This window comes from Mytilus galloprovincialis, chromosome 6, assembly GCF_965363235.1.
Source record: "Mytilus galloprovincialis chromosome 6, xbMytGall1.hap1.1, whole genome shotgun sequence".
In the NCBI taxonomy this organism is placed as follows: domain Eukaryota; kingdom Metazoa; phylum Mollusca; class Bivalvia; order Mytilida; family Mytilidae; genus Mytilus; species Mytilus galloprovincialis.
In genome coordinates this window covers 86,916,889-86,973,372 of record NC_134843.1, presented here as the reverse complement: position 1 = coordinate 86,973,372, position 56,484 = coordinate 86,916,889, and the positions used below count along the sequence as shown (strand labels likewise).

Genomic DNA, 56,484 nt, shown 5'->3' with positions numbered 1-56,484 from the left:
GCAAAGAATCAAACTTCGTAATATACATATATTGATTTGATAAATATTTTTAGCATTCAATTGCGATTTTATGTTCTATATTCAAACGTGAAAAATATGTATTTCAATTTCCATAAAAAAAAAAGAAGATAATTTGTTATGACGTTGGAAAAACCTGGGGGGAAAATCAGAAATGAAAAATGCCTACAAATATTGATGTTTTTCCAAAACTTATATGTGATTGAAGTTTTTAATACCTCGATTTATGATTATCTCGGATTGTCATATTGGTAATTTCTGTAGAAAGGTTAAAGCAGAGAAAGTAACGTAATTCACACCACGTAATAACGTTTTTCAAATAAGTTGTTGAAAAAATATGTAATAAGACTATTCGGTGCTCATAATCGCGAAATAAGAAGTTGCAATATACTACATTAAAAAAACAAATGTTGTAAGTCTGTGAAAGTGTTAGGCTGATTTTCGCCGTTTTGGTCAATGCTATGGTCCAATGTAACTGATTTTGGCTGTACACCAAAATCCTTTTCCGCCAATTACTGTTTTTCAGGGGTATCATTTGCGCTAAATTTTGTTTTCCAAATGTATCAATTGCGCCAATATTCGGAACTCATTTGCGCCAATTTACCTGTACACATATATATAAATTATCATAAACGTAAATGATTAATATATATTTATTCTTATTTTTTACTTAAAATGTATGTATTATATGTTCGGAGATGTTACACCAAGAAGAGAAAATGACTTAAAATGCATTAGACAATCAATGTACAGAGAGAGAATAAAACTTATTGTTTTGCTGAATATTTAATACAAGATATGCCAAAAGAGAAGAAAATAGAAGCATTTGCTGATTATGTTTTAGCCACATATGTTGATGACACAGTGCTTTGTTACAATCATGTGTTCGGGCTGAAACCATCTACCGCAAGAACTATGGGACAGAACACATGCAGCAGCAGTAAGAAGAGGTTTAGCTTCAGAAAAGGAAACATTTGCCGTGTAAACTGCCGGTTCCAAGTCCGAATAAGGTAAGGGGGGGGGGGAGTATTTTTTCTTCAAATTGGCACAATCGTATGTTTTATTTTTGGCGCAAATAATACCATGCAATTTTAAAACATGTGGCGCAAACGTAGCATTTGAGAAAAAAGCTAGGTTGTGGCGCAAAAGGACGCATATTTGGCGCAAACGGATCTCTCTCCCAATGTCCCAGGTTAGGGGTGGGATCCTGCTAGCATGTTTTAACTCGCCACATTCTGTATCACGATATGTGCCTCAGGACCAAGATCAGGACACCTTAATTCAGTGTTTGTCGAAACTAGTTGTTATGTTACGTATTTGTTTCTCGTTTATTTTCAGTTTTTGTTCCGTGAATGCCAGTGACTCTTATTATAAACCCGGGGCATATGTGGTCGAGTGGTCTGAGTGGTCAGGAGAACTAAATAGAGAAAAGAGTAGTTAGGCAAACAACTAGCCAGTCAACACGAAAGTAGTGAATTCGAATCCCGCACGAGGGTTGGTTTTCTCTACTACAATCTTAATTGATTAGTATTGTATTTTTTCCAACCGGGCACTCTGGCTTTCTCCAAAAATAAAAATGTGAACCGTCACGAAATAACGAAATAACACAGTAGTGTTGAAAGTGGCGTTAAAAACCAAACAATGCAATCAGTCAATATTATGAACCCCATAAAACTTAGCCATCTTCTAATGTAAAAATGTAAAAAAGTTAACAACAGTATTTGGTGGGTTAACTTTTGAAGACCCTACTTTGACCTGTAATTGTTAACTTTTTATATATTGTGTCACTTACACTCGGTCATCAGCACACTTCTTCTTATTTCTTCTAACTGTATTGCACAATTTTTATTTCACGTTTTTTTTTTGTTCAAAGTTGTTGTCTGTAAATTCCCTCATATATGTTTTACTTTACGACACTGAGTATTCAGGTTAAACGTACGTATAAAAAAAGAAGATGTGGTATGGTTGCCAATGAGATAACTCTCTACCAGAGACCGAAATGAAATAGAAATTTACAACTATAGGTCACTGTACGGCCTTCAACAATGAGCAAATCCCATCCCGCATAGTCAGCCATCAAAGACCCCAAATAACAATGTAGAACAATTCAAACGAGAAAACTAACGGCATAATTTATGTAAAAAAATGAACATTAAACAAATAGGTAACACATAAACAATTAATTAAATAACTTCCAAGGATTGCAGGCTCCTGACTTGGGACATGCACATACATACAGAATGTGGTGGGGTTAAACATGATAGCAGGATCCCAACCCTCCCCTAACCTGGGACAGTGGTGTAACAGTACAACATAAGAACGAACTATAAAAATCAGTTGAAAAAGGCTTAACTCATCAGATGAATAAAAATACAAATACCATAAATAAGTGGACGTGGCCGGGTACCAGTACATCCCAACAACAAAAAGACACTAAGTACAGATTTGAGAGTACTCGCAGTTACTGACAGCTAGTTAAAAGCCACTTATAACTTATACAAAAAAATCCTGCTTCTAAGACTAAATTTTATAACAAATGCCCATTTAATTACTGCTGTAAGCCTCGAAATGCGCATTAAAATTACACTAATTTCAAGTAACTAACGCTTGACTCAAATATATTTGGAACCGGTGCAGTCGAATCCAATCTTAATTGACTACTGAGGCTTGTCAGTTTTCCTAACGAGTGTCTGTGGTTCTCTCCGGGTAATCCGTGTTCCTCCACTAATAAAAACTTACCGCCAAGAAATAGCACAAAAGCGTTAAAAGCGGCGTTTCGGGGCCTTTTATATATGACTATGTTATTGTTATGTTCATTGTTGAAGGCCGTACGGTGACCTATATATATATGGTTGTAAATTTTTGTGTCATTTTGTCTCTTATGGAGAGTTGTCACATTGGCAAATAGCAATTATACCACATCTTCTTTTTTTTTTTTTATATTAAACACCAATCAATCAATCAACCAATACATTTAAGATTAACCGAAACCTTAAAAAAAAAAACGTTAAAGAACTGATTATTCGACTTCAACAAAAACGTTTTGCCAAACCGTTCATTGGATGGATATCATCTTTTATTTGACATTTTGAAAAAAAGAAGGGCTACAATGGTATACGTATACAGACAATTGGATACCATTGACTTTGCGGGTGTCGACAAGAAAGAAGATATTCACAAAACCAAAAGCTTTACATTTAGCCTGGTAGGTTGAATGGTCTAGGGCACTGTAATAAGGGCAATTTGATATCTCGCCATAGACGGCAAATGAAAGATAAACAAGATAGTGCAAAGATGGACATCAAGTCCTTACTATATATACCTGAATAAGGGCTGCACTTCAATACATCGAAACCAGTTGTTGCCATGATACGGGTTATGTTCTTCTCGTATATATCTTATTATGGTATGGTACTAAAACCCTAAAGAGAGGGATTGTGCTAAATTTTCATATGACGAAGACATAATCTTTCAATCTGTTTAATATAGATCTGCAGCTGGCAAGGCAGTAACTGCTCAGTGGCGGATCCAGAAAATTTCATAAGTGGGGGCCCACTGACTGACCTAAGAGGGGGCCCGCTCCAGTCACGCTTCAGTGATTCCCTATATGAGCAACTAAATTTTTTCCCAAAAAGGGGGGGCGGGCCCCCTGCCCCCCCCCCCTAAATCCGCCTCTGCTGCTAGTAGTCCTTTGTTAATGTATGTAATCATTGTCATCTTGCTTAGTTTCTTTTGTTACCGTTTCTATAACATCGGACTCGGACTTTTAAAATGAGTTTTACTGTGCGTATAACTGTGTGTTCGTTGTTACATTTGCATTGGCTAGAGGTATAGGAGGGTTGAAATCTGATTCTCCCTAAACAAGTTTAACCCCGCCGCATTTTTGCGACTGCCACAAAACGGGAACCTCTGGCTATTGTTAGTCTTGTGTGTTATTTTTGTTTTATTTCGGTTCATATATATGTTTTGGAGTTTTTCTATGAACTTATACACATTTTTGTTTAGGGGCCAGCTGAATCCCGCCTTTCGACGCGGAATTTTTTCGCTATGTTGAAGCCCTTGGTGGCCTTGCGCTGTTTTCTGCTTTTTGGGTCGGGTAATTGTCTTTTTGAAACATTCACTGTTTCAATTTTATGAACACTTTGAGTTAATTTAACATATTTTAAAACATTTTCGCTGACTATCTTTTTACCAATTGGAATATCAAAAAGGACAACATCTCTCTATATGAATAACATAACCCTATAATATCTGGTGGCTGTTATTGAAATCGGAGGCAGAGGAATGTATGGGCTAGTTTAAAAATATCGGTGATGGAAGGAGATGATCGTCACCATATACGGCCCTAAACTATGACCAAAACCCATACCGTATATTTTCTATGAACGAGTGCTGGACAACCACTCTCCTTACCTGGGACAGTGTCTATTCTTTTATTGATTTTTTTTTAATTTTATAGGTTTTTCAGAAACTTTAATGCTTTTTGTCTGATAATTTCGGTCAAAAGAATTTGTATTAAAATGGGGTTCATTCTTTTCAAAATATACATTTCCTGTATCTGTGATTCAGAATATAGAAATGGCATTATGGCTTACCATGTTATTGGGGGAAACATCACATATTGAATTTCGTTTAATGTATATTTTTATTTTGTTTAAACAAGATAATTAACAAGTTAAAGTTATGCTAGAAAAAATATCAAAGATATCATGCAGAGGTTTATAATTTTGTACACTGGGCGCGAGTTTAGTTTTTAAAAAAATCACCAAAGAGACCATGCAGGCTTCAGCCAGTATAATTGTGTACACCAGACGCGTGTTTAGTCTAAAAAAAAACCCCATCAAAGATACCATGCAAAATAATTTTGTAAACTGTTACAACGCGCGCATGCATTTCGTCTAAAAAGACTCACCAGTTACGCACGAATCGGAGTTAGAAGGCCAAATACAGAACGATGTTGGACTCACTGAAAGTCAAACCGATTCCGAAAGGGTTTGCCAAATACAGCTATATGGTATTTGATGCCTTGTGTAGAAAATCCTTAATATTTCATACAATTCAAAGTTTTGCTTATATTCTCATGTACCACTAATAATTGTGACACTGACAGATTATTAATTACAGATCAATAAATCACTGGGGTCTTTTAAAACTAATTGTTGATCATTGTTCACACTTGCATTATACAGATTCTATTTTTCACGAGTCGTCTTTTTCTTATAAAAAACTTTTTTAAAGTACTCCCGATTAATCAATAAAAAAATCATCTTTGAGACTTTTTTAAAGAATAGTTTTGAATTAGTTGGAATATAACTATGTATATGAAAGTATTATCAGGACAATGAAAAATCAAATTACTGAAGATTTCATATAGATATGTGTGGTTCAATTTACCGGTCTATCTACCCTAATTTTAATTCTTAATGAAAATAGTTGCAGCGATAACTTTTAGAGGATGATTTCGTTGGAAGCACTTGATAAATTGCATGCTTAAATTGGTAATTTTGAATCTGTTCAAAGTTTGGATTTTTCTACCCATATATAACACCAAGTCTCCTATTCTTATTTAGAAAAAATCTCACACATTTATTCCCAAACCAGTTGTTGGCATGATACGGGTTTTGTTCTTCTCATATATATAATGACCATATGACACTAAACCCCTAACGCTTGATATGCATTTTTTTATTTGGATTAGACCGTTGGTTTCCCCGTTTGAATGGTTTTACACTTAGTGTAATTTTGGGGCCCTTTATAGCTTGTTGTTCTGTGTGAGCCAAGGCTCCGTGTTGAAGGCCGTACCTTGATCTATAATGGTTTACGTTGATAAATTGTAATTTGGATAGATAGTTGTCTCATTGGCACTCATACCACATCTTCCTATACCTATATGATGACTGAGACGTAATCTTTCAATCAGTTTGAGACCTCAGTGGAACTGCCGTAATATATAGTCTCTTGTAAATTTATAAAATTGCCTGACTTTTTTCAGATGTAACTGAAACCACACAAACTATTTTATTGGGCCTTACCAGAGACATGTGTGTGGTTTCAGTTTCATATGTTTCTGGCCGTACTCACAAAACCATTTTTAGGGTTTTTTCACATTTTTTAGTCGAATTTTTCAAAAATGATTTTTTTTAATATTCTTTAAGTTTTAATGACTATTGAATGATCTTCTCGTCCTCTTTAAATTTTAGAGAACTTGGATTTAAAACTTTGTTCCGACATACTGGAACTAAAAGACCCATGCATTATAGTCCTAGCTGTGGTAATCGGGATAACGTTTCGCCTAAGCCTCGTTGAATATATTTGTGAGGAGAGCATCAATCAATTTTCTATCAGCAATGCGTTTTATGTTAGTACGTTTCATACAGTCTATCGAACAATATTTTTGAAAAGATTGTTTATATTTAGCACACGTGTTTTGGGATTTTGTCCTGACAGAATGGGAAAGAAAAACAAAAAAGACAAGCAAGGAAAAGGAAAAGAAAAGACAGACCTAAAAACAGAGAAGAATGCTGCTAAACGTGCTAAGAAAGACCTTGCATCTAAGGGCGAAGTACGTCTGAATGATTTCCTGCTTACAAACTAGTCTAAAGGTTTACATATAAAAACCAATGCTTTAAGATACCAACACGACTAAAAAGGGAACCAAGTTAACTCGTACCATTGGATACTGGTATCACCAAGGATTTGTATAGTAAGACTATACAAATCCTTGGAATCACAAAAAAAAAATCATTATAACACTGTGAAGTGTCACATGCGTACTTCTACCATCATGACCATTAAAAATCGAAAGATTGATTTTGAAAATGTTTACAAAATTTTAATTGTTTTTGTAGAACTTGTGATTTTTGTCGCAGAAATTTGGATATAGGTATATTGTTCTGGTAGCCGTGGCAGTGACGTCATTAGTTCACTTTTTAAAAGCTTTATATTTGAGAAGGTGGAAGACCAGGATGCTTCATGCTTTGTATATATATATATAGAAGCCTTATCCATTATCACTGAACTAGTATATATATTTATTAAGGGGCCAGCTGAAGGACGCCTCTTGGTTCGAGAGTTTATTGCTGCATTGAAGACCTATTGGTGACCTGCTGTTGTCTGTTCTATGGTGGGGTTGTTGTCTCTTTGTCAGACACATTCCCCATTTCCACTCTCAGTTTTATGCCTTATGTAACCTACTTTCCGTCTGTCATATGTCCATTTTCCTTGACCTTATTTTCATGGTTCAGTGACCACTTGAAAAACAGCTAACTTTTTGGATGATCCAACGGATTAATATTTGAAAAAGTCACAAAAAAGGGAGAGCTCTTTTGGACATATATATGCATGAATAATCCATGGCCTTGTCATTTTCGACCAATTACATAATGAATTAGTTTGAGTGTCGTTCCATTGCAAACTCTGAATCCATTGGATCATCCAAAATGTTAACTTGAGCTAGATTTACTGTGACTCCATTTTAAATACAGGTAAATTTAACTAATCCCAACAAAAACTGTTTTACATGTGTATAAATATAATAGATTTTGGAAAAACGTGAACACACCACATTTAATCTAATTACTCCCTGAAGTTTGATACATGTATTTGCAATATGTGTAAGATATTATCAAATACTCTACTGGCTTGATATCTAAACTCAAAGCTTGAGACTCTGTAGTTTGACTAAAAGTGGCAAAATTATCAGAAATGATAGTCACTAATCAGCAGAAGCAGTTAATTTGCAGAAAATCAAAAAAACATCAAATACACAGTTTATGGGTCAATATCACTTATTGATGGGCCTTAAAATGAGGAACTCGATAGTTGTGTGTAAACAAAAAAATGTCAGTGTAGTAATAATGGATATGTTTTCATTTTTATGCCCCACCTATGATAGTAGAGGGGCATTATGTTTTCTGGTCTGCGTCCGTTCGTCCGTCTGTCCTGCATCAGGTTAAAGTTTTTGGTCAAGGTAGTTTTTTGATAAACTGAAGTCCAATCAACTTGAAACTTAGGACACATGTTGCTTATGATATGATCATTTTAATTTTAAAGCCAAATTAGACTTTTGACCCCAATTTCGCAGTCCAATGAACATAGAAAATGAAAGTAAGAGTGGGGCATCCGTGTACTTTGGACACATTCTTGTTTATCAAATTTCAGTCCATTGAACGTGGAAAATGATAGTGCAAGTGGGGCATTCCTGTACTTTGGACACATTCTTGTTTACCTGTGACTTAGCTTAACATTTTGTGTTGTTTTGGAAAGTAGAGGAACATAGAATAAATGTGTAAAAACTTTGTGTTCAAATTAAAAGTATTAAATTTTTTAAGAACTTATTGTGTTTGAAAAGGGATGTTTTACCATGAGGAGCCACATCACGAAGGGTTTTCAGGTTTTTTTTAAGTTATGGAAAAAGTAATTTCACTTTTTACCTTGAAAATTTAACCACACATGTGAAAATGTCTCAGCTTCGAAACAAGCCATCATACATATTCAAGTTTACAAAATCATGAGGCCATAAAAAAGAATAGGTTTGTTTGCCCAAACCCTACCTACCCAGAAAAAAGCTGCCTACTCAAATTCTTTTATTGTCCTGATTTGAAGAAGTTTTTTTTTATCAGATAGCCATGAAGATTAATAAACATCCGATACTTCAATTTCTTGAAAAAAAAAAAAAAAAAAAAAAAAAAAAGAAAATGCCTACCTACCTACTCACTGTCTCAACCTTAAAAAATCGAAAATGGACTGATCTACAGAAGAAAACATTCCCATTACCGCCTATGAAGAAACAATTGATAATATTGACACAGTTGGCAGGTCTAGCTTGGAAAACTGGATGATAAGTCATCCATACAATTCCTATATATACCCACAGGCCATTTGTTGAACACTTTTTAGTTCACCTGGCCCGAAGGGCCAATTGAACTTTTCTCATCACTTGGCGTCTGACGTCTGTCGTTGTCGTCCGTTGTTAGCTTTTACAAAAATCTTCTCCTCTGAAACTACTGGGCCAAATTAAACCAAACTTGACCACAATCATCATTAGGATATGTAGTTTAAAAAATGTGTGGTGTGACCCGGCCAACCAAACAAGATGGCCGCCATGGCTAAAAATAGAACATAGGCGTAAAATGTAGATTTTGGCTTTAATATAACTCTGAAATCAAAGCATTTAGAGCAAATCTGACATGGGGATAAAATTGTTAATCAGGTAAATATCTATCTGCCCTGAAATTTTCAGACAAATCTGACAACCGGTTGTTGGGTTGCTGCCCCTGAATTGGCAATTTTAAGGAAATAATACCATTTTTTGGCTATTATCTTGAATATTATTATAGATACAGATAAACTGTAAACAGCATAATGTTCAGCAAATTTAGATCTACAAATAAGTTAATATGACAAAAATGGTCAGTTGACCCCTTAAGGAGTTATTACCCTTTATAGTCAATTTTTAATAATTTTGTAAATTTTAACAAGATATTTTCCTCTGTAACTAATGGGCCAAGTTCATTATAAATTGAGATAATTGTAAGAAGCAAGAATGTTCAGTAAAGTAAGATCTACAAACACATCACCATCACCAAAACACAATTTTGTCATGAATCCATCTGTGTCCTAAATGTTAATATGCACATAGACCAAGGTGAGCGACACAGGCTCTTAAGAGCCTCTAGTTTAAAAGAGAATAAAAACCAGACAACATTCCATTAATAGTATTAAAATTGAGAATGGAAATGGGGAATGTGTCAAAGAGAACAACCCGACCAAATAAAAAACAACAGCAGAGGGTCACCAACAGGTCTTCAATGTATCGAGAAATTCCCGCACCCGGAGGCGTCCTTCAGCTGGCCCCTAAACAAATATATACTAGTCCAGTGATAATGAACGCCATACTAATTTCCAAATTGTACACAAGAAACTAAAATTAAAATAATACAAGACTAACAAAGGCCAGAGGCTCCTGACTTGGGACAGGCGCAAAAATGCGGCGGGGTTAAACATGTTTGTGAGATCTCAACCCTCCCCCTATACCTCTAACCAATATAGAAAAGTAAAGGCATAACAATACGCACATTAAAATTCAGTTCAAGAGAAGTCCGAGTCTGATGTCAGAAGATGTAACCAAAGAAAATAAACAAAATGACAATAATACATAAATAACAACAGACTACTAGCAGTTAACTGACATGCCAGCTCCAGACTTCAATTAAACTGACTGAAAGATTATGATTTCATCATATGAACATGAGGCACAATCCTTCCCGTTAGGGGTTTAGTATCATACCATCATAACATATATGAGAAGAACATAACTCGTGTCATGCCAACAACTGTTTTTAGAATAAATGTGTTTAGTTCCGATGCAAAGACCTTATCAGTGACTCAATATTAACGCCAAAATATGCAATCTTTAATGACTTGACAACAGTATCGTAATTATATCCCTTCTTAATAAGTCTATTCAAAGGTTTTGTAAGTTTCTGAGGTGAATACTGACACCTTTGTGCTTTATAAAGAATATTTCCATAAAAAATTATATGGATACAAATTTAATATGCATGATATGAAAGTTCTTGGTTGAAATTTGTATGAGCCGTTTTTCAGACAAACCATCTACCCTTTGTTTGGTGGAAGGAATGACAGAATAATACCCCACCAACTTGTATTTTGTTTATGTTTATAATGTTACGGCCAGAAATCGCCTTTAAATTGTAGCCAACAAAAGACACAAATCAATAATAAAATTTAACAATATTTATTATACAAAAGTTTACAAGAAGTATTACACAAATATTACTGTCAACTTAACTGTCAAAATATGAGTCCAATCTTTTATCTTTGTCTGTATCCGGATATCTTTCGGAATCCAATCTGAATATTACGTTCACTACTACGGTCACAATCCAGTATGATGTTGTTTGTAGAATTAAAGTGTCAATCCAAATGCGGTGAATACTAATGTCTATCAATGTCTAAGTCTAAGTCCAAGAGTGAGAGTTTAAATTTAGTGTCTGTATATATATAGTTGTCATGGAAGATTCTAGAACAGTCTATAATGGAACATCCTAGAAAGTTACAACAGAAGTTTCTAGTAAAATGTAGAAGTTTATATAACGCATCTTTTATTAGGATCATTCTGGAAAGTTCCAATCATTCTGTAATTGTTCCAGTGATTTCTAAAGTGCACGGTTCTAAGATTATTCTGTAAACAACTATCAGGCCACACAACACAAATCAGGCCAACATAAATAAATACAATAATTACAATATCATAACACCTCCCCCCTTAAAAGTAGTTTTAGTGTAACAAAAACTTATCATGAATAATATGAACAAAAATACATAGTATATACAAAGTGTTTTAATAAGCTCTAGATAAAGCATCTGCTATTACATTATCTTTACCCTTAATATGTTTTACAATTACATCATATTCCTGTAACAACAAACTCCACCTAGTCAACCTCTGATTCTTGTTTCTCATTTTATGTATGAAAGTGAGAGGATTATGATCAGTACAAACAAGAATAGGATATACAGTGGGATTCAAATATACATCAAAATGTTGAAGTGCTGACAACATTGGAAAACACTCTTTTTCAATAGTTGAATAATTTTTCTGATGTTTATCTACTTTCTTAGAAAAATATGATATAGGTTTCTCAACATTATCATCTGTCTCTTGATATAAAACAGCTCCAATTCCTACATCGCTTGCATCAATGGCAAGTTTAAATTGTTTTTCAAAGTCTGGAGTAATCAGAACTGGACTATTAATTAAAAGTGATTTGCTATTTTCAAAAGCGTTTTGACAATTTTCACTCCAGATAAATTTAGAATCTTTTTGTAAAAGATGAGTCAATGGTTGAACCACAGTAGCAAAATTTGAACAAAAGTTTCTGTAAAATCCAATCATGCCTAAATATCTCATAAGTTGTTTTCTATTTGTAGGAGGAGGAAATTTGGAAATAGCTTCCACTTTAGCCATAATAGGTTTCACTTGACCTTGGCCAACTGTATGCCCTAAATAATCAACAGTGGCCTGACAAAATTCACTTTTACCAAGATTAACAGTCAAATTTGATTGTGACAATCTATCAAAAGTATCATACAAATGTGTTAAATGCTGTTCCCAGCTATCACTACATACAATTAGATCATCAATATAAGCATAACAACAGTTCAAATCTTTTATTACATTATTGCTCATTCTTTGAAATGTAGCTGGTGCACTTTTCATGCCAAATGGCATTACAGTATATTGAAATAAGCCATCTGGTGTAACAAAAGCTGATATTTCACGAGCTCTCTGTGTCAATGGAACTTGCCAATAACCTTTCAACAAATCAAATTTGCTCACAAATTTTGGTTGACCAATGTTGTCAATACAATCGTCTATCCTTGGAATCGGATAGGAATCAGATTTTGACACTGAATTTACTTTTCTGAAATCAGTCATGAAGCGAAAGGTTTTATCTGGTTTTGGTACAAGGAGACAAGGAGAGCTTCACTGTTACTCGGCTCAATAATATCATTGTCAAGCATATATTTAATTTCTTTTCTCATAGCTTCAAGTTTGAGTGGATTGAACCGGTAAGGATGTTGCCTAATTGGAGAAGCATCTCCTATATCAACATCATGACAAACAGCAGTGGTTTTGTTTGGCACATCTGGAAAAAGATTTTTAAAAGAAAATACCAAAGTTTTTATTTCTTCTCTACGATCAAAAGACAGATGTGCAAGTTTTGAGTCTAAATTTGACAAAATTTCTGAATTTTTCAATCTAACTGTCTCTTCCATAGTTTTAGAACTTAAAGGTGGTTCAATTACATCTGGTTTGTCATGATGGTTCTCAAATTTAACCATGCCTAAAGTGGCAACTGGTTTACTCTCACATTCATTAGTATGCTCAAAATATGGTTTTAACATATTAATATGACACACTCTGTTTTGTTTACGCCGACCTGGAGTTTTTACAATATAATTCAAATCATTGATTTTACTCTCTATTGTATAAGGACCACAATATTTAGCCTGTAAAGGATGTCCAGGGACTGGCAAAAATACAAGTACCCTATCACCAGGCTCAAAAACTCTGTCCTTGGCATCTTTATCATACCATATTTTCATCTTGTTCTGTACATTTTTTAAGATTTTCTGAGCAATTTGACAAGCAGTGTACAATTTTTCTTTAAATCTAGATACATAGTCTAAAAGATTCAAGTCAGTATGTTCAGTAAGCCACTTTTCCTTGATCAATTTTAACGGTCCCCTTACAGTATGGCCAAATACCAACTCAAAGGGACTAAATCCAAGGGATTCTTGAACAGCCTCTCGGACTGCAAAAAGTAGAAAGTGAACTCCATCATCCCAGTCTCTGTCAAATTGAAGACAAAAGGTTCTAATCATGTTCTTAAATGTTTGATGAAAACGTTCTAAGTCACCTTGAGATTCTGGATGGTACGCACTTGATCTATACTGAGCAATCCCTAACTGGTACAAGACTTGCTGAAATAAACCTGACATGAAATTTGATCCCTGGTCGGACTGTATAGACTTAGGAAGTCCTACTAATGTGAAAAATTTGATAAGTGCTTTGACAATAGTAGGTGTCTTGATATTTCTTAGCGGAATAGCCTCAGGAAAGTGAGTGGATGTACACATGATTGTCAATAAATACGCATTTCCAGTTTTGGTCTTTGGTAAAGGTCCAACGCAGTCAATTAGAACTCTGCTTAAAGGTTCGTCAAAGGCTGGAATAGGCAGAAGTGGTGCTGGTGGTATTTTCTGGTTAGGCTTACCAACAACCTGGCATATATGACATGATTTGCAGTATTCTGCAACATCATTTTGAAGTCTTGGCCAGTAGAAATGCTGCAAGATCTTAAGGCAAGTCTTCCTTATACCTAAGTGTCCAGCCAAGGGGGTGTCATGGGCAAGACCAATAATTTCTTGCCTATAAACTTTAGGCACCACCACTTGGTATACCACTCTCCATTCCTCCTCTGGGGTAGCATCAGGAGGCCTCCACTTCCTCATTAAAATGCCGTCCTGATGGAAATAGCATTCAACCACTTTGTCTGCTTCCTCCTGTGGTTGAGCCCTCTTGCGGAGCTGAAGAACCTCAGGGTCTTTATTTTGTTCTTCCAAAAGGTTCTTTCTGTTTAATGAATGACTGTTTACGTCTGGCCATGGCATTAACATTAGGTGGTCTTATTATGGCCTTTTCTGAGCTACCAGGACCTTCAATGTTGGCTAGGAAAGTGTCAGAAAGGTCCATGTAATCAAACTGGTTTTCTTGCAAATCCTCATCTTGTTGTTTTCTAGCCATCGCTGTAGTGACAACACAAGCTGGATAGAATTCAGCATCATCTTCAGGTGATTTAACATCCACCACCGGTTCACTGGTAACAATTGGTTCAGCAACCACTTTGTTCCTAGCTAGATCATTTCCTAGCAATAATGTAACACCCTCAACAGGGAGATTAGGACGAACACCCACAATAACTGGTCCAGTTATCAAATCTGACTTCAGATAAATACGATGGAGAGGAACATCTATACAACCTAACTCTACACTTTGTAACAAAACGGAGGCACCAACAGAAGTCTTCTCGGACAAAGGCAACACACCTTCTAACAATAAAGACTGAGAAGTCCCAGTGTCCCGTAAAATCTTAATAGGCTGAAGAGTGGTATCATCAACAATAGAAATAAACCCATCAGACATAAAGGGTTTATATTCCTCCATGTAATCACAAAAACTGGACTTAAAAGCCTGACTCGCAGGACATTCCAACGTACTGGTAATATAAGGTGTCGTACAAGCACTGGACTTCGGCTTATTATCTCGTTCATTCTTCTTCTGGAGTCTAAAACAATCAGCCATCAGGTGACCATTTTTTTTACAATAAGCACAAATCAGTGACTTCTTCTCAAAAGTATCAAATTTTGGACTAGACATATTATAACTGGACTGACTCTTATTAATTTCCACTTGAAGTATTAACATTTTGACCCTTGAAACTTCTTTTATGTGAAAGGGTATAATTATCTGAAATTAAATTACAGCTGCATCATGTATTGTCCCAACAGTTTTGTCGTCTAAATGTGTTTTTAAGTGTAAATGAACACATTGTTTGAACTCTTCTAATAGCATTAATTGTCTTAGGTTATCAAAATTGTTATCTGTTTTCTTTGACGTAAGCCATTTATCAAATAGATCTTCTTTTTCCCGAGCAAATTCCACTTAGGTTTGTGAATCAAACTTTTTATAAGATCTAAATTTCTGTCTATATGCTTCTGGTACTAGCTCATAAGCTTTCAAAACTTCCTGTTTCACCGTGTCATAATCGGAACTTTTTTCTGATGGAAGTGTAGAGTATATTTCAGCGGCCTTACCCTCAAAAACACTTTGTAGCATTGTAGGCCAATTCAAATTATGAGCAATTTTCTCAAACTGTGGAAAATATTTATCGACTGTTTTTTCACAAAATCTGGGAACCAAACGTATATTTTTTGCTGCATCAAAATATTCTGATTTCGGCTGGACTTTAGTGTTGCTTTCTTCTTTGACCATTTCAATTTTCAGTTTCTCCATCTTTAGTCTTTCCCTCATTTCAAGTTCTTTTAATTTAAATTCATCTTCTTTTTCCTTTTTATCCATTTCCAATCTTTCCTTCATTTCTGGTTCTGCCTGTTTTAATTTAAGTTCATCTTCTTTTTGTCGAGCCTGCAACTTTTGTTGCAGAAAGCTCGACATAGGGATAGTGATCCGGCGGCGGCGGCATCGGCGGTGTTAGCTCACTTCTTAAAAGCTATATATTTTAGAAGGTGGAAGACCTGGATGCTTCATATTTTGTATATAGATGCCTCATGTTACGAAGTTTCCGTCAGTCACATGTCCATTGTCCTTGACCTCATTTTCATGGTTCAGTGACCACTTGAAAAAAAAGTTCAGATTTTTTGTAATGTTAAATTCTCTCTTACTGTAGGTAATAGGATAACTATATTTAGTATGTGCGTACCTTGCAAGGTCCTCACGCCCGTCAGACAGTTTTCACTTGACCTCGACCTTATTTCATGGATCAGTGAACAAGGTTAAGTTTTGGTGGTCAAGTCCATATCTCAGATACTATAAGCAATAGGTCTAGTATATTCAGTGTATGGAAGGACTGTAAGGTGTACATGTCCAACTGGCAGGTGTCATCTGACCTTGACCTCCTTTTCATGGTTCAGTGGTTATAGTTAAGTTTTTGTGTTTTGGTCTGTTATTCTCATACTTTATGCAATAGGTTTACTATATTTGTTGTATGGAATGATTGTAAGGTGTACATGTCTAGCAGGCAGATGTCATCTGACCTTGGCTTGACCTCATTTTCATGGTTCAGTGGTTATAGTTAAGTTTTTGTGTTTTGGTCTGTTTTTCTCATATTTTATGCAATAGGTTTACTATATTTGTTGTATGGAATGATTGTAAGGTGTACATGTCTAGCGGGCAGATGTCATCTGACCTTGACCTCATTTTCATGGTTCAGTGGTTATAGTTAAGTTTTTGTGTTTTGGTCTGTTTTTCTCATACTTTATGCAATAGGTTTACTATATTTGTTGTATGGAATGATTGTAAGGTGTACATGTCTAGCGGGCAGATGTCATCTGACCTTGACCTCATTTTCATGGTTCAGTGGTCAAAGTTAAGTTTTTGAGTTTTGGTCTTTTTATCTAATACTATATGTCATAGATCAACTATATTTGGTGTATGGAAATATTTTATGATCTATATGTCAGTTGTGCAGGTTTTATTTGACCTTGACCTGGTTTTCACGGTTCATTGTTCAGTGTTAAGTTTTTGTGTTTTGGTCTATTTTCTTGAACTATAAACAATAGGTCAACTATATTTGTTGTATGGAAGCATTGTTAGCTGTACATGTCTGCCTGGCATATGGTTCAACTGACCTTGACCTCATTTTCATGGTTCATGTTAAGTTTATGTGACAGTCGTAATAAAGCTTTATATTTAGGAGTATCAACATAATATCAATGATTAGTAAAGAAGGCGAGACATTTCAGTGTGTGCACTCTTGTCTTTTCTCCATCTCCTTCATTTCCAGTTCTTTTAATTTGAGTTCATGTTCTAATTCAAGCTGTTTTAATTTAAAGGCGTCAATATTTTCGACCTTAAGTTCAACAGCCTCTTAACCTAAAACTTTTGCGTCAACTAATTTGTCTATAACCAAATTTTTTATAATTTGTTTTCTCATAGATACTTTAAAATCTAATTTCAGATGTTTTGCAAGCAACACTAATTCCTCTTTCTTTAAATTATCAAACCCCTCCAGGTCTGGCGTTTTCAAAAATTTACCAGCATCAAATGCCATTTTGTAGAATTTTGTTGGCTATTTATAATAAAAATTACTAAACAAATTTTGAATAAGATATTTTCAGATCCCGGACGAGCCCCCAATTTCTGTTACGGCCAGAAATCGTCTTTAAATTGTAGCCAACAAAAGACACAAATCAATAATAAAATTTAACAATATTTATTATACAAAAGTTTACAAGAAGTATTGCACAAATATTACTGTCAACTTAACTGTCAAAATATGAGTCCAATCTTTTATCTTTGTCTGTATCCGAATATCTTTCGGAATCCAATCTGAATATTACGTTCACTACTACGGTCACAATCCAGTATGATGTTGTTTGTAGAATTAATGTGTCAATCCAAATGCGGTGAATACTAATGTCTATCGATGTCTAAGTCTAAGTCCAAGAGTGAGAGTTTAAATTTAGTGTCTGTATATATATAGTTGTCATGGAAGATTCTAGAACAGTCTATAATGGAACATCCTAGAAAGTTACAACAGAAGTTTCTAGTGAAATGTAGAAGTTTATATAACGCATCTTTTATTAGGATCATTCTGGAAAGTTCCAATCATTCTGTAATTGTTCCAGTGATTTCTAAACTGCACAGTTCTAAGATTATTCTGTAAACAACTATCAGGCCACACAACACAAATCAGGCCAACATAAATAAATACAATAATTACAATATCATAACAATAATATATTATCTTTATTATAGGATGACATAGAAAAATTGATCGCAGAATTTCAAGAACAAGATAAGTCAAGGACACAGGTGATAGAAGAAAAATGTGCTCCTCCATCACCAAGGTAACTCAAATATTTATACCTATAATATAATTCTAAAGTAGCTGAGGAGAAATGTAATCTCTAGTCACCAAGTCGATACACAAATTTAATACAAGTACCAATGTCAGGTGTAACATTACCATGATTACTGTTGTTTTGATTATGTTTTGTTTTTTGTTTTTTTCTTCTTTTTTTTTTTGAGGGGGGGAGGATGGGAGGGTCAAATGTAAAGAATAAGAATATGACTGCCTAACCTGAGTCTTAAAAAATATATTCATGTCCTAATGACCTTGAATTTTAGGGAATTGCAATACATACCATTATATGCATTATCTCAAGACTAGAAACTAGTTTAGTTGGAATGATTGAGGTTGAAAATATACAGTATAATTTGGTAGATGTAAAGCACAATATTGGAGATGTGTGAACTTTGATTAACAGCAAATTAATTTAAATATCTATATCTAGTGAGCATCATGAGAATAGACAGAAGATAGCTAGATGTAGTTAAAAATGAATTTCAATTTAAAAAGATCAAGAAAATAAGAAGTTGTGTATATTGTTTCATGTTTAAGAAATAATATAAACATTCTGACAAGTACACAATAATGTGATATTCAAAATTCAAGAATGCAACATTAATCGGTTTATAAATGAGATTAAGATTTCATACTTGGTTTTATTATAGTAGATTTTAGCTGATATTCCTGTCAAAGTTTGTTTTATTTTCATATTCTGTATTTACAGGTCAAACACCACATTAAATGCTCATCCTGATAAGGATGAACTTATCATGTTTGGAGGAGAATTTTTTACTGGTTCAAAGGTAAGTGACATGTTGCAACTTTTCGAACACAAGTTCTCTTTCTTTTTGTATTGTCTCAAATGAAAAAGTGTAAATATGGCGTTTCAAGTTGTTGAAAAGTTGAACCAAGTCAAAATCAACTGAATTATTTAGATTTTATTGGAATTTAAAATAAGGGAACATTTTTTGTAAGAATGAAAGCCAGACTAGTATACTATTTTGACATACATTGCTGTTTTATGTACATAAATACTTGGAATGGACATTGTTCAGTGTAAGGAACTATGCAACCTTCTAAAAAAATTGTCATTTTGCATTAAGATTTATGATTTTGGGTCCAAGAGACGAATTCCTTGAATTTTGTGTATTTCAATGGAGAAAATGTGAAATTTGTTTCTGGGATATTCAATTGTTTGTATCGTAAACAGAAAAGTTTCTACGTGAAATTTCATACCAGTTTTAGAAATAAATGTTCAATTATAATGTTTGTAGAACGCTACATACTGAAATTAAAATCAGTTTATTTTATACATAGATTAACAAATTCCTTGGGATTCTACCATGGAACTTCAGTCTAAGACATTTCATGTAGAATGAAATCAGGCTACCATACAACTGTTAAGTGAAGCGATTAAAAAAACCCTAAGACGTTAAATTCAAGCAGAATTTAGTACAGTTTTGATAATTTCTTAAGGTACCTTTAACTTTCAGATGTATATGTACAATGACCTACTTTTCTATAACATCAAGAAGAATGAATGGACAAAGGTCACGGCACCAAATGCACCTCCACCAAGAAGTTCACATCAGGTTTGTATTTATTTTATACCCATCATCTGCAGGGCTTTTTAATGCATAACCATTGTCCATCTGTCTGTACCTTTGTATGTTGATATAAGAAGATGTGGTATGAGTCCAATGAGACCACTCTCCTTCCAAGTCACAATTTATAAAGGTAAACCATAATGATTATAGGTCAAAGTACGGTCTTCAATGTGGAGCCTTACCTACCTATCCTCTTCGCTCCTGGTGGAGCATAAGGTCGGTTGATTTCTGTAATAAGTTGTTTGTTTTATAAGATGAGGTTATTAGCCTAATGCTTAACCCCCAACTTGGAGGACCAGGGGTTTTGTCGTTGAGGTTCCCGTCCTCTAGATCAATTGCCTTGCTGGGCTGGTGAGTGGTGATCTACCCAGTTTGTTTAGAGTTCTCTCTCCTAGACAGGTTGCCTTACCTGGCTTACAGCCCCTATCTGGCTGACTATTTACCCATAGCTGGGGCAAGGTTGACGAGTGCTAGGGCATATCCACACACCGGTGGGCCTACACACTGCGTCTTTGGGGTCCTTGCTACTCCAAGATCCTCTACAGTAAAGCCTGAGATACTAGATCTCAGTTACCATGTGCTGTCGCGGGGAGGCACTGTAGAGGTCTTGACAGTGTAGAGGCTATGTACTGGCAGGAGAGGCTTACTCGGCTCTCTTTTCGCTCACATATGTAAGCTAGCCAGCGGCAGCTGCTTTTCATAAGAAAAACAACCACACTAGACGCATACTACTGTCCTGTGGAACAACCACCAGCACACAATGTGGAGCCTTGGCTCACACTAAACACTGAACACTGAACATCTATAAAAAAAGAAAAAAAATGAGAAACACTAATGAACCACATCAACAAACAACAACCACTAAACAACATGCTCTTGACATGGACATGAGAATGTTCACAAATATTTTTTACTTTTCTGAATACAGGCTGTAACTTTAAAACAAGGTGGGGGACAACTTTGGATCTTTGGTGGAGAATTTGCAAGTCCAACACAATCCCAATTTTACCATTACAAAGAATTATGGGTATTTCATTTGAAAGATAAAAGATGGGAAAAAATTCGGTAAGTATATGATGATTCAACATTCAACCTTTTATTTTATAAGGAATAAAACATAGTGTCATTAATGAAAATGGTTGCATAAACAAGAAAATACTGCTAATTGAAATCCATGCAAAACAAAACTATTTTAAGGGGGAGATAATTTATAAAGAAATTCAAGACTTGAAATACATTGATTGCTTGTTGAAAATTTGAAAATACTTATACCATGCTTACTGTCACCTGGCATTTTGTTTTGTTTTTTTTATCATTTTTTCAAATGAGCCATTTAAGGGGAGATAACTCTTTTAGTAAAAAAAATCATACTGCACTAAGGCAAAAAAAATAAATATATGCCTGTTGAAGGTTACATTATCAAAATAAATAGGTTAGGTAGGTTGGTATTTCCATTTTATTATTTTTTTCCTTTTTTTTTGTGCCATGATTATGAGTTGTGTGGTCTGTCTTGCCGTGGTCTGAGTTGTCCATGGGCCGAGTTCACTGTATTTTTAATGATTGATTGGATTATTTCCCTTGGTTATGGGTTGGAAAAAATTGTGGCGAAGTTTTTATTTCATTACACGAGTTGCGAGTTTCCTTAAAACAGCTTTCATATTCACGACTGTGAACATTGGGATGTATCAGACAATTGATAAAATTTATTGGCAACCCCTACTTTGCTTTTGACACAAGTACTACAAATTTTTCACTTTACGACGGAAATAAAATTCCTTAGGGTCGGTCAGGTAACTGTAAACAGACATATAATTTTTTTTGGCCTAATAGGGAATTTTTCAATTTTTACTTGTAGCAAGAAAACAAGATCAGTGACACTATTTTTTCTTTTTATTTTCTTAAAACATATAATAAAACCTATCTTCTCACAGTTTATTTCAAAAATCTATCTCATAGAATTTTTTTTATGCACACAAATGTGTTTTTTCATGAACAATCTAACCAAATTTAGTCAATTTTCAACGACTCATAGCTTGAAAATTAGCACGGTGACCCCAACTTTCTATTATATTTTTGAAAAAAGCATAGTAAAATCTGCATTTTGGCAACTTATAAGAAAATTCTGTCTCAAAAAGTCTATACTTATGATCTACCTTAAATTAAAAGGTGAACATGAACTTATTTTTATAAGAAAATCTTCTCCATTATCTGAATCTTCATAACTGTACAGATATTGAATTATTGACTTCCCAGTCATACAAAGTAATGTCCAAGGTTGCTTAGATTACCAATTTCTTTCAGAAGAATTTTAAAAGATTAATAGATTTCACAATTAAACTCTATGCTCCTCTTTTTAAAACAGAGAAACATGTTGATTTCAAGTGACTTGAATCATGATAATTTCATATTCAAAGAAATAAGTAGACTTTCATACTTTTTGTTTCATATAAAAAGAGTTTTTAAAACTCTTAGTCAATGTTGCCAATGGTATGTTTTGGTAACTCTTCATATGTTAAAACAATGTTTCCAACAGATTTCATGTTAGATAATATTAAAAAAAATCAAAAAAAAAATCTGACAATGCATTGTACCTGTTACTAGACCAGTTACACCTTTTGTATTCTAGAACACAAATAAAACTTGAGTTAAACACATTGATTTGTGCATTTTATTTTGTTTTCAGTGTCCCTGGATCACCATCCAGCAGAAGTGGTCACAGAATGGTTATTTGTAAGAAACAGCTGATTGTGTTTGGAGGTTTCCATGACAACGTTAGGTTTGTTGTTAAATTAATATAAATAGTTGTCTGGTGTTTCGAAAAAAAACTATCATCCATTAGACCAACAGTAAAACCATTTCTAAAAAGGGTGTTCATTGGTCTGCAGAATGTATAAATACGGCCATGTCTGGTTGCAATGTGGATATTAAATCTGATTCCTTTTTGTATGCTATCTGAAGGTGTTAATGGATCTTTGCAATAGTTTTCTATGGCAGTCCAAATTGTGTGCTGTTCATGCCAGTTGACCTATCTAGCTTGCAGAAGCTATCTGTTGAATTGATTGTTAATTTGTTCTCATTGTGAATATACATTATTTGCCACTGTGCATTATTTAAACAAAAATCTCTTAAAATTGATCATCAATTCTTTGAGATCTCAGTTTAGTTCATAAACCATTTTAATATGTTTTAAAATCTGAATCATTCAAAAAGTTAAACAAATTTAATCAAAGTCACAATGCTTTGAAACCATTGATTGATATTTAATTTAATTTACTTTGATTTTATAAATTTCTTATTTTTGTTTACAGGGATTACAAATATTTTAATGATGCATTTGCATTTAATTTTGAAACCTACTCGTGGGATAAACTTGAAGTGACCGGTAATCCACCAGCCCCAAGGTCAGGGTTCATGATGAGTGTGTTCCAAGATATCCCAAAAGCAGTGGTGTACGGAGGCTACAGCAAAGAAAGAATAAAGAAAGATGTTGACAAAGGAACAATACATACTGATATGTTTATATTGTGTGCATGTGATGGTTAGTACATTCTCTTTGCTTTTTTTTTTACTTAAATTTTGAAGAAAAAATTAATTTCCCATTCACCTGACTAACATTACAAACAAGAAAAAAGAAATTGTTATAATAAATTAATTGCTACCGGTACCAAGTTTAGCTGGTGAAAAACTTAGTTAAATGGGATGGAGTAGTCCAAAAAATTATGATGTCTTGAAAGGCTATTATATTTGTTTGCTTTGATGTCTTACGGCATCTTATAAGTTACTTTACACATTTTCAGATTAAGAACAGATAAGAGGAGATATGGTTTATTGATAAATGAAACAACAACCAAAATCACAAATGAAACAAAAAATAAAGCCATCCATTGGTTAACATTTGGTCTGAATCAAAGAATCAGGAAATTATCAAAGTATAATTGACTCTAAATTAACATATAAATAGGAATTTCAAAACATACTTTATTTCACACACAACTATATCAAGTTTATTACTGACCTGTATATATGTTTGATATATTTATTATACCGTATCACAGGTTATTTTTTGCAGTTGTAGAATTTCACGATTTTCTTTCAAAAAGGTATACGAAATATTTTTGTGGTTAATATTTTTTGCAGATTTAAAACTTTTATCGATACCTTTGAATGTGCACTTTTAAATTGGTGGAATTTATTTTGGCAATTTTGTTCTGTCAGCGAAACACTCTGTGAAAATAACTTGCTATACAGTACCTCATTATGTATTTTTGTCTCAGAGTCAATAAGCAAGACATAGGCATGCTGATTTTGGGCAGCTGTGTCTATCTCATTGCCATGGAGATCATTTAGCTCTGCTTTCTCAGTCATTATATATTGAATCTGAATGTTGTGCATTATTGGCATGTTAATTTTTGTGATTAGATCAGTTTAAGAAGAACCAGTAATGTTCAGTCAATTAAATTATATATGCAGTTATACTAGCATTTGCAAGTGTCTTTTCCATGGAGATGACATGACCCCATATCCTAATTATGGATCATTGACTTTGAAACTTTAACATTGTTAACAAATTAAAGTTTTAGTTTTTTTGTTAGTGTATAGGGATTCACTTGGTGAGTCAATTGTAATTTTATGCAGTTTTATAAGCATTTTTATTTCTCATTTTATTGATGTTAAAAACCTGTTCAATAGTCATGGTTCATTGACCTTTAATGTTTTACATAAATTTAAATATTGCCATTTAGATTCAACATTTGCATTATTCTACCAAAATTTCAAAAAGACGAGACATGTATTTCTGTGTCATCAGTTTATTTAACTAATTAATTACAGCCAAGAAGAAGGATGATAGTGCACCTATGAAATGGAGGTGGGTAAATGGGAAACAGTCAGGAAATAAACCTAGTCCTCGTTGTGGCATGCCTATGGTTACAATCCCTGGTAATAAAGCTGTCTGCTTTGGTGGAGTCTTTGATGAGGTTAGTAGTTCAAACCTTGTTCACTTTTAAAGTAGAGAGAACATTGCATTAGTTTACCTGTGCCTTCATTTTTATGCCCGTGCTACTTTGTGAAGGGTGCATTAAGTGTAACACTTGTCTGTCATCGTTGCTTCCTTTTCCAAAATTGATTTTCTTTTCAAACTTTAGTTTGTCTTAATCTAGTTTGAAATTTGGTAATATAACTTTTTACCGCTCATGAGTTATGCCCCTTTATTACCATAAAAATAGCGGAAATTTTGGTTTCCATTTTCTAACTTTAGTTGCCTCAACCACATGTTAGGATACTTGTACACAAAACTTTTTACCACAAAACACAAATAAAGTTTGAAATTGGATGTCATCCCTTTTACTGTTCTTGAGTTATGCCTCTTTATAAACAAAAAAAAAGCTAAATCTGTGGTTTGAACTTTCCACCATATTTTTATGCCCCACCTACAATAGTAGAGGGGCATTATGTTTTCTGGTCTGTGTGTCCATTCGTCTGTCCGTTCGTTCGTCCGTCTGTCCCGCTTCAGGTTAAAGTTTTTGGTCAAGGTAGTTTTTGATGAAGTTGAAGTCCAATCAACTTGAAACTTAGTACCGTATAAATCGTTAAATAAGCCGCAGGTTTTTTTCTCTGTCTTTGTCCCTGCGTGTTATACTCGGGTGCGTGTTATGTAAGTATTATTTTCTGTTTTCAGGACGACGGTGAAAGAAAAAAATATCTGGATTTGTTTTCTGGAGACAGTCAGATTGTCAAGTTCTTGCAGTGACTTGATAAATTGTTAATGTTGCATATTTTGTTATGAATAAATAAATATATTAACTAAATCGTTTGTTTTTATTTCATTCAATCATTGTTGGTTTACAGGAAGTCGATAACCATGTGTTTAGTGTTCATTTCGTAAACAAAGAAAGATAACTGTGTCCATACAGGATATTAATTGTGTATTTATCATAAATATGTAGTTGTTAGTTGATTTAATGTGTTTTAATATAAAATTTTCTAATGAAATAATAAAGAAAGTGATTGTTTGTCTTGCCAATATTACAAGTTTCTTTAAATGACGATGGTGATGCATGTGCTTAAATCGACACTTTAAAGTGCTTCATAAACAAAGAGAGATAATCGTGTTTGAGAAGAGGTACCAAACAGGATAAAATACTGAAGAGTAACTGTTTGTCGTTTTATTGTGTTTCAAAACGAAATATCTTTACGAAATATTATTGGATGTTTAACTAAAAAAAAAAGAATACTAATTTTTATAATTTAATCTGTTAAAACATTTATTTATTGCCGTCTTCTTTTAATCCCCCTTGTCATTGCTCATAACAAAAAAATAGACAATGACTTGCAAAAAGTAAATTGTTTTGTTCGTTGTATTCATCCAAATTAAAATTGAAAAATGTTTGTTACGTTCAGAACTTCAACTTTTATTTTATAGACAACAATAAAATTCTTAAGATTGATTTAATTAAAAAAAAAAAAAATCTTGACTTTTGGGTGAACAGTTTTCACACGTGGGTACAGGTAAGTAGGTCATAATCAAGGTAAACAATGGCAGTTTTATGGCTTGGGTGACCTTTCATGCATACATTTTTAAGATTAATTTAAATCCTTAATGCCAATTCAAACAATAAACAAGCAATCAATACCATACTAATTTTAATCAAAACAACAAGGTTCAATGGACACCCAAGCTGTCAACACATGGCCATTGTTGACAAAAAACATCAAACGAAACTGGCATAATTAAAACAATGAGAAAAGTATAATTATTTTATTACGATTTTTTATTTTAATATGACACAAATAAATATATTCAAAAATACTCTCAACTTTCTCACCAATCTGAAAATAGAAATGAAACAAATTACGGTGTGAGTTACAAAAGGAGAAAATATTCATGACACTATCAGGTCAGTAGAATAAATATACGTTTTCTTCAGTGTGCGCTTAATATTCAGGTGCGTTTTATGTAAGGACAAAAACAATCTTCCCCCCAAAAAACGGCCGTGCGGCTTATAAAACGATGCGCTTTAAATTCGAAAATATACGGTACACATGTTCCTTATGATATGATCTTTCTAATTTGTAAAGCCAAATTAAACTTTTGACCCCAATTTCACGGTCCACTGAACATAGAAAATGAAAGTGCATGTTTCAGGTTAAAGTTTTTGGTCAAGGTAGTTTTTGATGAAGTTGAAGTCCAATCAACTTGAAACTTAGTACACATGTTCCCTATGGTATTATCGTTCTAATTTTAATGCCTAATTATATTTTTTATCCAATTTCACGGTCCATTGAATATGGAAAATGATAGTGCGAGTGGGGCATCCGTGTACTTTGGACACATTCTTGTTTTTAAATATAATTTTGAGCTAAAGTTTGTCAGTGTATGAGTTTTTGTATGATTTTTTTTATTTTAACATTTGACATGTTATATTTAAATCGAAAAGATCTAAATAACACTTGAAAAGGAAAGGATAATTGAAGAGTAAGGAAGGAAAGGATAATTGAAGGGTAAGGAAAGAAAGAAGATGGAAGTTGCATCTATATTAATAAAGTTTAGTTTAACTTAATAATGATACATTAATATTAAACTATTCATCTTAATTTAATTAATAGGAAGAAGATGAGGAGCAGTTAGAAGGCAGGTTTTATAATGATATGTACATGTTAGATATGGAAAAAGGGAAGTGGTTTAGTATGGCACCAAGGTATGAATGTTATGTAGTTATATGTGACTTTCCTATGTATGACAAGGTTGGGAGAATTTGTTAACACAGGTCAATTTGAAATGATAACAATGCAATTTTTATATACATCTTGAATTTTTTAGAAAATGGCTGTAGGGAATTAAATGTTTATTTATATGGTTATTAATATATGCCATTCTGATTGTGATTGATAATTATATTGAACCCCCTTGCCTAGTTATTAATAAATATTATACAGCGTCTATGTTAAGGAATGTTTTTAACAGTTTGTCTGGGACTGTATAATATTGAGTTGCACAATGTATATAAGCGTGACAGATATTTGAATTCTTGTTAAATCTGATAAACATGATAATCTTTGTGAATTTCTAATCCTGAGTGGTGATATCCTTTTCAAGTACCACTTCTTATTTTTTTCTAACATTCTGTAATACACATATTTTGGTTGCAAAAAGTCCTTGTTTTTTATCATTTTAATTCTCTGTACAAATTCAGAATAAAAGGAATTTTTTGCATTCCTCACAATGATATTCTGAATTTCATTTTTAATCTCGTCATTTCTTGAATTTTTATACGACCGCAAATTTTATGGGTCCAAAGACAGTTGGTTTCCAGGTTTATAACCACAAAAGGAAGGTTGGGGTTGATTTGGGGGTTATGGTCTCAATAGATTTGGAATTAGGTGCTAAAAAGGGGCCCAAATAAGCAGTTAGTTTCCAAACAATAACTTGCGTTTAAGTGTATGAATCTCTGAAATTATACCCCAAGTTTCCATACTACAAAGGGATGGTTAGTATTCACTTTGTGAGGTTATGGCTCAAACCATTTAGGAATTGGGGGCAAAAAAAGGGGGAAAACAAGGGTTTCCTGGTAAATGGACAATTTAGTCAATTTTAAAGCAGTGTAAGTGAGGTAATCCAACATCAATTCGCAATGTTCAGCATAGTGTATTGCACAAAAGCTAAAAATTGAATATAAATTCAAAACTTATAACCAATTCTTAGTTCTTTAACTACAGCTATTCTGTGTCAGAAACCTAGAATGTGTCAAATATTATTTACAGACCTGTATCAAGTGCTAATATTGTGTCCATATTTGCCCAACTGTTCAGGGTTGGACCTCTTCAGTTGGATCCAGCTGCACTCAGCGAAGCAATTTATTATACTTGTTAAGATAATATTCACAGATATTGATTTATATGTCTTTGATTTAGAGGGAAGAAGGATGAAAAAGAAAAGAAGAAAAGGAGAAAAGAGAAAGAAAATGATGAAGATATGGAAGAAGAAGGTGAAGAAAAAAGTGACAATGAAGAAAATGAAAATGTAAATACGGGAGATGAAAATGAAGCAACACAGGAAATTAAAAAACTGAAGTTAGACGAGGAAAAGGGGGCATGTGCAATTAGTGAAGAAGTAATGGATGGTGTATTTACTATTAAAGTTGGACCTCAAAGTTCTACTTCACAATGCAGTAGTTCTATGGACATGGATGATGCAGACATGTATGTAGATAAAGACTTATTTGTTCCTAGTCCTAGAATGGGGTCAGCATTGACTGTTAAAAATAGTACATTATATTTATATGGCGGGACTTATGAATCTGGTGATAAACAATGGACTTTGTCAGATCTATATTCTATTGATTTACATAAAATGGATGAATGGAGGATTATAATTCAGGATGATGAAAAAGGAAAGGTATGTACAGTATACTGATAATGGTTGAGCTTTTTACTGAGGTTCTAAGAAAATGTTGTTGTCAACTGTGTGTTTAAATATCTGCAAATCAGTACCGTCTTAAAAAGTGTTTTAGAAATAGAAACAGATAAAGGGAAAATAATCATGATAATCATTTGTTTAACATTATGTGAATTGTAGTAATTTCAATATTTCTGGCTTAATATTGCCATAAGTTGTGTTTACAATAAATAACCCATAGCTGAGAAGTTGATAAGGCAGATTGTTACCTGGAGAAACATTGTCAACAGCCATTAATGTTCAATTATCATTTGTCTATTTAATTTCAGATTCATGGTAATAAACTATGACATCTTCTACATAATAACCATTACTATTTAATAAAGCCCACACACAACAGTCTCCTTGAAGGGGTATATAGTCAATTATCTCCCTTGTATTAACCAATACAAAATCTGGCGTTGCAATTTATTATGATACTTTATATTAAAATGTCTTTGTTGACACTGTTTATCATGGTCAAAGTCAGCTCTATCCCCCTTTCAGCTATGTGTTATTTATACTTATTTTCAATAATAATAATTTGAGAAGATCTTTGTGCTTTTTTGTTTTTGTTGTTGAGTGACTATGTATGTATCATTCTGTTGAATAGCTATTAGATTGTACATCCATTTTTCAAAAAATTGTTTCGGGGTCACCTCTCTTCAGAGTTTTAAAGATAAGTTATTACTTCTTTGTAGCCAGGCATATAAAATGAAGGATAGCAAAAAAAATTTAATGCAATGTGTTCCATCATAATATCTTTGTGTTATTTTTAGTTGCATTTTTCTTAATTTCTTGTTTTCTTTTCTTTCTTTATGTATTTGTATACCTCCTTTAAATTGAATATTGAAAATAATATAACTGTATAAATGTTTCCTATTTCTATTTAAGGTTTGTGAGGACTCTGATTCCTCAGATGATGAAGACAAAACGAAGAAAAGTGAGGATATGGATGGTAGGTTTATTAAATAAGACAAAATCAATCAAATTGAGAATTCACTTTTTTCCATGTACAAATCATTTGCATGTTAGTTTTTGTCTTTTTTAATAGCAAAATGAAAAAAGAAGTTATAACTTTACAGCCTTAACTCTTAAAAAAAATTATATCTTGACTCATGTGTATTTCTATCTTAAAAATATATATGATTAATCTTAACGTGTGGTATTTAGACTAGTGGCCTTCAACACCATTTTTAGCTCACCTGGCCCGAAGGGCCAAGTGAGCTTTTCCCATCACTTTGCGTCCGTCGTCGTCCGTCGTCGTTAACTTTTACAAAAATCTTCTCCTCTGAAACTGCTGGGCCAAATTAAACCAAACTTGGCCACAATCATTATTGGGGTATCTAGTTTAAAAAATGTGTGGCGTGACCCCGCCTACCAACCAAGATGGCCGCCATGGCTAAAAGTAGAACATAGGGGTAAAATGCAGTTTTTGGCTTATAACTCAAAAACCAAAGCATTTAGAGCAAATCTGACAGGGGTAAAATTGTTAATCAGGTCAAGATCTATCTGCCCTGAAATTTTCAGATGAATCAGACAACCCGTTGTTGGGTTGCTCCCCCTGAATATGTAATTTTAAGGAAATTTTGCTGTTTTTGGTTATTATCTTGAATATTGTTATAGATAAAGATAAACTGTAAACAGCAATAATGTTCAGCAAAGTAAGATTTACAAAAACTGTAAACAGCAATAATGTTCAGCAAAGTAAGATTTACAAATAAGTCAACTTGACCCCTTTAGGAGTTATTGCCCTTTATAGTCAATTTTTAACCATTTTTCGTAAATCTTAGTCATCTTTTAGAAAAATCTTCTCCTCTGAAACTACTGGGCCAAATTAAACCAAACATGGCCACAATCATCATTGGGGTATCTAGTTTTAAAAATGTGTCTGGTGACCCGGTCAACCAACCAAGATGGCCGCCATGGCTAAAAATAGAACATGGGGGTAAAATGCAGTTTTTATGCCCCACCTACGATAGTAGAGGGGCATTATGTTATCTGGTCTGTGCCTCCGTTCGTCCGTCCGGTCAAAATTTTTGGTCGAGGTAGTTTTTGATGAAGCTGAAGTCCAATCAACTTGAAACTTAATACACATGTTACACATGATATGATATTTCTAATTTTAATGCCAAATGATAGTTTTTATCCCAATTGCATGGTCCACTGAACGTAGAAAATGATAGTGCAAAGTTCAGGTTAAAGTTTTTGGTCAAGGTAGTTTTTGATGAAGTTAAAGTTGCATCAACTTGAAGAAACTTAGTACACATGTTCCCTATGATATGATCTTTCTAATTTTAATTCCAAATTAAAGTTTTGACCCCAATTTCACGGTCCACTGAACATAGAAAATGATAGTGGGATAAGGGCATCCGTGTACTATGGACACATTCTTGTTGGCTTATAACTCAAAAACCAAAGCATTAAGAACAAATCTGACAGGGTAATATTGTTCATCAGGTCAAAATCTATCTGCCCTGAAATTTTCAAATGAATCGGACAACCTGTTGTTGGGTTGCTGTCCCTGAATTGGTAATTTTAAGGAAATTTTACTGTTTTTGGTTATTATCTTGAATATTATTATAGATAGAGATAAACTGTAAACAGCAATAATGTACAGCAAAGTAAGACCTAAAAAGAAGTCAACATGACTAAAATGGTCAATTGACCCCTAAGGAGTTATTGCCTTTTATATAGTCATTTTTTTTAACAATTTTCACAAAATTTGTAAAATTTTACTAACATTTTCCACTGTAACTACTGGGTCAAGTTCATTATAGATAGAGATAATTGTAAGCAGCAAGAATGTTCAGTAAAATAAGATCTACAAACACATCACCATCACCAAACCACAATATTGTCTTGAATCCATCTGTGTCCTTTGTTTAGTATTCACATAGACCAAGGTGAGCGACACAGGCTCTTTAGAGCCTCTAGTTTGTTTTCACTAAGGAAAGTAAAACCACTTCTGTCTGTGTATTGAAATAAATCACACCTACTAACCCCGTATGAAATATACTCAGTCTACATGTGGTTGCTTTTTGTATCCCTAGAAATAAACTCATCACAGATACCCCGATCAAAATTTCATATTTACACAAGACGTGCGTTTCATCTACAAAAGACTCATCAGTGACGCTCAAAATGTTTAAGAGGTAAGATAGACAAACATACGAGCCAAATCATTACCGACTGATGATACTGTGGATTTATTTATTTTCATGGATATCAATTCTCCTTGATTAAGGAAACATATTATTTTCATTGATATTAGATTTCCTGGCTTTTACAAAAGTTCATATAAGGTAGCAATACACAGTTAAAAGTTTAGTTTCACATTATGGCCATGGTGAATTTTTTAAATATGAAAGTTTTTGTACAATAAAATTGATTTTTAGATAATTGAAGAATAATATAGCCTTCTAAGTGGGTTTATATGAACATTGAGATTGTTTTTAGCATGTTTTATAGGCCATTTATCTGTTTGACAGTCTGTATTTTCCTATCTGTACCGCCTATAGGTCCATAAATTATTGTAGTGTTTATCAACAAAGATTTTGCGCTCGATCTTTTCAATTCAATTTTATGGAAAAACGAGCAGAAATGCTTATGATTTTTTTTGGACCACTTGATAGATATAAACCTATGGTTTCAGAAAAGGTATAGCTGTAAATGATTGGAGACTTTTGTGACTTGTTCATCCCCTTTTTTGCAATATTTTGTATCAAAGAAATGCAGATTGTTGCCATGGTTACATCCTAAAGGGATTATATTTAACCATTATGACCATTAGAAATCAAATCTATGGAAGATTCTCTTTCTATAAATATATACATGCATAACACAAATATTAAGCCTTATTTGTTTGAAAGGACGGGAAAGAGGGTGTTTAAAAATTATGAGTGTCAATTTTAAGTTTTTTTCCTAACTGTGTATTGCTACCTAAGACTCTAAGTAAGAACAAAAATTGTACTTCCCTGTTCATTTAAATTTGAGGTTCACCTGAACGATCAAATTTCAACAAAAGTCTTTATCTCAGAACAAAAAAATGAACCCAAAGTATTATTTAAAAAGAAACTCATATTTATCAATATTAAGAATCAATAGATAATAATTCTATTTTCTATTTTAGTATCAGATGATGACGATGATGATGAGGATGATGATGACTTAGATGACATATTGGAAGGATGTGACGTTCCCGTGAAGAATGAAGATGAGCCAGTAAATGATTACTTTGAGAGGACTAAGGAGTTTTGGCTTGAGCAGTCAGAGAAATACTTTAAAAGTGAAGATATGAGTGTTTCAAAACGAACTATACAAAAATTTGCTAAAGAAATGTGTACTGAATATAGTAAAAAATGAAAATTCCTTCACAAGTTGTGCTTTTGTTTTATTTATATATATATATATATAATTTCCCTCTGGTTTATATGATCCGTTCATCCTATATTGACTCTTAAAATTCAAGAGTCTATCTGAAATTGAGGGTAAATTATATGACCTTCCAAATACCGTTTCGATCCCTAACATCACTGAAGAGACATATATTGTCAAAATCTAGATCTGTTGTACAAAAAAAAATATTGACACCTTGTGTTTGTGGCATGACATCTTGGTCACAAGTTTATCGTTTTCTGTTTAGTATTAAATTTATATTAAGATCCATTTTGTTACATCTCGTGATCAATTTTATTTGGCAATCGCCAATGGCAGTCAGCAGGGTTAAAGAACATCAGTTGTTCGACCTGTTAGTCAAATGCGCTTTGTTTAAATATACTTTTTCACTTTTTTGGTCTTTTGGAAAATGTTGTTTGTGCTGTTTTTAGACCCTTCTACAACGAAATTTGTTTTACATGCACACGTATAAAAATTGCGGTTTTTATCCAACGTAATCATAGGTTTGAACGTAGTTTTCAATTTAGACTCGTATATATATATATATGTATATAAGAAGCAAGGGATGGATAGAGTATATATGATTCTTGTTAAGGAGGCTTGAGGGTACAAAAAATTCAGCAAAAATAGAAACATTTGTTTTTCAATTACAAATTTTATTTATTACACTATTAGTTGTTACTTTATGATACTGTACAAAAATCAACCAAAAAAATCAATTCGTTATGACCCCAGATGATTTTTTAAATGTTTAGATCATTGAAAAAGCTCCAAATTATCTCCCTTTGGTGAAAAAAATGCCATTTTTTGGCATAAAAATTGAAATAACTTTTTTAACTCATCGGTGACCTATATTTTTTATTATTTTTTTCAAATGAACTACTTAAACTAATCTATTGTAAAATTTAAGCCATTTCTGTAATTTAGTTCTTTTTTTATTTTGATTTTACCTTTTTTTCTCCTATTTGTTTAACAACAAAAAAGTACCTTAACAAAAATGCATGCTTCTTTCAAAGGCAGATTGGGAGCTTAAATGAATTGTGACCCCATATTTTTATTTAATTTTTCCGTTAAGTATAGGATAAAGTCTATTTATAGAAAAAAATAGCATAATCCTATATTTAAAAAAAATGATTTAGACCCGCGAGCCCCCTTAAGTTGTTTTTTCATTGGTATTTTTGCTACTTTAGGTGATCTTAGCTGTATCATGGCTGGCCAGTTTTTATTGATAGAGGAAGTATTAGTACCTATAGTAAACCAACACATTTCTGCAGGAAAACTTGCAATGCTTATTAATATCACACCACTCACTACAAGTTGGGTTGGATAACTGAAGATGAACTAATTGGCAACAGATGTCCTTTTAATGATCATGTGTACAGTACTCCAAAGTCTAAATAATTAGGTTTTAGCCTTTGAACTCAACTGATTTTTTAACCCATGCAAAGAAAATGGGGAGGGTATGATGATTTTGACCTGTTTTAATTTATGACGTATTGTTTTATCATGAAAAATTACAGATCAAGTTTGAATTTTGTTCTAGTCTGATGATTTTGTGCATAGTTATGGTCCTCAGACTTAGAAAATTAAAAAAAAAAATCAGTGTTCCAATTTTTTTGTCATTCTTAAAGACATTGATTTGATAATTGGTATGTTGTTTTAACATGACCAGTTCACCTTGTCTAAACCACACCAGCAAAAAATGTTTGGACTCAACATTATCTAATATCCGGGACAGTGACGGTACATTTATAGACAAGAGAAAAGTTTGATTTCTGTTTATTTTTTTTGTTATTTTTATGATATCAAAGAATGACACACTTAATGTGAACACATATATAACTATTTTCTATTGTGAGGTGTTATATAGTCTACAACCATTCTATATTAAGGGAGAAATAAGTAAAAATGCATGTCAAAATGACGAATTGAGTACATCTTGCCACAATTTTTTTTAATATCTCGTTAAAATGTACACATTGTAAGGGAACAAAGGTATGAAAAGAAAGATATTGGCACCAAGTTTACAAAACTAGCCACTTTGAGTACCTCAATACTTGTATGTCTGTGTATTGAATGATAGAAATAGGTCATGTCAAAATGGAAGAGGCTGGTTTGGTCAGTGTTGTTTACTACATAATCATCCGGTTTTGTCTATGTGTATCACCCAGTTTTGTTTCGTTTTCAAACCACAAATTTATGAAAGCAACTTTAACACGGATCTTAATAGCATTGTCCATCAATTGAAATTGAACATAAATATTACTGTTATTGTAAAACAACTTCACTTGCGTTTTTTCAGTAAAAATAAATACTACATACAATGTATTATTTATACAAGAGTGTACACACTGACATGTAGCGACTGTTTTAATGTTTGTAATTTTGAATCTATTTTGAAGATCTGTAAGATGAATAATTTAATCAAAGTATCACATAGACCTAACATTGTTCATGGAACCATAAAAAGTCAAGGTCTAATGAAACCTGCCAGACGAACATGAACATTTACAGTCCTTATAACCAACCAAAAAATATAAAAACTTAACATTTACCAATTTATCAATAGGATAAGTTTTACATCACATAATAGTCATGTTCCATATGAGCAAATATAGTTGACCTATTACTTATGGTATTAGAGATACGGACTTGTGTCACATATTTGTTTTTCTTGTTTGAATTCTTGATTTCCGGGCCTTTTATAGCTGAATATGCGGTTTGTGCTTTGCTCATTGTCGAAGGCCATATGGTGACCTGTAGCTGTAAATTTCTGTGTTATTTGGTCTGTTGTGGAGAGTTGAATCATTTCTAATTATACAACATCTACTTTTTAGCTCACCGGACCTAAAAGGTCAAGTGAGTTTTTCTCATCATTTGGCGTCCGACATCCGTCGTCCGTCGTCTGTAAACTTTTACAAAAATATTCTCCTCTGAAACTACTGGGCCAAATTTGACCAAACTTGGCTACAATCATCATTGGGGTATCTAGTTTAAAAAATGTGTGGCATGACCCTGCCAACTAACCAAGATGGCCACCATGGCTAAAAATAGTACAGAGGGGTAAAATGTAGATTTTGGCTTATTACTCTGAAACCAAAGCATTTTGAGCAAATCTGACAAGGGGTAAAATTGTCTATTAGGTCAAGATCTATCTGCCCTGAAATTTTCAGACAAATCGGACAACCTGTTGTTGGGTTGCTGCCCCTAAATTAGTGATTTTAAGAAAAGTTTGCAGTTTTTGGTTATTATCTTGAATATTATAATAGATAGAGATAAACTGTAAACAGCAATAATGTTCAGCAAAGTAAGATCTACAAATAAGTCAACATGACCAAAATTTTCAGTTGACCCCTTAAGGAGTTATTGCCGTTTATAGCCAATTTTAAACCATTTTTCTAAAATTTTAGTATTCTTTTAAAAAATCTTCTCTGATGAAACTACTTGGCCAAATTTAACCAAACATGGCCACACTCGTCATTGGGGTATCTTGTTTTAAAAATGTGTCCGGTGACCCTGCAAACAAACCAAGATGGCCACCATGGCTAAAAATAGTACATAGGGTGAATGTAGATTTTTGCTGATATCTCTGAAACAAAAGCATTCAGAGCAAATCTAACAGGGGTTAAATTGTTTATCAGGTCAAGATCTATCTGCCCTGAAATTTTCAGACAAAACAGACAACCCGTTGTTGGGTTGCTGCCCCAGAATTAGTAATTTTAATGAAATTTTGCAGGTTTTGGTTATTATATTGGATAATATTATAGATAGAGATAAACTGTAAACACCAATAATGTTCAGCAAAGTAAGATTTACAAATAAGTCTGCATGACCAAAATTGTCAATTGACCCCTTAAGGAGTTATTGCCCTTTTTAGTCATTTTTTAACTACTGGGCTAAGTTCATTATAGATAGATATAATTGTAGCAACAAGAATGTTCAGTAAAGTAAGATCTACAAACACATCATGATCACCAAAACACAATTTGTCAAGAATTAATCTGTGTCCATTGTTTATTATGCACATAGACCAAGGTGAGCGACATGTTTAATAAAGTTCGTGCTTCTTGTCGCCACCAATTAACCACACGCAATCTCTAAAAAAGAAAGCTTTATATGCTGCAATTTATTGTTTTTAATATCTTGAATTCCAAGTATAATGATAGAAAATCAGTGACAGGGTCCAGTTGCTTGGCATGCAAATTCGTATCTAATTCATTCTAGTTATATTTCGTCATGTAATATTGTCATTTTAGTCGATATTAAACATAACTATAAAGTACAGAGGTTTGGCTAGCTACAAAAAAAAACCAGGTTTACCCCAACATTTTTTTCTTAAAATGTCCTGTACTAAATCAAGAATATGATAGTTGTTATCTAATTGTTCGTTTCTATATATGTTGCAATGATGTTAATTTTTTTTGTTTCACTTCAGTGTTCTGTTGTTTCATTGTTCTCCTCTAATAGTTGATGTGTTTCCCTCGGTTTTAGTTTCTCCAATCGAATTTTGACTTTAGAACAGCGGTATATTACTGTTACTTTTTTTTTTTTTTTTTTTTTAAATATCCGAGTATCAAATTACTACTACTCAAATTAAATGTTGTTTTTTTAATGTTCAAGATTTGAATTCTATACAGCGGAAATGACCAGCTGTTAATACTCTAAACATTCTAGATGAACCCATCATAGATACCAGCATTGAAGTTTTATATTAAAGCTAGACGCGCGTTTTGTCTACAAAAGACTCATCAGTGACGCTCGAATCAAAAATGTTAAAAAGGCCAAATAAAGTTGAAGAGCATTGCAGACCAAAAACTCCTTAAAGTTACCAGTTACAGCTAAGGTAATAATTACTGAAACCATATGGGGACCACTTATATGATTGTAGATTTATGACACTTGAATTTATATTTCCTCGAATTTATTAACCATTTCATGATAGTCACATATGCGGTTGGACCTTTCATTTATTACCATTTTATTGACAGTAAACTATTCGTGGTATCTTAGGTCCGTGTGACGATCGAATGTCTGTAGAGTTTTGAGTAGTAACATGATCGATATCATTGGACATGAGTTTATCGCAGTATATTCCTGGTGTCAGTTCCATAACCAGGGCAAAGTAATCTATATCACAAATACTGTACACACGCAATTCATATCAGTTATATCCTCTCGAAACAGAGAAATCTATTTTTATTTTAGAAATTGTTAAGAATATAAAAAAAGAAGATGTGATCTGATTGCCAATGAGACAACTCTCTACAAGAGACCAAAATGACACAGAAATTAACTATAGGTCACCGTACGACCTTCAACAATGAACAAAGCACATACCGCATAGTCAGCTATAAAAGGCCCCGAAATGACAATGTAAAACAATTCAAACGCGATAAACTTACTGTCTTATTCATATAAAAAAATAAAATAACGAAAAACAAATATGTAACACATAAACATACAACAACCACTGAATTACAGGCTCCTGACTTGGGACAGGCACAAACATACATAATGTTGCGGGTTTAAACATGTTATCGGGATCCCAACCCTAACCCTAACTTGGGACAGTAGTATAACAGTACAACATAAGAACGAACTATAAAAATCAGTTGAAAAAGACAACTCAGATGGACAAAAATACAAGTGGACGTGGCCGGGTACTTGTACATCCAAACAACAAAAAGACACTAGGAACAGATCTGAGAGTACTGACAGATAGTTCAAAACCACCAACAACTAATAAAAATCATGCATCTAAGACTAAATTATCAATCCGTACCCATCCAACATCCAATGGATTTAGTGTAAAGACGTCATAAACAGTCAGAAAAAAACATAACCTTGTGCAATGGCAAGATACAGGTATCGACAGATCGAATATCCATGAATGTGTATATGTAAATAGCATACTAGTAGTATTTAGTTTGCTTTTAATTTACTGATAACAAAATCAATATTTATACCAATAAAAACAATATTCAATGATCTAATAACAGTGTTGAATTGGTAACCTTTTAGAATAAGTTTATTTAAAGGAGCGATAAGTTTACAAGAATCATTTCTTAATTTCCGGGCACGGTTAAACAACATTTCCGTAAAAATGTCCTATCCCGTTTGAAATAAGTTTTCTACAGGTACAAACAAACTTCAAAACCAAATCTTATATCTATGGAAAAATTTAGTAAAGGTTTTAAACAGCGGTATACTACTGTTGCCTTTATTTAAGTAATTTATGGTAACGATATCCCTGGCTTGATGATTTACCAGTAATATATAGATTAAGTTCGTTAAAATCAAAAACGTCACAACAGACACTGGCATAGCGAAAGAGCTGTGAAATATGAAAACAGTAAGATGGTGCCAAAGGAACATAACCATCTAAAAATGGAAAATCAACAATAGGGAGTTTCCCGTTTAAAACCGAAATATCTAAATCTAGGAAAGGACAGTTATTACCGTGTAGATTTGATTTATAAAGTAAGTTCCTTGGGGTAAATTTCAGCAGTATATTGAGAAAATTCTTGATTATTTAACGAAAAAACATCATCAAGATAACGGTAAGTGTTGTTGAATTTATCTATTGAATGCAATTTCGACGGGTCTTTACTGAGTTTAGTCACATAAACTGTGATTCGTAACAGTATTAAAACAAGTCTGCTATGAAAGGGCACATTTAGTGCCCATAGAGATACCTACAACCTGTCGATAATCTTTGTTGCCGAAACGTACATAAATATTATTAAGGAGAAAATTAACAGCTTCAATCATCTCATCCCACTTCTAGTAAGTATATCTAGCATATCTACCTTTCTCATTAGAGAAGAAGGCCGTTCTTTTGTTGTTTACCTTTTTAGTATTGAGGATGCACTTTTCTTCAGTGTGGTTATAACTGTTTCGTGATAGATTTTATGGTTGGATATTGGTCTTTTTTCCCGCAAATTTTTAAAAGACACAATCACTCCTACTTTTACTGTTAGATGGCGTGTGAGCATAGACGTTCGCAAAAACTAGCGTGCACTTTCATCATTATGGTGTGTGCGGTTAATAGGAATGATACGATAATGTTCCAACATGTTTGTTTGCCCTATTAAATCTGTCTGTCTAAATGAAAAGTCCCAACTCTCGGTTCTCCTTATTTTGCAAGTGCCTGCTTTGTTCACTTCCTCACGATTTCGTTTGCGTATGTAGGACATACGAATTGCCAGCGGTATGGTATGTTTATACTAAGAGTAGTTGAGGCCCATTTGCACATTTCCCAACCAGATCCCACTTTTGTATCGTCGCCATTTACTTTAGTAATTGTTATGACGTGGATGACCTCATAATTGTGATTTAAATCAAATCAGCATCACAGTAAGATTTCCACTTTCACTATAAGGGCAAACAACTTTGTGGAGCATGCAATAGTATTAGTTCGAGTTTATCACATTTTTCGAGAAGGCTGCCGGATGCTCTAGCACCTATATTACTGGTGTCAGGTCTATAACTATAGCAAAATACTGTGTACAAGCAGTTAAAGTTATCCGTAGAAAACCGAAAAAATTCGCAAGTAAAATGCATCTAGTTGAATAAATGGTGAAACTATGATTGACCTAGATATTTTTTACTACGATTACACCGATGGTGAAAAGTAATTTATTGATAAAAAATGAAAAAAGTCCTGCATATCTGGACGTTTCGTTCCGAGGGTATCACCAGCCCAGTAGTCAGCACTTCAGTGTTGACATGAATATCAATCATGTGGTCATTTTTATAAATTTCCTGTTAACAAAACTTATAATTTTTCGAAAAACTAATGATTTTCTTATCCCAGGTCACTGATGAGTCTTATGTAGACGAAACGCGCGTTTGGCGTACTAAATTATCACCCTGGTACCTTTGATAACTATTACAATTTAAGTTGTCAGAGAGGCGGTTTGAAAATTATTCATTTTTATATATAACGAATATTCAATGTTTGCAAAGATAGAGAGCACAGCTTAAGTTTCACCAATCGTGGTTATCGTTGTGCTAATCAGTTTAGGTCGGTGTTAATGTGTTTTTCGGCTACTTTATTGAGTAAAGTGGATTGGCTTTTTTTACTATCACACTTCAATTTCCAGACCATAATGACAGCTACCTTGACTTTGAACGTCGATATCAACATTTACAGAACTTCAAAGTTTGGCATTTCACGACACTTCCTGCAGAGCCTTTAAGTAGCCATTTTTGATCTTGATAGAACTGACCGACACGTAATACTAAGTAATATGTATATGTCTATGGATAATTAAATAGCGTTCAGTCCAAAAATACGCACGAAATCCTTATACTTTATAACAATTCCATGAATTTGTGTTATTGCTTCTGATGGAACTTTTGTAATTCTAATATATGCGTACGTTTTTGTGTTTTTAAGTCAATTTGGTGGACATGCTTTTGTCATCAATTGCATGTTAAAACAAGATCGACCTGCTCTACTAGAGGGGTTCATAATATAAAATTTATTGTTTTATTCAGAATAAAAAAAGCATCACGTGATTTCAACTCGCAGTGGACATTTTAAGTTTCATGTTTTCGAATAACCATGCTAACACGGTATGACTTGTTATCGTTATCAATATTCTTGAATGACACTATAAAAGGTATAACAATCAAAAAAGTTACCTGTAGTCAATTGTGTACCGAGTGCTTTGGAAATACTATCAGTTAAAATCCATTTACAATGATTAAATCATGACAACACATTATTAGGTCAAATAGCATATGAAAATGTATTGACATTCCACCATAACAACGGCCTTCATAAGTATTACTATCCAATTTAAAAAAAAGCAATCAATACCCAGCAGACGTGGTGGCATATGTTTGACAATTTAACTTTTTTTCCCCTCTATTTTGTTCACGCATCGTTGTAAATATAATGGAATTTGATGCGACTGTCATACAAGTGCGAGGTTAAGGTTATAAAAAGAGGTTCAATCCACCATTTTCAGCATAAAAAAATGCCGGTACCAAGACAGGAATATGACAGTTGTTATCCATTCGTTTGATGTGTTTAAGCTTTTGATTTTGCCATTTGATTAGGACTTAAATCTGGAAATTGACTATGAGGGTCGGTTGAAAACAAAACGTTACGACCAAAGAGATGATTTCAGCTTCCCAATTGTAACCATTTCATTTCATACCATCCCCTTCCCTTTTCACGAATGTGACCTACCGAATTAGACTATTTTCAGGCTTTGTAATAACATGAGCAATACGACAGGTGTCTAATGTAAAACAGGATCTGCTTACCCTTCCGGAGCACCTGAAATCACCCCCAGTTTTGGTGGGATTCATGTTGTTGTTCTATTTGAGACATTTTTTCGCACATCGTTGTCAAATGATATAATTTGATGCGCCTGTCGTTAAGGTGCGAGGTTTAGCGCTATAAAACCAGGTTCAATCCACGGGGGGGGGGGGTCTCTTCCTATATAAAGGTATATACATATGTGCCGCTGGAATGGGTCCCTTTTTTGATCCGTCAAATATATCAATGGGGTGCAATTTTACCGAGGAAATATATCAATAGGTAGTAATTGACCGATTGTGATATATCAATGGGTGATAAATATATCAATGGGTTATGATTTCGCTGTGAAATATATGTATAGGTAGGGATTTCACAATTATTCAATATATGAATGGGGGGTGTTTTTAAAATCCCAGCTGCACACCTGTACCCAAAATCCCATGTTGAGACCCCCCCCCCCCCCCCCCCGTGGTTCAATCTATCATTTTTTACATTTGAAAATGCTTTTACCAAGTCAGGAATCTGACAGTTGTTGTCCATTCGTTTGATGTGTTTTATCATTTGATTTTGCCATTTGATTAGGGACTTTCCGTTTTGAATTTTCCTCGGAGTTCAGTATTTTTCTGACATTACTTTTTACATCCACAAAAATTAGGAAGACGCGAACCTGTATCTCTGAAATCCCGTTACTGACGCAATAATCATTTTGTTGTCAATTTGAACAAATTCGAGTTGTATAAACAATGTGTTTCCTGCATGTCTAAGATTACAAATTGCACTTCTTTGAAATTGATTCATAAAAGTAAATACTAACACAAGCGATACATTGAATTTATCTTTAATTTCAAAACCCAGCAAAAGACATTACTAAGAGCATTCCTTGAAACATGTTAGTTAAAATAGTCATATAAGAATCTGAGGACAATCCTCCACAGCTTATCCACATTCTCCCAAGGACGTCAATACACATAGACTCGGGACTATACACGTGATAGTTTAATAAAGATACAAAGGTTTTTAAAGCACCTGTTATATCTAAAATATGTAGAACTTTAGTATCGGTGTCTAACAAAACAATATTTCCGGTTGCAGTTACAGCGAGGCTATTAGGTTTGAACTGAAGTTTTGAGTTTATAGTTGTATTTCCCGTATACGTCCACATTACCTTATTTGGATAGGCAAGCGATAGAAGGCGGCCGTGTTTGTATTCAGATGTCTTGTCTATTACATACAAATCATTGTTGATATTTGTTGTTGCCTTCACAGCATATGTTAATATTCGTTTCTGGTTATCATCGAATTCAAATGTATGCAATTTTTTCCCACTCGCCTCAATAATGATTAGTTTCCTTACACTACTTGTTGACAGTTTATACGAAATTTCTTCACAAATACCAACAACTATCCTACCAGATTTTGTTATATGTAGTGGCAGGGCAATTAATGGCGAAAAATCTATGAAATCCTTTAAGTTACCGTCGTTCGTTAATGTTACAAGTTTTGATTGGCCGGAAAGGGATAAAATTACTTCTCCTTCGTGACTTTCGAGCATAGCTTCAACACTTAGATCTTTAACTTCTTTTCGTTGTTGAATCTCGCTTCCCAAATCCATTTTTCTCAAGCATGAGTATTTATCACTCACCCAAACTGACCCATCTTGGCAAGGCTGTATGTTATTGAAAATGGCTTTACTTCTGTAAGAATGAAGGACTTCAAATTGTACTGTATGCGAAACGTCTTCTAACGATCCAAACATTTTCGAAACTTGAGTTTGGTCAATTGAACCACAATTTAGTTCTATTGGATTGATATCAATAACCCGATAAGTCTTTTCGGGCTCTATCCAAGACTTAACACATTGTTCTGTTTGAATTACAGTTTTCAAGCTACCTGTATTGATAGCTAAATTAACTGATTCCAAATTCGAACTTACTTCTTTTTGTGCGTTGACGTTTGTATGTTGTGCCTTTACTGTCGCTATGTTCATTTCTTTAACTCGGTCTTCGAGAATTTTAAGTCTGGACTTGGTTTCAATCTCAATTGCCTTCTTTAACCTTTCTTCTTGTTCTAAAATAGTTTTCCTTAAATTTTCGTAAAAAGACTTGTTCGATTTTGTCCTCACACTAAGTTCTTTTTCACTTAATGAATGGAAAGCCAAATCCTCCTTAAGTTTGTCCTGGTAGTATTTTAAACTTTGAAATTTTTCCTCATATGCGTCTTTCAAACCCTCGAAATAATGATCTTTGTGATTCTCAGAAAGACATAAAGGACAGACTAACTGATTACACTTCTTACAAAATATGCAAATCTTTTGTTCAGGATGTTCTTCACACAAAACAAAAAGATTTGGCTTAAACGAACTATCCTTCCCTATATCTTCTACCTTGATGACAGTATGTTCGTCAGCTGCCTTGAACTTTACATGTACTTTCCTTTTGCATTTATCACACATCAAAAGGGAACATTCTTTGCATTTCCATCTTATTTCTTTTTCATCTTCACACAAATGACATACACAAGGAATTTGCGCTTCTCCAAGATTTGACGTCGCCATTTTCAGTAAGCTAGATAAAATTGATTTGAGGAAAGATTACGTGCTAGGTTATATTAAGTCAATAGATAACAATGAGGTTGTGCATTTTTATAATACATAGTAAAAACGTCATAACAATGATTTTTATTTGTTTAAATTTTACAAATCATTTATTTTTCACTGGAATTTATGATTGTGTATGCCCACAAACGGAATTCGTGGACATTCTGTGGAGTGAAGTTTACTTGATCCTCAATCAAGGCCTCTTTCAATTTAAACGAATATGTCAAGGGTGTTTGTCCCAGATTTTGATGTAAGAGTTGTTTATCAAAAAATAGAATTACATAATTGATAAATATACAAATGATATGCTGAATTACTTTTAAGTAACGTTAAACATGTGTAAAATTAAGAAAACACGATAAGTCTTATTACATATATAATTAATAATAACATTTGTAATTGTTGTATGCAAGGAGCATTTGAAATATTAAGGGCCTCGTAATTCAAATCAAAAAGGTTGTGAAATTTTTTGAGATATATTGAAATCAAAAGAGGGACAAAAGATACCAGAGGGACAGTCAAACTCATAGATTGAAAATGAACTGACAACGCCATGGCTAAAAATTAAAAGACAAACAGACAAATGGAAGTACACAAGACACCATGTAAAAGACTAAGCTACACGAACCCCATCCATAACTGGGGGTGATCTCAGGTGCTCCAAATCATGGAGGTCCTGAGATAGTTTAGAATGTCTTTCAGATCTTTAATTATCCGATATCAATATGTCATTTTTTTAATTGTTATATATAGAACTGAACCCTTTATTAAAAATCGTCGAAATTTTTGGACATCGGCTTTTGGAATATTTCTGATGCTGGTAGACTATAAAATCGGTACATTCTAACTGGAGTTAATTTTATACACAGAGTTTCGAAATATCTTCTGTCATCTGGAGCTACCAAAAACCATTTTTGCACAAATTTTACTGCGAACTTTTGCTTCCGGAATATTTGGTATAATTTCCGCAATAGTCTTTAATAATGGGCTTTCAAATTTATTCGTTTAGTTTATGTTTACTTGTGTTTATTTTTTTTTTTGAGTGAGTTAAGTCATTTAAATTTCAATTTTAAAGTGTGTCTTTCTGTGTTGTAATGTTGAAACCCGCTGCTTTTGTTTGCACCTGTTTTAAGTCAGGAATCTGATGTTCATTCGTTTGATGAAGTCGTTCATAAGTGTTTCTCGTTTCTCGATTTTTATATAGATTGGAACGTTGGTTGCCCGCTCTGAATTGTTTTACATTGGTCACATTTGGGATCTTTATAGCTTACTATTCGTTGTGAGCCGAGGCTCCGTGTTGAAGACCATACTTTGACCTGTGATGGGTTTTCATTGTGACTTGGATGGAGAGTTGTCACTCATATCACATCTTCTGAGATCAATTGATGCATTCCTTTGTTGAAGTCATAATACATCCGACCATTGTCGTTTCGTTTTATCACTATGTCTATGTTTAAGTAATCAATTGAACCAAGGGTTCTAAGTGCTTACGTCATTCTTTCGAAAATATTATGATCAGCACGAGTTGATTGACCAAAATGAAATATCTGTGTCAAAGATGACCTCGGATAAATTTCCAATTGTCGGAATCACGATCTCGACTTCTTTTGCGTTGTGAATTCTTTTTTTATGACATCACCGAATGAGACTTCTCACAGGATTTCTATTTGCAGGATCAACACGACGTGTGCCACATTGGGAGCAGAGAATGCTAACCTTCCGAAGCTTCCTAGCACAGACTTGGATTTAGGTTAAGTTCGTGTTATTCAGTTTCCTACGTAGTGTATTGTGGATTTGTTCGTCATTTCTTTTTTTTCGATTTTGACAATCTTTGTAATTTTGTTTGTCGATTTATGAGTTATTAAAGTCCCCACTGTATCGTATGTATTTTTCGTGAATTATCAAAATACCTATCATAAGAAGGGGACATATTTGCGACAAACCTTCTTAGGGTACTAACAATAATTTAGATTTTATTCTTAAAATATTTATGTATGGCAAATTTTCAGAAAAGGATGACTGATTGATTTTAATTCGCTTAAAACCCTGTGGCAAGTATTTCATGCATGTGAAGGGAGACAACAAAAGTAGATATCTTATAAATGACAAAAGAACGACGAGGTAAACCAATACAGGGCACTGTTCGTACGGTCTTCAACAAAGATCAATTTCCAATACGGCAAAGTAAGCCATAAAAAACCTTCTTGAAAAACTGTGAAACAAATCAAAAGAAAAACAATTCACGGCCAGATTAATAGAAAGTGATTGAGAGCAAATAAGCATACACACTTAGTTACAACCTCTTGACTTTGAACATCTTTATCTTTATTTTCATCAAAATGATACATTGTTTAATTCCTTTATTATGAAAAATTGTCAGTTTTTTTTTATGTATTCCTCTTTATGACGTAAATCTATACTATTAAACGAGAAGACTACATTTTGTGTGTCGCTTCTCTTCGTTCCACAATAGATTAATCATCATGCCTTTGTGTCCTATAGGAACCATGCATAGTCGCATGTGTTATCCTCGCTTATGTAATTATGGTAGAAAAACGATAATTAAAGGTGTCAGACCACTAATTAAAAATCCCTATCTGTTCAACTAAATTTTGCAATTTTCACAGCTTTCTAAATTTTAAGTTTAACTTCAAGGAAACCAGGTATATCCTGAATTGTTGATGTTTCACCTTTCTACATGCCAATTTTCAACCAATGTTTAAAGTCTAAAAATTAATTTCTGATCTTGAAAACACAGGTATTACCAAAATAACTCCAGGTTTTCTGGAAATCTTAAATTAGTGTACTATGTAGCGCATTAATCCTGAATTTTTAACGCAAACTCATAGACAAGTGAATGTTGGCTCAAAATGGTCTAAATGTATTTTCCTTTCACAAAAAGTTTCATTTATGCAAATGTGTTGTTTAGTTTTGAAAGTTATTAATTTTTTTAATTTTTGAATATTTAATTTTTTTAATTTTTGAATATTTAAATTTTTGAATTTTGAATTTTTAGTTTTTAAATTGATTTAAAAAAAAAATTGGCTTTTTGAATTTGAATTTTTTGAATTGAATAATCAAAATTGAGGGCCATGCTCATGTTAAATGATCGTTCATATAATTTCGTCACGTCTTGAGGTTGCGGACGTGCATTCGGGTTGACTCATGGAAATGGCATGGTTCTACGTCATACTGTTATATCTAAATATGTTCAACATGCATCCTGGATTATTTTTTTTGAGGAGGGGGGGGGGGAGGGAACTTAACTGACATTACTACTGATATCTTAAGGTTTAAGAACATAGCTAAACACCATGAAGTGTTGTAAAATCTGCCGTTATCATATTCAAGATAAATTATCTGTTTAGAAACAGAGGGAGCTGTGATTAAGCATTTATGTGAGCTTTACTCATCAGGTCGGCACAGATCAGATTGACAGGAGACACACAAATGCGATGTAAATAAACTCATCATAGATACCAGGATTGAAATTTCATTTACGCCAGACGCGCGTTTCGTCTACTAAAGACTCATCAGTGACGCTCGAATCAAAATTTAATAGTACATGCAATAAGTCAAAGCTACTCAGTATAAATATGATAACATGTTATAAATAACTCATGTTTTCCAAATGTAAAATGTCAATCAGTCACATTAAAAAACTTACTTCAGTCTTAAAAAGTCTGAGATAATCTGAGAACAGTATGAAATTTGCGGCTGCTTTGCGTTTAAACTGAACACGATGAAATTCTAAGAGTGTCGAAATTTAAATGACACTATTTTCATGTATGATTTACTTTTCTTTACCTGCATGCAAACCGAATGTGTATTGTAAGAATTAAAAAATTCAAAAGAAATGCTTTGCATTTAAAATGAACACGATGAAATTCTAAGAGTGTCGAGATATAAATCACACTATTTTCATGTATGGTTTACTTTCCATTACCTGCATGCAAATCGAATGTGTTGTGTAAGAATTTAAAAAAATCAAAAGAATGGGTTTCAAATAAAGGTGCTTGCATATATGTATATGTATCCGTCAAAAGCCTAAAAAATTCACGACTAATATGTGATCCATGGTGAAATAATGGGTTTCGATCTAAACAGGGAGACCGAATATGTTCGATGTCTTCACCCAATCCGTTTTACCACTCGCGTCTATGCACATTGAAGTTGGGTTCGGTATATTGTTATCTTGTGTGTCAATACGTGCTTTTAAGGTACCTTTTGTATAAAGGATATGTAAGAATTTTGTATCAAACACAGCAATGTAACCGTCTGAAGTAACAGATAAGCTCATAGGTTTAAAATGCGAACTTATGCTTTTGTCGCCTTTGTATTCCCACACAAACTTATTTGGATATGCAAGTGATATAATCCGACTTTGACCACTTACGGGCTCCTGTAAGTCAATAACATACATATCGTTATTAATGTGCGAGGTTGCTTTCAACGGGTATGTAACAACTCGCTTTTTGTCATCATCAAATTCAAACGTGTGTAATATATCTCCGCTGAGCTCCATATTGATTATTTGTCTTATACTATTTTCTGATAACTCAAATGGACCTTTTTCACATACTCCTATAACGATCTTGCAGGATTTTGTAAAGTGTAAAGCTCGAGGAAGCAATTCTTCAAAATCTTGAAAATCTTGTTTTGTTCCGTCATTTCTCAACTTGACAAGCTTTGATTTTCCTTCAAGAGACAGAATCACTTCTTCTCTATCAATTCCTAGCATCTCTACAACATCAATATCCTTAATTTCTTTCTTTTGTTCAATGCCGTCTGTTCCCATAACTATCATTTTCAAGCAAGTGTCATAGTCACTCACCATTATACCACCATCTAAATAAGGTTGAATAGTATATACCGTTATATCAGTGTCGAATGAACCAAGTACTTCTACTTTTACCTAATGGTCCTACTGGATATCAGTCAATACCCCGAACATATCAGAAATTTGTTTTTAACTAATATTTTCCTGTTCTAATTTCATTGAATTAATATGCGCATCTCTGTATGACTTACTCAGTTGTGTCCATGTATTGATAGAGACTTCTGTCTCTGTTAACTTTTTTAAATTACCAGAATCAAGGGATGTTGTCAATGATTCGATTTTCGTACTTAAATCTTGTTTTGCACTTATGCCGGAACTTCCTGCTTCCTGTATGTCTTTAATTTCTTTCCATCTATCTTCAAGTTTTTTAAGTTGAATTTTCGTTTCATTTTCTACCATTTCTTTCATCTTTTCTGCTTGATGTAAGATGTAAGATAGCTTTTTTTGGCACTTTCGTACAAGCTATTCTCTAAGTTTATCTACGTCTCAATACCCGTTTTACATGACAACTGAGTTCGACTTTAAGTTCATCTCGATAGTATTTCAAACTATTAAATTTTTCCTTGTAAAGGTCTTTCAAACTTTCAACTTCATGACCACTATGATTATTTGTATCACAAGATGGACATACTAGCAGTTGACATGTCGTACAAAAAAAAATTATCCTCAACTCAGGATGAGTTTTACAAAGTATATGCAAATTTGGTTCGTTTATTTCCTTTGTTCCAATTTTTGACAGTTCTATAACTGTATGGTCCTCATGAAATTTAGTATGAATATTATTCTTACATTCTTCGCACATTAAATAATTGCATTTTATGCATTTCCACTCAATTTTTGTACTTTTCTCACAAACAAGGCTGGTGTTACAGGAGACGCCAGTGGTTTTTTTTTACCACTTATGTAATAGATATATATCCTGGTAAACAAAACACAATGTCAATTTGAAAAACTCAATCTACCATAAATAGTTTCAAGACTGAATTTAAATAATTATTATAAGGAAACGTAAAATGTGTAATAAACTTTAACAGTGGTTCCGTTGACGTGTGAATTACCATTTAAAATATATGCCATAGAATACACATATAAACACATAATAACTAATTAATTTGATTAGAGGTTACCGATATCTGCTATTCAATAAGAGATAAAGAAAAAAGAAAATGGAGAAGGCTAACCCAAAATGTTTAGATAACACCAAACTTTGTAATTCATATCAAACCAACATTGATACGATTAAATATATAAATCATAGAAGGGAGTGAAAGAAATGAAAAAAAATCTCAAACTGTTTCCTAAAACAATCAGCACTTTTTTTATACCAACCCCGTGTCTTCTATAGAGAAGTAGTATAGCATTAAGATGTTGTATGATTGTCGATGAGGTAAAGCTATAAAGTTAACCATACAACACACAACAATGAGGAAAAATACATTCCATATAGTCCGCTATAAAAGCCTTGACAGGACAAAGTGTGTATTAACTAATGAATCGACAAAAAACAACGGATTAAAATTGATAACAAAAACATATATTGAAAAAAAATCAATAGGGACGTATGGTTGTGGAATTGTCTGATTTTTGTTTCAGTTCTATATCGTTAAAGTATTGAACTTATAGTAATTTTATTCAGGTTGACTGAATCTGTGATTTTTGTATAGTCGGTTTTCAATGAGTAATAACTTACTTGCCGACTTGTGTTGTACTAATACAAGCCCAAGCTCATAAAAATCCTCTCATTGACAAAAAGGAAAAGCATATCGCAGTTAAAAATAAAAAAGCAACACGAACCCAAAGAAAACTAGCAACTAAACAACATAACCCCAAGAGAACTAACAAAAAGTAAAATCATAAAAATACCGAACTCTGAGGAATATTTAAAAAGGAAAGTTCCTAATCAAATTGCAAAATCGTAGGCTCAAATACATCAAAATTATGTCACTAGCACAATGTGTAACGAATTTAAACTAGAGTTGTCTCACTTGCTATCATAACACATCTTCTTATTTCTATACTAAAGTGTTCAAGTGTTCAATTTTAAGAACCTTCTTCCATTGGTCTGCAGTAAAAAAAATACTGCAAACAATTTATTATTATTAATAACCTTGATATAACAATATTAAACACAACTTTCAATACTTTTAAATAATCAAACAGTGCCAAAGTCGAAAATCTACTACTAACCGTGTATTGAATTCAGCCCCGCCTCCCTACTAACCTAATATTGAATATACACGGTCTCCACGCGGACGCTTTTAAACAATCGTATTGCTAGAAATGTATAGGAGGTAAGATAATTGTATTTATTAGAGAGTTTAAAAAATAGTTTGAGTAATTTGTCGTATCGAAATTCCTGCATTACCTATTATACATAGATTTCTGGCAGTAAATCCTGAATCACTACAGACAGAGACAAAGGGTTATCATAGATACTAGGATAAGAATTTTGTACGCCAGACGCGCGTTTCGTCGTCCTAATCACTGAGCTTCAGAAGGACTAGATAAAATATCTATCATTAATTTAGAAATTACAAGCATATGGTGTTACTTTATATTTAACATGCTATAAGAACTTACAAGCAGTGGCCAATTGTGTTTTTGTGACATTTATTTTTCCGTCCATGCAAAGTACTACTTATTGTCGTAATATAGGTTCAAAAGGTGATCTTAAGTTGGTGTTAATACACTGTTTTTACAATGCTTTCAGTTGAAATCCATTTTCTATGGATAAAACCACATCAAAAGGAATACATTATTAGGTCAACGAAAATATTGAAATGGTACTGAAATTTCGACACAACAAATGGCGTTCGTCAGTGTAAGTATTTATTTTGCAAAAAGAACACACTCCAACACACAGATAATTTTGTATTTTATTCAATTCAAGAAAGGAAAACAAAACGAACAAAAATAAAGTATCAATACAAAGCTGACATATTTACGTATGTTTACACCCTACACTAAAGTCGATTTGGACGGGCATCTTTGGCATCTCATAACTGACCCCAAAAAAAACGTTAGTTTCGTTATCAAAGATAAGCCATGTATCATATGTATTCCTTTATTCAACGAATTGTATTCAAAATTAAATAACAAAAGCATAATATAAATTTCATCTTTAATTTCAAAACCCAGTAAAAGACATAACTACGAGCATTCCTTGAAATATTTTAGTAAAATACGTCATATAAGAATCTGAGGACAATCCTCCACAGCTTATCCACATTCTCCCAAGGACGTCAATACACATAGACTCGGGGCTAAAAACGTGATAGTTTAATAAAGATACAAAGGTTTGTAATGCACCTGTTATATCTAAAATATGTAGAACTTTAGTATCGGTGTCTAACAAAACAATATTTCCGGTTGCAGTTACAGCAAGGCTATTCGGTTTGAACTGAAGTGTTGCATTTAAAGTTGTATTTCCCGTATACGTCCACATTACCTTATTTGGATAAGCAAGCGACAGAAGTCGGCCGTGTTTGTGTTTAGAAGTCTTGTCAATCACATACAAATCATTGTTGATATTTGTTGTTGCTTTCAGAGCATACGTTAATATTCGTTTATGCTCATCATCGAATTCAAATGTATGCAATCTTTTCCCACTCGCCTCTAAAATGATGATTTGTCTAACACTATAAGTTGACAATTTATAACTAATTTCTTCACAAATACCAATAACTATCTTACCAGATTTTGTTATATGAAGTGGCCGGGCAATTAGTGGCGAAAAATCTATAAAATCCCTTAGTTTACCGTCGTTTGCTAATGTTACAAGTTTTGAATGTCCAGTAAGGGATAAAATGACTTCGCCTTCATCACTTTCGAGCATTTCTTCAACACTTATATCCTTAATTTCTTGTCGTTGTTGAATTTCATTGCAAACTTCCATATTCCTCAGGCATGAGTATTTATTACTCACCCAAACTGAACCATCTTTGCAAGGCTGTATGGTATTGAAAATGGCTTTACTTCTGTAAGAATGAAGGACTTCAAATTGTACTGTATCCGAAACTTTTTCTAACGATCCAAACATTTTCGAAATTTGAGTTTGGTCGATTGGACCACAATTTAGTTCTATTGGAATAATATCAATAACTCGATCAGTCTTTTGGGGCTCTATCCAAGCCTTAACCGATTGTTCTGTTTCGATTACAGATTTTAGGCTACCTGTATCTATAGCTAAATTAACTACGTCAAAGATTGCACCTACTTCTTTTTGTGCGTTGTCGTTTTTGTTTTGTGCTTTTATTGTCGCTATTTTCATTTCTTTAACTCGGTCTTCAAGAATTTCAAGTCTGGACTTAGCTTCATTCCCAATTGCCTTCTTTAACCTTTCTTCTTGTTCTAAAATTGTTTTTCTCGCATTTTCGTAAAAATTTTCATTTGATTTTGTCCTGTAACTAAGTTCTTTTTCACAAGATAAATGAAAATCCAAATCCTCTTGTAGTCTATCCTGGAAGTATTTTAAACTTTGCAATTTGTTCTCATAAGTGACTTTCAAACTCTCAAAATAATGGTCTCTGTGTTTCTCGGAAAGACAAACAGGACAGACAAACTGATTACACTTCTTACAAAATATGCAAATCTTTTGTTCAGGGTGTTTATCACACAAAACAAACAGATTTGGCTGAAACGAACCATCCTTCCCTATATCTGCTACTTTGATGACATTACTAGTATGTTTTTCGGCTGCTTTGAATTTTACGTGTTCTTTCCTTTTGCATTTATCACACATCAAAAGAGAACAATCTTGACATTTCCATCTAATTTGTTTTTCGTCTTCACACAGATGACAAACACAAGGAATTTGCGCTTCTACAAGATTAACAGAGTTTGACATCGCCATTATCTACTTGCTGAAAAAAATCAAATTGCGGAAGAATTTCTTGTAGTCGATAGATAAGTCTATTATGTGATTATTTGGTAGAGATGAGCATATAAAACTATTCTATAAACAAAGTCGCCGCAAAATTTTTACTTTAATTCAATATATTATATATTTTTCTATAGATCTGAACGTATGCCCATAAACTGAATTTGAGGACGTTTAATAGATAGTGGTTATTATGAACCCCATTTCAGGCCTCATTCAATTTGAACGAATATGATGTAAAGGATGTATTTCCTTCAACTCTGGTATGCAGCATTAAATAACCTTTGGACTTTATGGAGATATATAATACTGTGAAACAATATATAGATATATTGAGAAACTGGTTTGTTAAAATAACATCCCACCTGAATATTTAGTTTTATATCTAATCAATTTTGAGGTCGTCTATTGTGATATTGTTTGATGATAGTTTTTGTATGAGTGCCCATGAGACAACTCTCCATCCACGTCACAATTTATAAAAGTTAACCATTATAGGTTAAGGTACGGTCTTCAATACGGAGCCTTGGCTCACATCGAACAACAAGCTATAAGGGGTCCCATAAAATTACTAGTGCAAAACCATTTAAACGGCTGTTGCGTTTCTTTGATTCATATGACTTTGCTCTGTTCTTATACATCCTGTTATTGTGTTATTGTTCTATGATAATTTTTGTATTCTTGTCTTTCATTATTGCTAATGTGCTTTGTCTATATAGTTATAGGAAGATGTGGTATGAGTGCCAAAGAGACAACTCTCCATCCAAGTCATAATTTCTAAAAGTAAACTATTATAGGTAAAGGTACGGTCTTCGACACAGAGCCTTAGCTTACAGCAAGCAGCAAGCTATAACATTACTATAGTGTAAAAGCATTCAAACGGCTTTTGCGTTTCTTTGATACATATGACTTGGCTCTGTACTTATACATCCTGTCATTGTGTTATTGTTCTATGATAATGTTTGTATTCTTGTCTTTCATTTTTGCTAATGTGCTTTGTTTATTTGCCTTTTTGTGTTTATTTGATACACATGTGTTTGTATAGTAATTAAGATAATAACACAATATTGACTACTGTTACCCTATTTTTGACATTTTGACCTATTATGTCTAATTTTTTTGTTCACACTTCGTTGTCGGAATATAATGAAATTTGATGTGACTGTCATACAAGTGAGAGGTTTAGCTAGCGATAAAACCAGGTTTAATCCACCATTTTCTACACAAGAAAATGTCTGTACTAAGTCAGGGTCA

The 56,484-nt window shown here is 33.4% G+C and overlaps 2 protein-coding genes across 2 annotated transcripts; one reads left to right on the top strand and one right to left on the bottom strand.

Moving 5' to 3' along the window:
• The first annotated feature begins 6,396 nt into the window (after positions 1-6,396).
• Positions 6,397-33,619, top strand: LOC143080586 (kelch domain-containing protein 4-like). The gene is made up of 12 exons (XM_076256497.1): positions 6,397-6,580; positions 18,107-18,198; positions 18,925-19,003; positions 19,694-19,792; positions 20,736-20,872; positions 22,491-22,583; positions 23,116-23,345; positions 24,638-24,783; positions 27,413-27,504; positions 28,718-29,201; positions 30,135-30,198; positions 33,373-33,619. The coding sequence occupies exons 1-12, from the start codon at positions 6,467-6,469 to the stop codon at positions 33,603-33,605; spliced, it is 1,863 nt and encodes a 620-aa protein (XP_076112612.1). The 5' UTR covers positions 6,397-6,466; the 3' UTR covers positions 33,606-33,619.
• A 19,841-nt stretch (positions 33,620-53,460) lies between these two features.
• LOC143080585 (uncharacterized) lies at positions 53,461-55,316 on the bottom strand. The gene has a single exon (XM_076256496.1). The coding sequence runs from the start codon at positions 55,201-55,203 to the stop codon at positions 53,479-53,481; it is 1,725 nt and encodes a 574-aa protein (XP_076112611.1). The 5' UTR covers positions 55,204-55,316; the 3' UTR covers positions 53,461-53,478.
• Positions 55,317-56,484: the final 1,168 nt, after the last annotated feature.

Coding starts and splice junctions, on each gene's coding strand:
- LOC143080586 (XM_076256497.1), top strand. CDS start 6,467: ATGGGAAAGAAAAACAAAAAAGACAAGCAAGGAAAAGGAAAAGAAAAG. Junction 19,004..19,693: donor AATTTTTTACTGGTTCAAAG/GTAAGTGACATG, acceptor TTTAACTTTCAG/ATGTATATGTACAATGACCT. Junction 22,584..23,115: donor GGTTTCCATGACAACGTTAG/GTTTGTTGTTAA, acceptor TTTTGTTTACAG/GGATTACAAATATTTTAATG.
- LOC143080585 (XM_076256496.1), bottom strand. CDS start 55,203: ATGGCGATGTCAAACTCTGTTAATCTTGTAGAAGCGCAAATTCCTTGT.